Below are 69307 nucleotides of genomic sequence, written 5' to 3'. Positions count from 1 at the left end.
GTGAGCCCAAGAGAAGGGCAGGAAAGCGTGCAGGGGCTCCCCTGAGACAGAGGGTCCTGCGCCCTCCTCTGGGACCCGTGTGTCCCCAGCCATGGCCCGAGAGGCTGCAGTGCTAGGACTGTCTCTTCAATAGTGGGGGATGAAACTGTATCTGAGACGCTGGGGTGTTGGGTGCCGGTCCCAGGGGCTTCCCAGGCGGGAAGGTCAGGAGCAGGGACAACATGGGCCCTGCTGGCACCTCAGACCGACCCTGGCAGGATTGCAGCAGCAGGGCTTGGCCCGGAGCCCTGCAGGGTTTCTTCCCCCAGGAGAAATCTCCAGGCTCCAGAGGGATACCTGATAGCCGGAGTCCCTGCTGTGAGAACCTGGGTGGCAGCCCAAGGTCAAGGCCCAGCTGGGCCGTGCAGAGCTGTCCTTGGCCTCCCAGCTGGCGGCCCTTCGTTATCCAGGGCTAAAGTTGAGTCCAAGGTTGCAGCTGCTATGGCCAGACACCACCCCCCCCCACACACACACACATGTTATGGCTCCCTCAGTTTCCTTCTCAGGGAGATGGGGACTGGCGTCCTCTTCCTATCCCTACAGCCTTAAGGGACCCCGGGGACACAGGTGGGGTCCAGGAAGGCAGCCACACCGCCGCCCACATGCCGAGGAGTCTCACTCCTTCCCAGAGCTCCAGGAGAGAACTCTGCCTGCCCCCTTTGTTCCCAGTTCCCGGCCCTCCCTGCCTGCTTCTGGGAGACCCCAGGCTGAGCTGGGGGGCTCACGCCTCTCGTGCTGTGCAAGGTTGGGGCTCCAGTTTCCCCGTCTCCAACTGGACTGTCTACTCCTGCTTTTCCCTCTTGGGCTGCAGGCTGTGGGAGGAAGAGGAAGACTTGAGTGGTGTCTGGGCCCTTGGCCCTCTGGACCCCAGAGGCTTCTGGTCCCAGGTCAAAGCCTCTGTATTAGAATGCCCTGTCCTGCTCCACTCCCAGGGGGCAGATTTTGAATGTCGCAGTGGCTCCATGGAAACACTGGGGCCATTGTCATTTGATGGGGGGGGGGGCAGTAATTCCACATGGCGTGGTCCAGTGGGATGCCACGAGCTCTGGGCTGGGGACCTACTCTCCGGGGTTCCAGCTTGAGGACCTGGTGACTCACAATCCTGCGCTGGTCACATTTTACTTTCCTCAGCTGTGAGGAGGGGGTGGTGCTAACTTCTGCCCTGCACCCCTGGGAGTCCAGGGCTCTGTGGGTGTGGGTAGGAGCCTCTGTGGGGCTCAGGGCAGTGGAAATGGAGGAGCTGCAGGGACCCTGGGCCCCAGCGCATGCCCTGGGCACGCGGCAACCGTGAGGAGGTGGGGGAATCAGCAAACTGAGTTAGCTGAGCTGTTGCTAGAACTCTCCCCTGCAGGGCCCCAGGGGGGTGAGTGAGGTGGCCTGGACTCTGGCTGCAGGCCCTGTCCAGGTCATCACAGGTGCCACCCCGCATATACTCTCTCTGTCTCTCCCTCCACCACCACCTGCTCTAGAGATTCTAGGAGGAATCTCAAGGAGCAGCGCTGGTCCGCAGCTGTGTGACCCAGGCAGCCCCTGCACAGCTGCCAGTGTGCCTACCGCCCTGCGCTCAGTTCTTGCTGTCTGCAAGGGGAAGTGCCCCCGGCTGGAGTTTGCCCGGTGGCTTGGGAAGTGCTGGCGGTTAGAGGGGCCAACGGCTGGCTGGCTTTGGATGGAGAGCCGCAGCCCCCAGCTCCCCACTGACTCCTGACCTCTGCGAATCACTTCCTCCTCTCTGTCAGAGGTGACAAGGACTCCCATGGCTCCCGCGGGCAGGCACACAGTCGGAGGGCGCGTGGCGTCAGATGTGCCTTGAACTTTTGGAGACGTGAAGGTGGTGGCCTTACGGCAGGGAAGGAACCGCCTGGGTGGCCGTGTGCATTTGGCTCCTGGCAGGCTGGCCCTGCAGGTCTCGTGCTGATCCTGCGCAGAGCCGGTGAGAGTACCGAGCACCCCAAGAGCCAAGATCTGGAATCTGTTCCTTCAACACGAAAGCAAGATCAAGACATGGCTTCCCAGTTCCATGTTGCTGAACAGTCCCGCACCAGGGCGTCTGGCTATGTCAGAATCCTCCAGACCCCCCAGGCCATCCTGGAGTGGTCTTTGTCCACTGTGTGGGGTGTGTGGCCGTCCCACCTGGGTGCCCATGGGATCAGGGGCACAGAAACTTGGCTCTGTAGGGGAGCCCAGGATGTCAGACCACCCACCAGGAGGGTACGCTGAGGAATAAATTCCAAAAGCCAGAAACCCCCAGGTTCTGGAGTTCAAGGCTTTTCCCGCTGGGCGGCTGGTCGCCTCCCTTCCCCTCTGGGGCAGCCCTCCCTCCTCGCTCAGCTCATTGCTACGTTCCATCCGTTCCGTTCCATCCGAGGGGCGGGAGGCGGCGAGGCAGGAGGGGGAGATGGCAGGACCCAGACAGATCCTCCGGACTCTCCCAGCCTCCGTTGCCATGGCAACGCTGCTATTTTTATCCCCTTGTTCATGATGCTCAGAGCTCTGACTTTCTCCGTTCCAGAGAGGCCAGGCTGGCTTCTGCCCTCATCCCACAGCACAGCGCCTTCTCCCAGCAGCCCGAGGAGGGACAAGACTGATGCAAGGAAGGAGGACCCCCGGGGAACCCCCTCAGAGGTCTGTCTCTTCACTTTTCTTCCTGGCTTAGTCCGCCAGGTGCTTGTTTTCAAGATCAAAACTCCCCCTGGTCTCCCTGGGAGGCTGCCCTGAGAGGATGAAGGAAGCTGGGTGTCTCAGGATGGACTTTTGCCCCACAGTGGTGACACCAAGTGGTTCCCCTTCTCGGGAAAGCCGGACTTGGCTCTGCAGACTGTCCTGTTGGTGCAAGGGGACAGAGAACCAGGTTTGGTTCATCAGCGATCAGATACACAAGGGCGGGGAATCAAAACCAAGGCTTTCCTTTCTGGTCTGTCCCTCTACCAAAGAACTAGGACAAATGGCCTCATGTCTTTGTCCCAGAGCAAAACAGCAGATCCTCTGCAGGCCGGGAAGCAGGCAGCCCTGTTTCCCTCCAGAGACTTGAGGTCTTGACTCGGTATTACCGAAAGCGATGCTCTCAAAGGCGCAGTTTAATGAAAGTTCTCAGAGCTGCCCTTGCTCTGTCTCTCCTCCCAAGTTCCCACCTCCGCCCAGGGGCAGGGGAGCCCTGAGTGAATGGTGCTAACATCCGCATACTCTCCTCTGCGGGTCAGTGACCTCCGAGCCCAGCACCTGGGGTAGCTGAGTCTCATATCCTAAAACTGTGACCTTGAAGATGACCCAGATCTTAGCCCAGTCAAGTAGCAGTCCCTACCCTCTAACTCCTGCACTGAGGTCCTGCCTCAGCTGAGCTGGCTCCTGGATGGCTCATTTTCCTGGGGTGGCTGGAACCCACTTCCTAAGCCTCGTGTTGGTTTCGTTTTGGCTCAAGCTGCACGGTTTCCCGAATCTATGCACCTGGAGTAAGCACTTTTCTGGTTGCCACTGAAAAGCATGCCGGCGAACGCTGCTCTGTTAATTGATGTAATAAACAGAGTTTATTACATCCTTTGCAGTAAATGAATTATGTTGTCAGCATAGATGGGGCATCGGCGTTTGTTTCACACAGTCATACTCTGCAGCAGCAGGAGCTGAGCAGCTCTGCTGAGAGGAGGGCCTGCAGGCTGGGAGGGAGAGTCGGGAGGTGATGGGGCTCAGGAGGGGGCTCCGGCTGTGCCCTGGGCCCCTGGGACCCTGGCAGCCTCGGCTGTGCTCTCCATAAATCCAAGGAAGCCAAGTCGCTGCTTCCTGGTGTCTCCGAGAAATAGATCGGGGAGGTGGGTTAAGAGAATGGTAAGACTACCGTTTTGTTTTTTTAAGATTTATTTTATTTGAAAGGCATAGTTACAGAGAGAGAGAGAGAGAGAGAATCTTCCATGCACTGGTTCACTCAAATGGTTGCAATGACTGGGGGTTGGCCAGGCCAAAGCTTCTTCCAGGAGCTTCTTCCAGGTGTTTGGACCATCTTCCTCTGCTTTCCCAGGTGCATTAGCAGGGAGCGGGATCGGAAGTGGAGCAGCTGGGACTCGAACTGGCGCCCCTGTGGGATGCCAGTGCTGCAGGCTGTGACTTTACCCATTACACCACAGCCTTCAACCACATAATTTTAAAGGTGCTTTTGAGAAAGAATAAAAACCTTCCATTGGGCTCCTCAGAACTGCTGCAGAACACGTGGGAATTTTCAGGAGAGAGAGATGCACAGCACTCAGAACAGGAACGGCCATGCGGCCTGTGAATCGTGTATCGATCAACTGCTTGAGAAAGAACTCCCGTGGGCAGTGAAGACACTGCCAAGGATGCCCCTGGCCCACACGCGAGCAGGATTCCTGGCTCTGGCTCCTGGCTCCAGCTTCCTGCTCATGCGCAGGCGCCCTGGGAGGCAGACGTGACTGCTCAAGTAGTCGGGTCTCTGCCACTTGCTGGCTTCAGTTCCCAGCTCCTGGCTTTGGCCCTGACTGTCGCAGGCATCTGGGGAGGGAACCAGCAGACAGGAGCTCTGGTTGTCAGGGAAATGAGTATTTTATGGGAATTATTACATCATGGTTCCACTTGAACTGGGAAGACAGGGAGTTGAGTGATCTCTGAAGCAGGGGGCCCTGAGAGGGAACAGAGAGCTCAAGCCAGAAGCTGTAATCCCAGACCCTCGGGCTTGGGGCAGGCCACACAGGCAGGTGGGGGACAGGGCAGTGGACCCACAGCTCCCGAGGGAGTGGCCGCCTTGCCCCCGTCTCCAGGAGGGAGCTGGGAAGCCTGCCTTCACCCCTCTGCTGTCAGCATCCCAGGCCTTACCCACAGGTAGGAAACGTGGGCTGCACACCGCGGTCGACCGGATCCATCGAAGCGACCGGGAGCCCTGACGCCGTGTTCTGCAGGGGGAGCTGCAGGGGGGGCGCAGGGCAGGCAGGCGCCATTCCAGCCCTTGAGGAACTCGCAGCTTCGTAAAAAGCACCACGGCAAGCGCCACGGCGTGCACGATGCGAGCAGAAGCCAAGTGCTTCGAGCTGGGGGCTGTGTGTGGGGAAGGTCGGGGAAGGCTTCTCGGAGGAGGTGGAATCAGAGCCGAGCCTGGAAGGATGGAGAAGACGCAGTGTTCTGGACACAGATCCTGAGGACCCTTCTGTCCTCTCTGCCAACATCTTGGGACTTCTGCCACTTCTGTGTACACAGACAGAGCCGGGCGACCCTGCCAGCAGGTGCCATAGGAGACGTCACTGTCACCATGGAATGTGAGCCCCCTTGCTCCCAGAGTCCTCTCCTCTCCAACAGTCTGAAACCTGCAGGCTCCTTCCTGCCTCCTCTCTTTTTGAGGACCCCTGGGGTTGGAACAGGAGGGAGGGAGCCCCAGGCAGTTAGTTATCAGGTATTTGTCCCAGGGCATAGCTGCCTGCATCGGGTGGCTGGGCTCAAACGCGGACTTAGCTCCACACGTGGCACAGGGCAGGTGCTCCGGATGAGTCTGGCAAAGGTGCGTTTTGCATATCTCACATATTCCACTGCCTGGAGCACTGGGAATGGGCATGGAGTAGAAATTCAGAAAATACAGGTCAAATTTGAACTGAAGATGGGTATGGCGAAGGCAGGAATTATTAAGTTAGCTCAATGGTGCCCCAGACTAGCTTCTGGTTTCTGGAGTCAGAGACAAGAAATGGTATATAAAAACGTCTGCCCCGAAAGGCAGTGTGAGGAGGCCAGAGGGAGCGGGCGCCCCCCAGCGGCCGAGCGCTCAGCACGTGTCACCTCCCACGGCTGCATTTCGGGGAGCATCCTGCAGGCGGCGCTCTCCCGTCATCTCAGCCGCAGCCGATCTGGGCTGGGGTAAGGAGCGCGGGGTGAGGGGAGGTGTGAAGGCAAAACAGCCCCACGCGTCACTCACATATTTACATCGGAACTGTCAAAACAGTTATTTTTAAGCCGAGTTCCGTCTGCTGCCGGTTTCAAATCGAGCGGCGCGGGGGCGGGGGCGCCCAGCGGCCCAGCGCGCATGCGCGGGGCACCCCGCGGTCCCTGGGGCTCCCGGCCCAGTGGGGCGGCCTTGGGCCGTGCGGGCGCTGGAGGCTGTGTGGCAGGTGGCTCTAACGTTGGCTACTTTGTCCCCGGCTTCGGGAGCCACGTCTGCCTCGTCCGCCTCTCCTGGACCACGAGACAATGGGGAGGCTCCCCCGTCCCAGGGGACCCCGCAGGCCATCAGGGACCACTGCCCTGGCCTCACCTCCTACGGCGGCCGGCTTTGGCGGCCCACCTGCGCCTGTCCCGCCTGCAAGCTGTTGGCCACCGCTTGTCTCCAGCATCCAGACTCGGTGGGCATCACCCCAGCCCCACCCAGTCATTCCCTGGGAGCGGGGTCCCTCAGGAGCTGGGATGGGCAAAGGACCCTTGTCCTGCAGGGCGCAGAGTCTGCAGCTTGACCCTCCATGTCGGGGTAGCAAGAATTCATTTTTCTCCGCAGTGAGCGGCTGCGGGTTTGACACCAGAGACGCCTCCCTCTCGCTTCTCCTGCCTCAGGGGCTGTGGGACTTGAGACAGACGCTGGCTGGCCCCGCTGCCATCAATATGTGCCCCGGCCCCGTCCGGTGTCTGCTCGGTAATGAGGTGCTTTGGAATGTCACCTTACCTGGTAATGAGAGCAGCACCTGTGCACAGCCGGAACCGCCTCTCTGTCTTCATTAGGCCTGGCTGCCGGCCGCCCTCGCTGGGTGACAGATGACGGGATGAGGAGCGAGAGCCGCAGCCTCCTGCTGTCCAGGATTCGTTCCCAGACAATGACCCTGAATGCCTGTCCCTGCCCGCACCCCGTCCCCGGCCCCCACCGAAACAGACAGCCGAGAGAAAAATGCCCTTCCAGGGTAGGGTGCAGCAAGGGCAGAGAAGGCTGAGAAGCGGGCTGTGGGCGTGGAGTCCTCTCCGGGAGCAGGCAGCTGCCCGAGCCGCTGTGAGGTTCCGTTCAGATGGCCCGTTGGGGTCTCTTCCTCCCCCGCCCCCGCTGGTTCTGCAGGTCACCTTTCAGAAGTGCAGAAGTCCCAGGGTGAGAGACGTTCTCATCCCAGACCTGCCTCCCAGCAACCTCCTGGTCCCTTTAAATTCAGCCCTCGGAGGTGCCCACACAGGGGGGCGTGGAGATGAGCCAAGCCCCACATGGCCAGGGACAGGGACACGGCCAGGGACGGTGACAAGGCTGCAGGCACCACGTCCACCCGAGATCAGACTGTGCGGTGGGTACCGCATTCCTCTGGTTGTGTCTGCTCCGTCTCTCCCACTGCCCAGACCCGTGAGGCTGGGCCAGGAGTGTCCTCCCCACCCTAGGTGCCCAGCGGTGGAGGCGTGCTGGTGGCAGGGCGGTGGTGGTGACGGCCACCACCTGGCATCGCCCAGGGTGACTGTCTGATCCAGAAGGCGCAGGGATGGCGGTGGAAGCGGCTGTCCTTGCTTCGGGAGACGAGGAGGGAGCCACGTGGGGGTCTGGGCTTTTCCTGTGACCCCTCCTCCCCCTCTCACTGAAGAGCACCCCTGTCCCTCGAGACATTCAAGCTAGAAATCTGAGCACCCCCTACCGTCTGTCCACCTTGAACCCATCACCAGATCCCGTTGCTTTTCCGTCCTGAGTCCCTCAAGCCCACTTGTCTCGGTCCCCTCTGCTGCTGCCATAGCCCAAACCTTCATCTCCTCTCAGCCACACCTCCCGCCAGGCTCCCCCTCATGCTGCTCCTGACCCCCGCTTCCTGCTGGCCCAACGAGCCAGGCGTGCCCCCTGCCCACTCCCCAGCCGATCTAGAGCACACCCTCTCTCCTGGGCGCCCCCGACTCTTCCTGTTCTTCCCCTTTGCTGGTCTGCTTCGCCCTCCGAGAACGTGAGCTGGAGGAGAGCAGGCATCCGCCATGTTTACCCTTCAATCCACAGCACCAAGGACAGGGCCAGGCACGCGCAGAACTTGACTTGGGGAAGGTTGGATGGATGGATGGTTTGCTGCAACCTAGCCCCGACCCTCCCAGTCCCGCTGCTTCCCCGCAGTCCTTCCCACCCAGAAATGCCATCCTGTCGGCCCCCACGCAAAGCCCTTTGGGGACATGATTGGCAGTGTTGACAACTGCAGAAGCAAGGTGAGGGCTACACGTGTGGGTTTCACTGTGCTCTCTTTACTTGCTTTGAGTTTACTTCTGTTTGAAACATGGTCAAGTGTTTGTTTTTTTAAAGATGTATTTATTTATTTGAAAGAGTTACACAGAGGAGAGAGAGGAGAGTTACATAGAGAGAGATGAGAGACACAGAGAGATCTTCCATCTGCTGGTTCAGTCCCCATATGGCTGCAACAGCTGGGACTGGCCTGAGCCAGGAGCCAGGAGCTTCATCCGGGTCTCCTGTGTGGGTGCAGGGGCCCAAGCACTTGGGCCATCTTCCGCTGCTTTCCCAGGTGCATTAGCAGGGAGCTGCATTGGAAGCAGAGCAGCCGGGGCTCAAACTGGTGCCCATACAGGATGCCGGCACTTCAGATGGCGGCTTAACCCGCTGTGCCACAGCACCAGCCCAGAAGGTTAAGTTTTAAAATTAAAAAAACCAAAACCCCACCGTGACACCCCCAGTGGCTCCCACTGTGCTAGGAGGGCGCCCAAGAGCCCAGAGTCCTGCTTCCAAGGCCTCCGCCCGTCTTCCATCCTGGCCTCCTCGCTCTCACCGGATTGCTCCCACCCTCGGAGTAGCCTCGGGAGAGGTCGGCACAGCCAGGACTCCCTGCAGCGGTTGTTCTCACTGTGTGCGGGTGCTGACCCGCGTTGTCCGGGGGCAGCAGGCAGCTGGGTCAAGGCGCAGGCCCTCCTGCAGCCACAGTTGAGGTGGAGGCTGTGGGCTCCCGTCTGTCTCAGCCTCCCTCTGTTTCCTTCTGCTTCCGTTGTAGCTCTCTCTGTAGCTGTCTTCACAGGGTCTCCTCTAAGGCGTGGGGATTCTGCTCTGCGGGGTGCGGCTTGGAGCCCCTTGCTCTGTGATGCTGTGCGCCGCTCCCTCCCACCATTCCCTGCCGCAGGGGTGGGGAAACTTCTTCCTGCCCAGGGTATTTATAACATCATTCCTGGGCCATCCAAAACGATCAACTTAAAAAACGAGCCTGCTGTAGATGGGCTGAATTTTGAGTTCTGCCCGTATGAATGCCAGCATCGCAGGCGGAAGCTTTACCTGCTGTGCCACAGCGCCGGCCCCATGACCACATCTTGCCTCGCGTTAGAAGGCTGTACTAGAATCGCGGAAAGAAGGAATCATGGGCACTCATTTTATTAAGAGCATATTTCGCATTGTGTTTATAAAATGCCTTGTTTCATGGACGTTTGTCGGTTCTCCCTGCCCGCCGACTGTGTTCTTGGCTTATTGTGTTGGAGAAGATGGAATGCCAGAAATGTCACCGCAGCAGGGGTGGGGGACGTCCAGCCCCGCAAAATCACTGGGTCTGGCCCCACCAGGACAGCCACGGGCAAGCCTTGAAATTCAATGAATCTGTAGCAGGCTAATTTTTTTAAAAAAGATTTTATTTATTTATTTGAGAGGTAGAGTTACAGACAGTCAAAGGGAGAGACAGAGAGAAAGGTCTTCCTTCCGTTGGTTCACTCCCCAGATGGCTGCAATGGCCGGAGCTGCGCCGATCCGAAGCCAGGAGCCAGGAGCTGCTTCCTGGTCTCCCATGCGGGTGCAGGAGCCCAAGCACTTGGGCCATCCTCCACTGCTTTCTCAGGCCACAGCAGAGAGCTGGATTGGAAGAGGAGCAGCCAGGACTAGGACCGGCGCCCATATGGAATCTGGCACTGTAGGCAGAGGATTAACCTCCTGCACCACTGCGCCAGCCCCAGCAGGCTAATTTTTAAGTCGATCATTTTGTACGGCCTTTGCCAGAAAAAAGGGTCCCCATCATTTCCTGTCCACCCCCTCCCCTTGGACTGACAGCTCCTTGAGAGCAGAGATTCTGTTTCATTCCACTTCTCATCTGCTGTCACAGCAGGGCTCTGGAACTGCGCTCCCAGGGGCTTTGTGTCTCTAATCACGCGCTGTCCTGTCCCTCTGAGAGCTGGACCCAGCTCCTGGCCTCGTGGGCAAGCCCTGCAGTGGATCCACAGACATTTAACTGCAGCCTTGGTGCAACGTCCCTGCCCGGCCCCACTTCTCCTTCCCCTGCCCAGCTGGCACGGGCTCAGAGAATATTAGTTAATTTTAATATTAGCCTAAGAAAGATTAATTAGGAAGGCATATTTGCTCTAAAAGGTATAATTCATTCCGGAGCCAACCAGGAGCGGGTTATGGATTATCTGCGGGAGTGCAGCCTTCAAGTGATGTGTGTGGGCCAGGCCTGGCCAGACAGCGCAGTAGCAGCTTTAGTGTGTCGGTGCTGGGTGGACCAAGCTCCATAGCATTCCTTCTGTAAGACAGTGTGTGGCCGAGCCCAGAGACTGGGCCAAGGTGGCGACTCTGCAAGAGGAGTGAACAGCAATCGGGAATCTCACCCTAGCTGCTCTGTTTCCTGAATCATTCATGAATCCTGTGTCTTCCTCTCTAGTCCTCCACCAAGCTGAATCATCCCATTTCTAGACGGTGGTCAAACCCCCAAGTAGTGCTGGAGCCCCCAGACTCTGCCCTACTAACCTGTCCTCCACTCAGTATTTCAGTATTTTTTTAAAGGATGTGTTTTTGGGGGCCCGGCACTGTGGCATAGCAGGTAAAGCTGCTGCCTCCGGTATAGGCATCCCATATGGGCACTGGTTCGAGTCCTGGCTGCTCCACTTCTGACCCAGCTCTCTGCTATGGCCTGGGAAAGCAGTGGAAGGTGGCCCAAGTCCTTGGGCCCCTGCACCCACATGGGAGACCTGGAAGAAGCTCCTGGCCAGGGCCCATGAACTCCTTCACCAGCTGGCTGCAGCCCGAGCAAGCAGACTCATGCCCCTTTGTCCATCACCTCACTCCTAGAATGTTCTTCCCCCGCCCCTAGCAATAGCGCAAACTCTCGCTCAGCCTGGAAGCTCCGGGCTGAGATGAGGCTTTGGCCCTGTGGGGCTCTGCACTCTGCGCTCCTGCGGCAACTCTGCTGACACCTCCTTGCCTTCCCTTGCTTTTCTCTTGAAAGACGGACTGCAGCTTTCGCATCCTTGCGTCCGCCGCCTCCCCCTGATTTAGGTCAAGCGGAAATCCTGTCCCGTGGGAGAGCTCCCGAGTACCTGCTGAAAGACGTGGGTCAGCTAATGATCACCTGCCCTCAACAATCAGGGCAATTGGCGGAGCTCCAGGAAACCCAGCCCCCACCCCACCTCCATCAGCTGTAAGATCTGGGGCAATGCCTCAGTGGCTCATTCGTTGGCCTCTTCCTTTGAACGGTCCAGCTGCGACTTGGCGTCAGGTGGCTCTGGGAGAGGCAGGTTACCTGGAGTGGGGAGAGTCGCAGGCTTCAGACTGACAGCTGCTGATCTTCGCTTGAGTAGATTTCCCCCTTGCAAAAGCTTACTGGCAATTGAAACTGCAAATCTGCGCTGTGCTCCCCTTTGTGAATTGCATTTACATTTAAATTGTGCCTTCTTCTGAAGGCTGGGGCTGGTAACTAGCAAGACTGAACTTGAGAGGAAATTGTGCCCACAGCCAACCTGAGACTGAAGTGACATCTGGCTTTTACTATTTCCGTTATTTCGGTTTAATAACAGCGGGTGGCATTAAGGGAAGAGAAATTGGATCCACGTTTTAATGAGAGGAGGAAGCTCTCGAGGTTGAGACTAAGAGGCGCAACACATTGAATACCTGGGTGATTGGCAACGAAAACTCGCCCCCTTCAAGAGATGGAATAAAATGGGGGAATAAGCAAACAAAACCAAGCTAAGGCCCAGGACTGCGCAGACAGAACACAGGGGGAGACTGCAAACACTGGGACCTGTATTTCAGGATGCTGCGAGTACGGGAGTTCTGAGGAGTGACGCGGCCGCAGCCTCACGACGACCCTGTGGCCCTAGAGAATCGCTCCACACGGAGGAGGGGCTCAGCCGCCATGGTGGTTGAACACCGGCTGTCATCCTTTCTGAATCTGGCTTGACTTAAACCCCAGAGATCTGTCCGAGCAGGTATTCTAGAAATGCCGGTTTCTTCCTCGTAGCCTGACTGTTGAAATGGAAGTGGTTCCACCTGCTGGCTGCTGTTCTGTCGAAAGCAATTCTGGGAAATGTAAACAAAATGCTTCTGCATCCTAATAACCCAAGCCTATCATTTATTTTCTTTGATGGAGACAAATGTGTCAATTTTCCAAGTCTTTGTTTGGAGAATCCAAAGTCTGGGTGTTGGTAAACGTTTGGGTTGCGTGTTTGGAAACTGGTGCTCTGTTCAGAGCGGGAGCCACAGCCTGGGAGCCCTTGGAGTCTTCCCAACCGTGCAGGATCTCCAAAGGGCGAATGTAAAAGGGGTGGGGCCTCCTCAGCAACAGACATTCTGAGGGTAGGCCCAGGAAGAGTTGGAATAATGGAAAATATTTACATAGTGCTGCCGAGGTGGCTTAGCGGGTTAAAGCCCCAGCCTTTAGTGCCGGCATTCCCTATGGACGATCCAGCTCTCTGCTGTGGCCTGGGAAAGCAGTAGAAGATGGCCCCAGTCCTTGGGCCCCTGCACCCACATGGGAAACCTAGAAGAAGCTCCTGGCTCCTGGCTTCAGATTGGCCCAGCTCTGGCCGTTGCAGCCATTTGGGGGTGTGAACCAGTGGATGGAAGATCTGTGTGTGTGTGTGTGTGTGTGTGTCTTCCTCTCTCTGTAACTGCAAATAAATTTATAAATCTTAATATATAAATAAATAAAAATTTAAAAATAACCTATTGGCTTGTTGGGAGTGCCCTATAGGGAAGGTACCAGCGATTTCCATTGCTGAAGAGGAGGACCCAATGGGGTTCGTCACTTACCTTATCCTTCCCCACCCAGCTGGGAAGCGGGCAGGCCGGCTCTACTGCTGCCCCCTTCAGCCGTTTCAGACAGTTCCCTCTGTCCCCGCATTTAATCAAGCCATTGCATTTTCTCCGGTTACATTTTGTCTTGCCTGTTTTTAAATCCCAGCAGTCTTTCTTGAGAGGCACGAGTTAGGAGTCTGACGGATCTTGCCTTATGCAAAATAAAAGCAGCAACAACGGCCTTGTGCAGAGTGGGTGACAGGGGTGCCCGGGTGTGCGAGGAGGGCCCAGACCACTGTGCTTCTGCAGCATGCTATTTATCTCACCCTGTCCTGGTTCTTTTTCTTTTCCTTTCTTTAGATTTATTTATTCATTTGAAAGAGAGAGAGGGAGAGATCAACCTCCCACCCATTGGTTCACTCCTTAAATGGATGCAACAGCCAGGGCTGGGCCAGGCTGAAGCCAGGAGCCCAGAACTCTGTCTGGTTCTCCCACGTGGGTGCAGGGGCCCAAGCACTTGGGCCTTCTTCTGTTACTTTCCCAGGCACATTAGCAGGGACCTGGACTGGAAGTGGAGCAGCCAGGACTCTAGCGCTCACATGGGGTGCTGGCGTTGCAGGCTGCAGCTTAACCCACTGTGCCACAATGCCAGCATCTCTCTCTCTCTCTCTCTCTCTCTCTCTCTCTCTCTCTCTCTCTCTCTTTCTCCTTACATGAGAATCCTTAGTGAATTCATATCAGTTTCTTCCACTTCCCTGGTCTCCCTAGAGCACACGGCCAAACTGCCCATCATCCCCTGTGGGTGTTTCCCCGGGCGCCCTGGACTCTTGAGTTTGAGTTCTTTTTCTCCCCAGTCTCTGGGCAGCCCTTGGGCTGGTAACTCCACCTCTCTTGACTTCATTACGGCAGTCCACCGATGAGGCCCACCGGCGCCTCCTTGTGTTTGTGCTGAAGTTAAATTATGTTGGCACGGATCTGTTGCTAAGGGCCTTGCTGATGTCACACTGTCAGGATTATGACTGCCATAATATCTGACAAGCAGAGGGGGACTGGTTGCTAGTGGAAACCCTAGGGTGACACTCACCCCAGTTTAGTGACTAACCCAGCTGCGTAGACTTTAGACAGCCATGTGAAGGGGTAAGTGGATTAATCACCCAGTTGGATTCCATTTGAATATTGTCTTCCATATGTGGGTTCCCTCTGGGCCATTGTCTAGTGTCACTTGAAATTGATGAGGGCTCTTTTGGAGGTTATTTTTGGGAAGCTGGCGAAACAACAGACAGCTGTTCTGAGAACAAATGTCACAGGATCTGCCTGAGCCGGCTTCCAGTTAAAAAAAAAACCTGAGGTGCTGAAGGGCTTTGTCCTTTTCTCCCCAGAATTAGGTTTTTCCTAGTGACCTAAAGGTGCTAATGCAGCTCCCAGACACAGAAAAGGAGAAGCCAACGTTCGCTGAGTGCCGAGAGTGTGCGAGAATGCGACTCCTCGCCCACCGCTCTGGAGTGGAGAGCGCACTGGGCGTGGGCAGACCACCCTGTGTGTCACGCACGCCGCGCAGGGACGTTCTCCCTAATCGGAAGCTGACCGATCACCAATGAAAGCAAAGTCATTACTTAAAATTGGTCCGGACTCTCCCATACTGGGTACTTACCTCGCAGTCATTTTCTTAAAAAACCTTGAAGCACGATCGAACCGAGGGATAATAAATAAACTCCGACATTAAAATCCGTTACGAGGTTTGACAAATGACCGTGTGTTGGGCTTTTAAGGAAGTGCAGGGGTCCGTTTTGGAAATGCAAGGGTCAATGGTGACTCAATCTGAATTGGAGGCAGCGCCAGTTCGGAGAGCCCCTTCAAGACTTGCACAAATCTCTATAAATCAATTTGTGTGCCAGAGAATGAGTCGCTGATTTTTTTTTTCCAAATGCCAATTCAGCAATTACAAAGTCTGCTGGTGGCTAATTAAAAAGTACCATCTCGTTATGCTCAGAGTGAAATTGCAAGTGTGAAAACTACTAGTGTTCGCAATAACCAACAGCTCGGGACTCTCTGTACTATCATCAAAAGGAGGGCAGGGATAAATAACGTTCATTTAACTCGCGAGAAAAATCTCTCAGCTCCTTCATATTTAATTAACTTCTCGTTGTCTCAGAGCTCAAATCTTACTCAGAGTTCCTGAGCGGCAATGGAAATATTTGCTCATCTGTCTGCAAGATTTTTCTCTCATTAGCTGAGCAGAGAAGCCTGAACCCCAAGGACACTGGGGAAAGTGACAGCCATCCAAAGGTGTGCGCGCAGCCAATGAACCCGAGCCAGGCTTTACTGCAGGAAAAAAAAAAAAATAAAGCAGGAAGTGGAGATTTGTGCTTTATTGCTTGTGAACAGGGAAGATGGATCGTAAACACTTTTCTGGGCTAGTAGTTTCACTTCTTATTTGTCAGGCTGTCTGCATGAATTTAATGTTTTCCTATTTCAAGGATTCCGCTGTCGGACAAGAGGCCCGACTTCTGTCACCATGGTGGACGTGAGGTGTCTGAGCGACTGTGAATTGCAGAACCGACTGGAGGAGCTTGGATTTTCACCCGGCCCCATCCTACGTATGTGTCCGGCACACGACACCAGCGGCTGGCTGTTCAGTGCTCACGCGCCACCGCCAAAGGCACTGTCTCAAGAACGCATGCGATAACAGAACGCGTGCAGTAACAACTGGTACCGTAGTGTGGGCGGGGGCGGGGGGAGCAAGCAGAGAACCCGGAGGGGGAGAAGCCGTAAGTATTCCCGGAGCCCGCTTAACAGATGAGTGAGCATGGGACTGGCCCTTTCAACCGCAGAAACCCGGTTGCTCTCTCGGTTATCCTGGCCTGGTTTTTTGTTTTGTTTCTAGCATGCACTGTTTGGGTATCTCTTGTCTGTGTTCCCAGGAGGTAGAACACAATCTTGCCCGTCTGGCCTCCAAGGCCTGTCTCTGCAGCTAAGCCACAGTGGAGGGGAAGGAGTGGCCCCGGTCACTGTGGGGTCCACCTCATTTCAAAAGCCATGATTAACCCCTGATGGAAGGGATGAGAATGAAGGGAGACCTTGAACCCACCAGGGCCACATTCAAAAGCAATTTCGTTTGTTCCCCGTGTGCCTCCGCAGCTTCCACCAGAAAAGTGTACGAAAAAAAGGTACTGCAATTGTTGGCCTCCGCTCCCTGTGCCTCACCTGTCCCGAACAGACCCGTGAAGCTCGAGGAGTCCCCGGACAGTGACGACAGCGAAGGTACGCTCACCAGCGGCACCATCAAACGGCCGCTCCCCACCCGCTGAGACCTTGTCCTCCGTGGTGGGTGCATTTTCCGGGCTGCTCAGGCCGACCTGGGAAGTGGCCGTGTGGCCTGCTTGTTCACAGAGCCTGCGAAGCAGGTCCCTGGGCAGCACGAGGAATCTGTAACCCCACGTCTGTGTTCACCCCAGGGACACGGCCCGGTGGGAAGTGGTGGGGAGCATGGGTCCACGTGCACGTCCTGCTACTCACTAGAAGCAAACACGCTGGCTCCTTAAACCAAAAGTTCCTGTGGACAGACTCGGGGTCGCCTCTGAGGTCTTGGCCCCTGGCTTGTCCCCGCCAACAACTTTGGCCATCATTTCCTTCAGTCTGAATGATGCCATGCCTATTAAGAAAGACTCTCAGCTCCTGGACCCCTTCTCCGTCAGCTGCCCTCCTGACATACATGGGGCCTGGCAGTGCTGCGGCCTTCGGGGCAGGCGCCCAGCAGGAATCCAGTGACGCCCGCTGCATCAAAGCCGCAGAACTGAGGGCTGAGCCAGGACTGCCTCAAGTTTGCTCTCTGCACTTCCCTCCTCATTTTTCTTATGGGAATGCACGCCTTATGTTGTGGAGCACTTATGATTTACAACAGCGAACAACTTCATGAAGCTGGAATCATGCAAGTGCCTGCGACCCTCTGAAAATTCCCCTGCACTGTATTGGAGAAAGCGTGGGTGCTGGGTGCACTCCCCAGGGGTCGGGCACACTGGCCTCATCTGAAGAAGGCAGCACGGTTAGGGGATGGGCCCCCCTGGCCCCCGGGCAGGACGGTGAGCCTGGGGGTCCTCGGGCTGGATGGCGGTCCTCAGTGTAGCATGTGTTCAGAGCCCTGTGCTAGCCCCGGGCCTCTCTCTGTCTCTTGCCTTGGAAAGGAGCTCAAGAAATTAGATGGGCCCTTGAGGGGAAATTTAGTGCTGGATTCCAAAACTGCTCAGCACTGCAGGCCAAGGCTGCAAGACCAAGCTGTTGTGGTTCCTGCACACGGCCTCCACGCAGGTGCATCTGCGTCAGGGCTAGGGGACAATCGGTCCTTCAGGTTGTAAGCTTGGCTGCTCCTGACTGAGTGCCCCTGGGGCCAGCTGGCTACAGGCCACCAGGTGAGACAGGGAGCTCTGATTCAGTCCTGCCCAGTGACACTCATTTGTGTTGTAACCGGCCAATGAGAGCAAGCCGAAAACCCAGCCAGGTCTCCAGGCTGGGTCAGAACCAGACTTGTGAATTTGTTCATTGGAAGAATCCCACGGCCTCTGGAGTCGTTAGAAGGGTTTGAAATGGAACTAATTGTATGTGTGTGTGTGTGTGTCCTGTGGAGATTCAGCCTTGGCCGTTTCACAGAAACACCTGGGGTGAGGTTGTGGGGGTGGGGGCAGTGGGACAGGGAGTTCTAGACCTGTGGGCTGAGTATTATGTGGGTGAGAGCTCTCTTTTTAAAAAATTATTTATTTATTTGAAAGGCAGGCAGACAGAAAGGTCTTTACTATTCACTCCCCAGACGCCTGCACCAGCTGCGGCTGGGCCAGGAGCTGAGTCCAGGTCTCCCATGTGGGTGGCAGGGAGCCGAGTAGCTCCCAGGGTGCACAGCAGCCCAAGCTGGATCAGAAGTGGAGCAGGGACTCACAGCAGGCACTTGGATGTGGGACGCTGGTGTCTTGAGCCGTGTCTTAACCGCTATGTGGAACACCTGCTCAGTGGCGTGGCGGGGTGGGGTGGGGGTGGGGTGGGGCGGGGCTTCTCTCTCATCCTTGTCTTGGCACGGGGTGAACACAGATTGACTTAACTTTATTTCAGGACTCCCACGTATGTTTAACTTGGTAAGCTTATTCAAACCCCTCCACTAAAAGCTGTGCTCAGCCTGCCCCAGCCCCGGGCTCCCGCTCAGTGGTCTAAGGACTCCGTCCTCTGCTCATGGCCGGCACTGTGCCGCCCTGGCCGTTCCCTGGGTGTTCAAGTCTTTCAGTGGAAGCCTGTCCTTCCCTCTGCGGGGTGCTCCCTTAGATACAGCTGGGAAAAAAATCCCCAAATCCCCCTGCCCTAGGTGGACAGGCGGGGACACATAGGGCCTCCAGCTGGCTCCAGGGGACAATGACTGGACTGGACAGAGCTGTCCAGAGGAGCAGCCAGCACTGGTATTCCTCTCGGAGACCGTGCAACACTGGGGCACTTCAAAAAGCTTGTGGGAAAATGGAATTCAAAGATGAGTTGATTCTGGTGCCCGCGAAGTGTGAGATCCACGCGGAGGCTTTTCATGTTTTCTGTGAATTTTTTGAAGGCCCCAGTATTGCCGCTTCCCTGTTTTGGGAAAAGCATCACAAAGCCTCCTGCCATTCTGGACAAAGGCTTGCTCTACTCCGAGGGCGCTGGGACCGTTCCTCCTCCCACCAAAGCCCCCTGGGGTTGACCGGCGAGCGCGTGCGCGTTCTCATGGCCTGTTCTTTGTTTCCCACCATCCAGAGCTTAGTATCGTTTTGAAAGGAAATATCAGACTCTCTGCAGAAAAAAGCAAGGAACTCAAAAAAGTATGTACAATCCTAATGCATGAATGCTTTCACATCTTAAAAGTAGGAAGTAGCACTTTTGCTGTGGGTTGAGAAACCGCAAGCTGCTGTATACTGTCAGACCGGCAGGATCCTAGGCTCGCGGGGATCGTCCTTAAAGTCTGCATTTATTTTATCTGCTTGCAAGACAGGTTTACTCCCCAAATACCTGCTACCGTCAGGGCGGGGCCAGGCGGAAGCCAGGAGCTCAGTCTGGGTCTCGCACTTGGTTGGCAGAGACTCAACTACCTGCGCCATCACCGCTGCTTCCCAGGGTGCAGGCCAGCAGGGAGCTGCGGTTGGGAGAGGGGCCAAGACCCAAACCCAGGCTCTCTGGAGTGGGTACAGGAGTCCCAAGGGGCATCTTAACTGCTGTGCCCAACTCACACCCGAACGAGATCATTTCCTTCTTCTTTTGTTTATTTTTTATGTATTTGAAAGGCAGAGTTGGCCGGCTCCGTGGCTCACTAGGCTAATCCTCCACCTTGCGGCGCCGGCACACCGGGTTCTAGTCCCGGTCAGGGCGCCGGTTCTGTCCTGGTTGCCCCTCTTCCAGGCCAGCTCTCTGCTGTGGCCAGGGAGTGCAGTGGAGGATGGCCCAAGTGCTTGGGCCCTGCACCCCATGGGAGACCAGGAGAAGCACCTGGCTCCTGCCTTTGGATCAGTGCGGTGTGCTGGCCGCAGCACGCCGGCCACGGTGGCCATTGGAGGGTGAACCAACGGTAAAGGAAGACCTTTTTCTCTCTCACTGTCCACTCTGCCTGTCAAAAAAAAAAAAAAAAAAAAAGGCAGAGTTATAGAGAGAGGAGGAAACCCCCAACCCCCCCCCCCCCCCCCGCCAACACACACAGATGTTTCATCCGCTAGTTCATTCCCCAAATGGCTGCAACAGCTGGGGTAGGGCCATGCTGAAGCCACCAGGTCACCCATGTGGGTGAGGGGACCAAGCACTTGGGCCATCCTCTGCTGCTTTCCCAGGCACATTAGCAGGGAGCTGGATCAGAAGTGGAACAGCCGAGACTAGAACCAGTGCCCACATGGAATGCCAGTGCTTGGGCGGCAGCTTTACCCACTATGCCACAATGCCAGCTCCTCAGGGAAATAATTTCAAAGATTTTTTTAAAATTTATTTGAAAGAGTTACACAGAGAGAGAAGGAGAGGCATGGGGGGGGGGTCTTCCACCTGCTGGTTCACTCCCCAATTGGCCACAATGGCTGGAGCTGTGCCGATCCTAAGCCAGGAGCCAGGAGCTTCTTCTAGGTCTCCCACGTGGGTGCAGGGGCCCTGGGACTTGGGCCATCTTCCGTTGCTTTCCCAGGCGCATTAGCAGGGAGCTGGATCAGAAGTGGAGCAGCCGGGACTAGAACCAGTGTCCATATGGGATGCAGGCACTCGGGCGGCAGCTTTACCGGCTACACCACAGTGCTGGCCCCAGGGAGATCATTTCAGTGCAGGGTCTGTTTGGGGAAGTGATCTCCGTGTTCTCCCAGAGCACCTGGGGTAACAGGTCCCTCCCCGAGAGCTGCCCCCCGCTCCCCGCAGTATCACGCCCTCCACCCCATCCTGTTCTGTCCAGCACTGGTAATCCACACCGGCGCTTCAGTTTGTAGAAAATGAAATTAAAAGATATGCTGCTTGTTTCAGTGTAAAAAAATAGAAATCCATGCCTATGAGGGCTTGTGAGAAATGCATGTGTTGCAAAGACCACGCATGGGGTTCAAAAACCTTTTGCACGTTTACGCGCTTCTCTTGAATCCCATTTCCCCAGTGCTGCCTGAGGTGCCCTGGTACACTCGCGCAGGCCCGGGCTGGTTCTGCCGAGGTCCACAGGAAGCGTGGAATATACACAGCCAGTTCCCTCCCTCCCCTTCTCCCACGCTAGGCCTGGCTTCCACGGGGCCGCCCTAGTGGATCACAAGGGTCACGGGTTTGAGGCTGAGGCCTGGGAGGGGGACAGCCCCTGCCCCCCAGGCTCCTCGTGTGCCTCAGGGGCTCTCCGTAGCAGATGTAAACCCACACAGATTAAGGTGAAGCCGGGTGTGGAGTGACGGGAGTGGGTCACTCCCGAGTGGGTGCTCGGTCCCAAACTCCGGCGCCAGCTCTGGCGACTCTGCCTCAGCCTCTGACCTCCGCCCTGCCTTGTTCAGAGACACCCGCCTCCTTAGATTCCAGCAGCTCTGTGCTCCCTGGGTTCTTTTTTATTATTATTATTTTTTTATTTTTGACAGGCAGAGTGGACAGTGAGAGAGAGAGACAGAGAGAAAGGTCTTCCTTTGCCGTTGGTTCACCCTCCATTGGCCGCCGCGGCCGGCGCACCGCGCTGATCCGATGGCAGGAGCCAGGTACTTATCCTGGTCTCCCATGGGGTGCAGGGCCCAAGCACCTGGGCCATCCTCCACTGCACCCCCTGGCCACAGCAGAGAGCTGGCCTGGAAGAGGGGCAACCGGGACAGAACCGGCACCCCGACCGGGACTAGAACCTGGTGTGCCGGCGCCGCAAGGCGGAGGATTAGCCTAGTGAGCCGTTGCGCCGGCCTCCCTGGGTTCTTGGTTCTGCGCTGCTGACGGGTTCTTTCCCGGCTCACTGTCTTTGTCTTGGCCCTTAAGTGGCCCTGGGCCCGAGATCTCTCCCTCAGCCCCCTCTCTCACCTGCCAAATCTACAGGACAGTTCTAGGGATGATGGGCCAACTTGCTCCTACAAGGGGCCTGAAAAACTATGCAAAATGAAATGAAAGGATAAGGTTTTTTTTAATGCAAAAGCTTTCAGAATCTGCGTGTGGTTTTTATGAGGTTTTTGGGGGCCCTCCGTGCGGCTTCATAAACAACCTGCAGCGTTTAAACACATACAGCCCCCAATGAGCACCGCGCGATGTGGTTTTGTTAGGGTCGACTGCCCGAAAAACGTCACCAAGAGACATCTCTTATGCAAACAGCAAGGGGAAGCTTTATTGATTATCCAGCATGCTGGGGCTGTCTGATCATACATGAACAGAGCAGCCCCGAATAACCAAAGGTTAGGGTTTATAAAGGCAAAAACCACAAAACCGGGAAGGGGGGAATACACGGTTGCTATGCACGGTTGCTATACACAGTTGCTAAAATCAAAAGAGAGTACATAAAATCAAAAGAGTATATGGTTACTGGGGTCAACATAACCTAAAACCTAATTGAAATTAATATTTATCATAATCTTGACAATACCAGTTACAATATTACAATTAGCAATTAGGACTTGACATTAATGTAAGACACAGACAAATCACATCTTTATTATTAGCCCAGGTAACCCAGGTGCAACCTTTCTACTTTTAAGCTTGAGCAGTCATGCTAGGGGGTTTTTGTGCATTGCCAAGGGTGATGTAGTGCACTGCTATTGTCCGACTATTTGAGATCATAGTTTCAGACCAGAGTCTCACAGTGGGGGGTGCTTTCCCAGAATGCAGTCTCAAGTGCTCCAAAATGGAGTCCCTACTGCCAAGGTGCTACTCTGTCTTATTTTTTTACAGCTGTACCAGCAAGGTTTAAACCTGTAAGCTTAAGCTTAACTTTTTACACCTGCACATATACAATTTTAACTCTTCATTCCCCACTCCTTGTTGTGAGGATCTCTAATCTTAGAGATTTGTTTTTGTATCTTTTAATGTGACATATTGTTGTCTTATGACCATGTGTTTAACATTTTTAACTTGTTTCCGCACGAAGGTGATGAGTCTATTTAACACACAAGGTCCTATGGTTACAATTAGGAATAGAACAATTAAGGGTCCTGTTAGGGCTGACAGTAGAGTAGTAAGCCACGGGGACCGGCAGAACCATGACTCAAACCATCCCTGTTGAGTTTTCCTTTCCCGTTGCCATTTTTCCAGTCGTTTTTTTGAGTTTGGCCATGGAGTTTCTAACCACCCCGGTTCAGTCAGCATAAAAACAACATTTTTTCTTTAGGGCCACGCATAACCCACCCCCATGAAAATGAGATTTAACCCCCGCCTGTTCTGTAATACTGAAATGCAGATACTGGGCTGCATCTGGGAGATTGTGGAAGATTTGTCAGGCAGAAGGGGCGGGCATCTCCACCTGGCAGGTTATCAGGTAGAAGGGGGCAGGGCAGGATGCAAAGGCCAGGCTGCCCGTGAAACATTGTTAGGATGACTGAGATGTAGATGCATATGCTGGACACATTAGGCCTTTATGTCACACACACATAAGCTCATAACTGACTTTCTGCCTAATATTTTCCCCTCAAGAGGTAATACCCAAAATTCTTCTTTGGGATTATGGATGGAGTTCTGTTTTCTGTAACTTCTTCGAAGCTGGCATGTGGGCGTCGAGGGGGATTTGGGTATTTCCTCTTGCTACCTGTCTTATGGTGTGCAACAGTGGCCTTGGAAAGACTGTACTGCTCGGTCCAGAGGGCTGCTCAGGTAGTCCAGTGGAATGGGCTGGAAGTCTTGCCTGATGACCATTTGGAGTTAGCAGCTTTTAGTCTGTTAGAGACAAAACAAATAAGGGCATTAAAAACACACGGTGTAAAGAGAAGCATCTATAGTCTCAGTACAGGAGTGGAGGGGACCACTTTCCCCTGGAACTGGCAGGGAGGGCTTTTTAAGTTTAATACTATTGGATAGACTTTTAAGGCCTGGCAGGGTGTGTGAGGCCCAGACCTATCCATGGGGTGCTGTTAAGAAAATTGTTAAGAGATGCAAATCTCCTTTAAGGGAGGCACCCTGTTGACTCGCATTACATGGCTGGACTAGGAGAGTTAAATAGGAGGCTGATAGAAATAGGCAACTTACATTTTACTGACCCTAAGCCATCCCCAGTAGCAGTGGCTGGAGCTGGAAGCTGGGCAGAGGCTGGGCAGAGCCAAAGGCTTTTTGGCTCAGGGCCACAGGGTCTGCGGTTCTGAACCAGGAGTCCTTCGACACCCAGGGCAGTTCCGTGTCCAGTGGCTGTGCTCTTGGCAGGGCCGACAGAAGGCATTTGCTGTTATGACAGCTGCTTGCCCAACGCCCTGGCTCCTTATATCAGCAACAGGTGCACAGGTTTGGGGTGCACTGGCCTTGCTGGGTCTCCTTGACGGCAGATCACGGTGTAAAGCAGCCATTGATTGGCCTGTTGCCCATCCATACATTGCTCCTGCTGCTAGCTTGCTCCTCATTCCACTGGTCTCTAATAAAGTGGACCATGGAGGCAGCCTCTATGATGCCAGTCAAGGGGGGTGCCCAACCCAACCCTGATTTTTGGAGATTTTTTAATATTAGGGTGAGCTAGAAAAATTATGGTCATGGGCAAATTCTGACACTTAGTATTTTCCTGCCCATGAGGAGAACTATGACCCTTTAGGTAAGATCAACTGTGGTGACCTGCTTGCATACTTTGAGGTCCTCAGTTTAACTTTTTATCTATTTTTTTTAGTTTGGTTTAAAAGGGGAGTTCTGCCCATTTAACGCGTACACTGAAAAATTGATCTAGTAGTTTAACCCCCCCCCCCTTTTTTTTTTATGTTGTTTGGGGCCCTATACTATGGCCAGGCATTATTACAGAAAAGGTCAGTCATCCCTTAAATAAGGTCTGGGGATCAAACCGTACGTCACAGTGGAGAGTCCTGCAGAACAGTAGTAACTTCCCTTCTGGAAGAGAAAAGAGGAGAAGTGAGGCAGCAAGTTGGGTCTCTAGCCTGACTTTCTGGGCTTTTAGATTTAACTGGCAGTTTAACCAGTGTATACTGTGTAGCCTGACTTAGAGGAGAAATTGTGGCAGAGGTCTCTGCCATCCTTTGGCTTCCGGGTATTTACCGTGTAGCCTGTAGACACGAGAGCTTTCTTGGGTTTCTGGAACCCAGTTTTCTAGCATCTGCCACATAACCATAACTTAACAGAGACAGTAGAGTACACAATGGATTAACATGAATTTTATGTCTCTTGTTGTCGAATAAACCAGAAATAATAAAAAAAACCTGTATATAAGAGTTTACATAATTTAGGATTATTTAACAGAGTCAAAAAAAAAAGAGCTTACAGGACCTAACTCTAGAAATGGCAGAGTAACCGAATAAGCAGACACTGTTAAAACAGACGTTACAGTTTTTGCAGAAACAGATTTTAAGATTTATGATTTAGACCATTTTTAGATATTTACTAACATTAGTACACTTTTTTTTTTTTTTTTAAACCCCATTGTTATAACAGAAGATTAGACTTTAACTTTAGGTCAGTGTAATTTTGGCATTAGCACTTAACTCTGTAAACAATATTTTAAAATTGTAAACATTTTAAAACTTTTTATGACTTGTTTACACCTTTTGAAACTTTATACCCGTAGTTTCTTTTACATAGCCTTGAATTGTCATGTATGGACAACCTATGAGAATACATGTTAACAAACTCAAACAGTTTTTTTTTTTTTTTATCAAATTTGAGATGTTAAAAGTATATATATTTTCCCAAGTTTTACTTAGCACTGATGCCTAGATGTCTTAAGACACTGAGTTATTAATGAATACCACACCATTATCTGAAATAGAAGTTAAAATTACATTTTTATGTTTTTAAGTAATATGAGGATAACACCTCCTGGACAGCAAACACTAGTGTATGTTTACAACTTTGAAAAGATCTTCCTCATTAAGAGAAACAAGTTTAAAGCATATCAAAGACATGTAAAACTGAGCAAGCAAGCCACTGAGCAAACCGAAGGGTGTTTGCATTACCTCAATTTTCTGAACCAATCTGCATTGGCTTACTTTAGTTAACAACATAAAGGCTTGTATACACAGAATTTACTCTTATTTTTATAAGACCACTTTAGCTGGAAAGCAAAAACATAAATACAGTATAGGTCTGACACCATTTATAACATTTTAATATATTTTATATAATTTGAATTGACCCAAGCAGCTGTTACTTTAACAAATTTAGAGTCTCATTCTTTGAGAGTTCCAGGGATCCGACTGGAAGCCCAAAGTTGGAAGACTCGGTTTAGAATTTAAGCTGTCAGAGAGTCAAACCATTTAGCCAAAATTAGTACATTTCTGATCAGTTGGGTAATTACTTAGACATTAAAAACAGATAAACAATGTAAACAAACTTTGCGCTGTAGTTTTTCCAATCAAGACTCATAATGGCAATAGAAAAACGCGAAACCTTCAAGACAGGTGAACGCTCTCAGATGAGTCAGGGACAGCAGCACAGAAAAGAGCTGATTATCAGCATATGAACCCATTGTTTAGGTTTTTATTAGCTGCAAAGAGAATAACCCATCAGCTTGGAAAGGGTTAATGGCTTAAGGTTCTGGCTCCCTTAGGTAAGGTCAGCAGTGGTATTGAATTGGAAATTCCTCCAGGAGAGGAAAAAGAAGCAGCCCTGGGGTGGGGGCTCTGCCTAGAGATATTTGGAGTGCAGAGAAAGGCTGTGGTCCCCCATTTACAGGGAAGACTGCACACACCGGGGCCTGGCAGGACTAGCCGTGGGGTGTTGGGAACCTTCTATAATTTAACCAAAGCCAGATTAATTAGGACTACTGCAGACACTCAATTACAACAGATAGTTAACTTTAGCTCTTTTCCAGATTTAGTCCTCAGGCAATCAAAGCTTAGCAACAGTAATAGTTTACAAAAAACTTTTAAGACGCACCAGAGCTACCATAAGCTGCAAAGACGGAAAACTTTTTACCCGGTTGGAAAGGGTTAACAGGTAACAGGTAACAGCTTTTCCCCAGGTGGAGAGAATTTCCCTCTCCCTTTCTCCTCGCCAGTGGTATAGGAATGGAGATGAGGAGAGCAAAAGAGTGGGGGAGGGAGCCCCCCCCCCCCCCCCCCGGGAGGAGGAGGAAGGCAGAAAGCAATGAAGCTCCTCATGTCTGGGGGCTGAGTGGGGTTTGAAATCTCCTATCACTCAAGGTTACCCACTACCTAGTTGTCTGAGTTTACCTGGAGGGCCAATATTAGCCTCGACCGAAGCTAAGCCCTGCTCGCGTAGCAGTAGGCAGCGTGACCAGGCGTCCCTCCGAGAGAGAGACCTGGTCCTCGGGTCGCAGTCCGGCCGCCGGGAAGCCAAAGCGAGCTCAGGGGGTCTCCAGGCTCTCAGCCAACTGCCCTTCCTAATTTCCCTCCCGTTCCTTACAATCCCTCTGGAGTTTCGGCCGTAGCTAAGCCGTGGCCGGGGGGACTCCGCGTTCTCGGAGAGCTGTGGGGTGCCGGGCACTCAACGGTCACTTCCACAGATCCGGTCCCGCTTGAGGGAAGGAATACTGACCTCCGATGTCTTCTCAAAATCCCGGTCTGAGTGCCCTTGACGGCCAGGCAAGAGAACGGCCTCTTTCACTTGGCGAATGAGTGGTAAATGGAGAGCCCTCCGGGGGGCCAATCCACTCCGAGAGCTGGCCATTCAGAGGCACAGAAAGACTGTCACTTTACCTTCTTGACTGACAAAGAGAGGTTATGTGCCCGGTCGCTTACCTACTACCAATGATTCAAAGTTAGAGACAAAGGTGTAGACACAGTCTGGCCCATGTTAGCAGACAACACAATGTACACGAACAGACAAACAGTGTAGAGAATCAGCACACAACAACCACACAAAGTGTCCGTAGAGGAACTGAGATAAACTACTGGTCACGACGATGCTGGCAATACAAACACAGACTCTGGAACCGCCTCAGAGCCCTGTGCCCATGCCGGTAATACAAATGCAAGCTCCGGAACCACTTCAGAACCTACAAATGCAGACTCCAGAACCACTTCAGAGTCACGCGACCATGCTGGCAATACAAATGCAGATTCCAAATCTACCAAACGGGAGCCATCACAGCACCCCATACAATGCTAAATGACAAGAGAATACAATCAACAAACAACAAGACAACCAACAAAGCACCTTACAACTACAAAAGACTAATAATAAGAAGGCCTTACCGGCCACCCCGTCTGTGCTGGGAATGCAGACTCCACGCCTGCCCCGTCGGAAGTATCTGGGCGTCCCCAGCCTTCCTTTGTCCTCCTGAGGCGTCCCTCAGGGCCGTAGCCTGTGGCCCCCGGGCACGTCTGCCGGCCACAGCCAGGAAGGGCTCACGCCCTGTCCCAGCAGCTACTACACCAGCACAGTTCCCAAAACCCTAGAGCGCTCACAAACTACCAAAATCCAGAATGAAGAGACACAAACCACAAATAAGCCGGCCGACAACACAAATAGGCGCCTGCACTTACCCCGAGAGATATCTGTTGGAGACGTCCGCAGGCAGCAGTCAGATCTCGCTGGGGCCTCCAAATGTTAGGGTCGACTGCCCGAAAAACGTCACCAAGAGACATCTCTTATGCAAACAGCAAGGGGAAGCTTTATTGATTATCCAGCATGCTGGGGCTGTCTGATCATACATGAACAGAGCAGCCCCGAATAACCAAAGGTTAGGGTTTATAAAGGCAAAAACCACAAAACCGGGAAGGGGGGAATACACGGTTGCTATGCACGGTTGCTATACACAGTTGCTAAAATCAAAAGAGAGTACATAAAATCAAAAGAGTATATGGTTACTGGGGTCAACATAACCTAAAACCTAATTGAAATTAATATTTATCATAATCTTGACAATACCAGTTACAATATTACAATTAGCAATTAGGACTTGACATTAATGTAAGACACAGACAAATCACATCTTTATTATTAGCCCAGGTAACCCAGGTGCAACCTTTCTACTTTTAAGCTTGAGCAGTCATGCTAGGGGGTTTTTGTGCATTGCCAAGGGTGATGTAGTGCACTGCTATTGTCCGACTATTTGAGATCATAGTTTCAGACCAGAGTCTCACAGTGGGGGGTGCTTTCCCAGAATGCAGTCTCAAGTGCTCCAAAATGGAGTCCCTACTGCCAAGGTGCTACTCTGTCTTATTTTTTTACAGCTGTACCAGCAAGGTTTAAACCTGTAAGCTTAAGCTTAACTTTTTACACCTGCACATATACAATTTTAACTCTTCAGTTTCACTTCCCATGAACATAATTCAAGTCTGATGAAGCAATTCAGATAGCATGTCACACTCTGCAAAAAGATTTTACAAGTTCTTCCCAATGGCTCATTAAAGGAATCCTGCCCATTCAGGAAGCCCTTTTGTGTGGTCCCTGCAAAGAGTTCGCGGAGAAAAAGGCAACCTGAGCACGCTTAAAACGCTTCAGGTGGGGCCAGAACCCTTCAGCCACGGCTTCCGTCAACCTGAAAGAAAACCGCATCAATATTTTGAATTGGCGCTGGCGTTAAGCGGGAAGTTTGTGATGGCGTAAACTCTTTGGAACTGAAGGGTTTATTTAGGCCATTTTGATTCTCAGAAGGGCCTTGAGACATCTGCTCAACTTTAAATCCAGAAGTAAATATAAACAGGCATTTCCATTTCCATGTGAAAGTGTGTTTATTGAGACACTTGTCTAACACCATAGACTTTAATTACTTAAGCGCAGTGGTCTGTACCCGTCCTGTCAGCGCCTGGAAAGGAAGGAGTTGCCTGCCTTTGTGTTCTCTTCTCATCTGAGCAGGAAGACACGCAGAACGGAGGCTGCTTTGAGCACTGGACTGTGTCCTCCGGAGCGCTGCCTGTGCGTCCTCACTGGGTCACGAAGGCCGCTCAGAAGCCAGGGGAATTTTTTTGTTTTAAGATTTGTTTATTTGAAAGGCAGAGTTACAGAGAGAGAGAGAGAGAGAGAGAGAGAGAGAGAGAGAGGCAGAGAGCGATCAGTCGTCCATCTTCCATCTGCTGGTTAAAGCCAGGAGCCTGCAACTCCATTTGGGCCCCTCACGTGGATGGCCGGGACCCAAGCGCTTGGGCCGTCTTCCACTGCTTTCCCAGGTGCGTTAGCAGGAGGCTGCATCGGAAGTGGACTTGGACCGCCACCCACATAGCATGCCAGAGTCTCCAGAGGCGCTTCACCCGCTGGGCCGATCTGAAGCTAGGAGCCTAGAACTTCCTCCAGGTCTCCCACGTGGGTGCAGGGGCCCAAGGACCCGGGCCATCCTCCGCTGCTTTCCCAGGCCATAGCAGAGAGCTGGTCTGGAAGTGGAACACCTGGGATTTGAAACGGTGCTCATATGGATGCAGGCACTGCAGGTGGCAGCTTTACCCTCTATGCCACAGTGCCGGCCCTTAATTAAAAATCTTGGGAGAGAGAGAGAAAGAGAGGGAGGGAGAGAAGGAGGGAGGGAGGGAGGGAGGGAGGGAGAGAGGAGACAATAGGATTTGTGGCTGGCAGCAGGCAGAGTAATTCACAATAACAGGTTGCACCAAGTGGGCTTTGGGAGGGGGCAGCCATGTAATTGCCATCCCAGCCAGGATACCTGTGAGAATGAAAGGGGGCACTAGGCAGAAGGGGTGCTGGGACAGTGGCAGGAAACTGGCACTGTCCTGGGTAAGTGGGGGCACTGGCGTCCCAGGGTAGGGAGCAGTGCCAAGAGCTGCATGTTTGTATGAGCGCACCTTGTCTTCGGGGGGCCCTGGCCCTTGCGGGTGTGGGGGAGTGCTTCCAAGCCCCCTGCCCCACCTGGGGGTTACCGCACTCCCTGCAGGCACCACATGCCCATTCCTGCCCAGGATCGCAGCCCTTCTGCTCTGCCAGCCTGGACGCTCCCTGTACACTGGGCTGGGATTTCTCCGAATGCCTGCAGTTAGTCTGGGTTAGGCATCTGCCTTTGTAGCCACCTCCACCGCATCCTGCCGAGGAGCTTTTACTCTGGGTTGTAAGATGTCGGTGGTGAAGACCCGTGGCTTCGACTGCTCTGTGTTTAACTCAGTGCCCGGCATCTGGGGAGGAGGCAGCTCCTCAGCTCCCCGCAGCCACACCGAGGAGCCTTCTCCTCCACTGAGGTTGATGGTCTCTGTCCCTGCACCATGCCCTGTGTCTCTTAGACACGCCTTGACAGACAGCGCTTAGGTCATCGTGAACTGACGCCCATCGAGAGAAGGGCTGTGACACAAGCGTCCACCCCAGGAGTCAACAACTTTTTATTAAATGTAGGATGTAGGAAGATAATCAGTGCAGAAGGAGGCATCACTTCCATCTGGAAGCAAGGAGTACAGGTACCAAACACGGGCCCCAGAGCCTGCCCACCTGGGCTGCAGTCTTAGCTCTGCTAACACAGACCCCACCTCCCTCTGTCTTCGTCCACCCATCCCTAACCGAGGGTGACAATGGCCACACCTCACAGGACGATGCAAAGATCGAGTTCAACCACACAATGCAGAATAGCAATGGGGATGGCACATTGGTGCTGTTTGTGCACAGTTAAGAACTGTTACTATCATTAACACACTTTCTATATAAAAAGCGTGACACTTGGGCCTGCGTTGTGGCATAGCAGGTTAAGTCACCGCCTGCAATGCCGGAATCCCATATGGGAGCTGGCTCCAGTCCCGGCTGCTCCATTTCTAGTCCAGCTCCCTGCTAATGCCCCTGGGATGGCACCTGGGCCCCTGCACCCACAGGGGAGACCTGGAAGAAGCTCCCGGCTCTTAGCTTTGGCCTGGCCCAGCCCTGGCCATTGCAGCCATTTGGGGAGTGAACCAGCAGATGGAAGATATTTCTCTCTCTCTCTGTAACTATGCCTTTCAAATAAATAAATATTTTTTTAAAAAGTGTGATGTTTAATCATCCGTAATACAAAGCAACATGAAAAATAACACGGGAGTGGAATCCTTGCGACTGAATGCCTTAGTGCTGTAGCATGGGACGCGTCAGACTCCTGCAGACATATTTATACAAGCCAGTATGTGGATATTCCCCGTCCTCCTCGCCCTTGACAGTTAGCGAGTGCAGGCTGATTATGATCTGTCTCTGCCCACAGGCTGTTCCTCACATTAACCAAGGCTTCAACTCCGCAGACACCAGCTGTGTGTCCAGCAGCTCCCTCCTGGGCCGCCGCTGTCGGCCCGAGTTAGCGTCAGGTGCCGCGGGTTGAGAGGCTCAGTCCCACAAGACTGCCTCCCGCCATCGAAGAGGCTCACGTTCGGGGTCTCCCATGCTTCTGTTCGAACAGCTATAAATCAGGGTTCCCACGACCCCCTCTCTGGGTCTGAGAATTTACCAGAACAGCTCCCACTTCAGGAGGTATCGAGAAGCCAGCATCCAGGCCCTCAGCGAACGCATTCCTGTTGGCGTCAGTACGTCCAGGCCTTGCTGTGGACAGGGCTGGATGTCTCTGCGTCCTGGTGCGCACTGCATTTGTGTAGATTAGGGAGTCGTGCACCGCGTAGTGCTTTTGACCGTGGATGGCATAGGTGCTGGCGGCCCCACAAGATAGCATCGCCAGGCGATGTCTCAGTTTGTGTAGGTGCACTCTGTGACGTCTACACAACAAAATCACCCAACGGCGCATTTCTTACAATATACACACGGCTGCCTAGGTAATGAGAACTCATGAGTTCACACCGCTCTAAATTAGAATCCAATACTCCCCTCATGAATCGGTTCTCGGACAGTGAGTCCTTTGTCCTCGATGTATTTACTTTGTGCTTCATTGGCGAGTTTTCTCGTGTAGCCAGTGTCGTGGTCACAGTAGCCACCTCCTTCTTTGCATAGCCACTGTCACTGCTTCCTTGACCACGGACCGACTGCCAGGACTCCCTGTGGCCCCCCCCCTCCTGTCCTCTTCCTTGGCCACAGGGCACATGACAGCCGCATGCTGCTCCCACGCTGACCGCTCCAGGCCTTCAGCCACCAGGCACCTGCTAGTTTCACAGCCTTCCACCTTGCAGGACTCCAGCTCCGTGTGTGGTAGGCCCTGCCCTGCACACGAAGGCCTTAGCAGAGCTGATACGAACAGCTCTGCAACAGTTTCTTCTCGTGGAAAACACCCTTCTTCCCTGTAGGAGTTGAACCTCTGGTTGGGGCAAAGTGAAGAGCAAATTGCATACTCAGTAACTGCTTAATAAGCCCTTTATTCTTACCTTTGACACACGCTAATGGGAGCTAAATGCCATCTTTACAAGGAATGTCATTCCACAGGCTTCCTGTGAAAACACTGACCGCCCAGCAGACATGCTCTGGGGGTGCTTAATGAGCAATGTGTCTCGTCTTGCTGATTACACGTTGATTTCTCTGTGCCATAGAACCCAGGTTTTGAAAGACCAGAGGAGCAAGAGGACAATTGTGATTGTAATAATTTCAAGGTGACAGTCAAGGTAAGCTTACTTATTTTCCTGTAACTGAATTATGAGCAGGGGTGGTCTCCTTTTGCAAGAAAAATATGAATTTGTTTAAAAAACGCTCAGTTTTCCTTTCTTTTTCATCGAAACTGTAGCCATCTGCCTTGAGCTAAGCTGTTTGCTTTATGGACAGAGATGTTTGTCTCCATTCCAGGGAGCAGGGCCCTGCTGCACCTCCCGCATGGGCACCGGTGAGCTTATTTCAATCCCTCTGTACTCATCAAGATTCCGTGGGCACCACGCAGTGTTCACACCCAGGCGTGGCTTACTGTGGGTAATTATTCTTCATGCACATTCCTGTCTGAAGGGCTTCTTGGAGAAGGTGCCATAGTTCACCTGACAGACCAGGAAACAGGCAGGACGGAGGACTGGCCTGGGACCACATAGAGTGTTAGAACAAAAGCTGGAAATAGAGTTTCAGGCCCTTAATTTCCACTTTGTTGCCCTTTCCCATACATCAAGTGACCAAGAGGGGGCCCGGAACGGGGCACCTAGGTGGTGAAATAGCACCCCCCAGTGTTCCTCCTTGGTATTGCAGAAAGAGCCAACAGAGCGATGGGAGGACTTTGTGATGATAGCTTTATGATGACTGTATGTAAGACTCACAAAAGCCACAATTCAGAAGTAAGCAGAGTTGGAAGGGGACTGATATATATGAAGCCGGGTAGCTGGAATTTGTCCAAGTGGAGAGAGAAACAAATTTGAATCTGATAACCTCTTCGCCAGTTTGTTATAACTCATGCATCTGAAAAGGGATAAAGAATTACAGAGAGTAGTTGGAGTCCCACCTGAGAGATTAAAAAGTGAATCATAAAAGAATCATTGCCAAATTGGTTGAAGACCCCAAAATATCCCTCTAGGATCATATGTCCCCTTCCTCTTTCTTTTCCCCAGGGTGACCACTCCCCTGAATTTTCTCTTTTCGCTGGTTCTCTTTTCTTTACGGTATCTGCAGATTCTAGACTTCATGATTGGATTTTGTTTAAATGGCATCGTAGTGTAAGCTTCCTTCTCAGCTTCCCTTTCTTGTTCAGCCCTATGTGGTGGGCGTCATCCAATACTGTGGCTCTGCGCCACTCCTCATCACTTGTATACAGAGTTAGTGCAGAAATGTGTTTCTTCATTATCTACTTCTTGAGCGTTTGCATGGTTTCCAAGTTTTCCTGGCATAAATCGTGCTGTTAGGAACTTTGTGGTGCTTGATCCAGAGTGTCCAGGAGCAACTGTTTTCCTCACTGTATGAATGTGCATGGAGGGCACTGAGGAATTGGAGGCTGCACACCCCTCACGCCCGCCACAAACCAGCTGCGCCATTTTCAATTCTATCGTGAATATATCTGGAGCTCCATTGTTCTAAGCCCTCTTCCCGATTTAGGATTGCCAGATGTATCTTTCTATCAACATGGCAGATATAAGATGGCATTTATGACCATAATTTCTATTTCTCTTATTATTAATAAGACTGAGCATCTCTTCTCAATTTATTGGCCTATTGTGTTTTTCCTCTGTGAAATGCCTGTTCGTGCCTTTTGCCCATTTTTATTAGATTACCTTCCTCTCATTAATGTATAGGCATTCTTTATATATTGTGTATACCAATCCTTTGTAGTATATGTCTTCTAGTAGTTTGGGCTTATCTTTTCACTCTCTTCTTGGGCCTCTTTTAAATGTGCTTATTTCCTGTAGTTTTTATTTTGAAATCATTTCAAACTTCCAGAAGCTTTCCAACAAATACGCTTTTATGCATGAACTTTAGATTCACTAGGTGTTGACATTTTCCCACATTTGTTTTATAATTTTATCTATCTCTTTTCCTGAACTATTTATTTATTTATTTATTTTTATTTTTTATTTTTTGACAGGCAGAGTGGACAGTGAGAGAGAGAGAGACAGAGAGAAAGGTCTTCCTTTGCCGTTGGTTCACCCTCCAATGGCCGCCGCGGCCAGCGTGATGCGGCCGGCGCACCGCGCTGATCCGATGGCAGGAGCCAGGAGCCAGGTGCTTTTCCTGGTCTCCCATGGGGTGCAGGGCCCAAGCACCTGGGCCATCCTCCACTGCACTCCCGGGCCACAGCAGAGGGCTGGCCTGGAAGAGGGGCAACCGGGACAGAATCCGGTGCCCCGACCAGGACTAGAACCCGGTGTGCCGGCGCCGCTAGGCGGAGGATTAGCCTAGTAAGCCACGGCGCCGGCCTTCCTGAACTATTTAAGATTAAATTTCAGACATCATGATCCTTTACCTTCTCTCAAAAATTTCAGTGTGTGTTTCCTTAGAATAAAGACATAAAGAAATTCACTTACCAGGCCCAGCACTGTAGGGTAGCAGGCCAAGCCATTGCCTGTGATGCTGGCATCCCATATGAGAATCAGTTCAAGTCCTGGCTACTTTACTCCCAGTCTGGCTCCCTGCTAATGCACCTGGGAAAGCAGTACAAGGTGGCCTGAATACTTGGGCCCCTGCACCCACGTGGGAGATATGGTGGAGTTCCAGGCTCCTGGTTTTGGCCTGGCCATTGCGGCCATTTGGAAAGTGAACCAATGGATGCTCGCTCTCTCTCTCTCTTTCTCTCCATCTCCATCCCCTTCCCTTTCTTTGTAACTTTGCCTTTCAAATAAATAAATAAACCTTTAAAAAAAATAAGCTCACTTACATAATCCCAATACAATAGTAAGAACCGGGAATATTAAAAACTGAATGAAATTCACATCATGTAAAAGGAACTTTTCAAAATGCTGTGATAAGACCATTTCTATCTTAGTTCCAAAACGTCCAATCACCTCACAATGAAACCCAGCACCCATGCCGAAGGTGTCTCCCTCGGACTCCCCTCCGCCCTGCCCCCACCACAACTGCCGATCTACCTCTTGATCCACTGGCTTCACCTTCTGGAAATTTCATATAAAAAGAATCATACAACAGGTAACATTTTTCATCTGGTTTCTTTTACTTTAGCACAAAGTGATTGAGGTCCCTCCACGCTGTCACATGTATTTGTGACAGTATTTCAGTATTTTGTTCCTTTTTATGGCCGAATGAGACCCCATTGTACATATAAACCACCATTTGTTTATTCATCCGTCCGCTGATGAACTCTAGGTTGCTTCCGCCTTTTGGCATGAGAGTAGTGTTACTATGAGCACTCGTATTCAGCTGTTGAGTCCCTGACCTCAAGTCTTCCGGACACACAGCTTCGAGAGGGATTGTTGGTCACACGGCAATTCTATGGTTCACTTCTTGAGGAGCCGCCAAATGGGTTTCCACAGCAGCTGCACCATTTAGCACTCCTGCTAGCAGGGCCTGAGGGTCCGCCTTCTCCACCTCCTTGCCCATAACCTTCAGGGCCAGGCCAGGAATTCAGTGTAAGCGTCCCACCTGGGTAGAAAGGACTAAGCCACCAGGACTCAAACCCAGGCACTCCAGATCCCCCACCGGCTCTTTTCCTAGTGGCCACCCCCTGGTGTGAAGCAGTGGCTCCCTGTGGCTTTGTACCTGTTTCCCCCGTGACTGACGATCCTGTGCACGGTCTCCTGGCTGTCTGTGCACCTGCACATTCTTTGCCCGTTTTGGGGCTGCATTGTTTGTCTTTTCTGCTGAGTTGTAGAGTGCTTCATTTGTTCTGGGTTACAGATCCTGGTATGATATGTGGTCTGCCAGCTTTCCCCCATTCTGCACACTGTCTTTTTACTTTCTTTTCCTTTTTTTTAAAGGTTTATTTTATTTATTTGAAAGAGAGTTACAGAGAGAGGTAGAGACAGAGAGAGAGAGAGAGAGAAAGAGAGAGAGAGAGAGAGAGAGAGAGAGAGAGAATCTTCCATCCGCTGGTTCACTCCCTAAGTGGCCGCAACAGCCAGAGCTGAGCCAATCCGAAGCCAAGAGCCAGGAGCCTCTTCCAGCCTCCCAAGCTGGTACAGGGGCCCAAGCACTTGGGCCACCCTCCGCTGCCTTCCCAGGCCACAGCAGAGAGCTGGATCTGAAGTGGAGCAGCCAGGACTCATTCTGGCACCCATATGGGATGCCGGCACTGCAGGTGGAGGCTTAGCCTTCCACAGCACAGCGCTGGCCCCTCAGATCCACTTTTCAGCCCCATCCCATTCTTCTCTACCTTGGACGCCAGGTCTTTCACTGCAGTCTCATGACTCCTGCGACTGCTCATTCCGTGTTGCTGTCTGTGTCCCGTCTGTGGTCAGCCCGGGTGACCGACGTCGCTGTATCTTCACATTCATGATTGCTTTCCTCTGTGTGCTCTGCCCTGCTCTGAGCCCTGCTGGAGAGCTTGTTTGCAAGCCCTTGGTTGTGGTTGTTTTGTGCTAACATTTATACAGGTTCAACTTTATAGCTTCTGCTTCTCTGCAGAGAGTTCCTATTTTCCATTTGTTTCAAACATGTCCATATTGCTCATCGAGGCATTTGATGATGAGTGCTTTAAACTCCTGTGAGATAATCCAACATTCGTGCCATGGTGTTGGTGTCTCTTATCCATCTTTCCTCGCTCAAGTTATAAACCCTAAATGTTGTTTTTTAAAATGCATTTTTAAAGATTTATTTTATTTATACAAAATGCAGAGTTACAAAGAGATAGACCTTCCTTCCATCTGCTGGTTCATTCCCCAAGTGGCTGCAATGACCGGGGCTGGACCAGGCCAAAGCCAGAAGCCAGGAATTCCATTGGGGTCCCCCACGTAGGTGCAGGGGCCCAAGCACCTGGGCCATCTTCTGCGGCTTTCCCAAGTGCATTAGCAGGGAGCTGGACAGGAAGTGGAGCAGCCAGGAGTAGAACCCGTGTCCACATGGGATGCCGGCGTCCTCAGCGGCAACTTAACCCCTATGCCACAGCAGTGGCCCCTGAATGCTGGTAAACCCTCCATCTCAGCACCCCTGCTGCTATGCCTTGCTGGGAGACAGAGGTTGGGGGGAGCAGTGGCGCTTTGTAGTCAGCTGGGTAGAAGCCCAAGTTCCCCAGTGGGAACGCCAGGTGTATGTGTGAGCTGCTAGAAGGGGCTCCCCGGCGGCCTCCGGGGACAGGAGGGCCCCATACCTGGGAATGGGAGTGCAGGTTCCGGGCTGGCTGGGGGGGAGGTGAGCTGCTGGCTGGAGTAGAGCTGTTGGTGTCCAGAGACTTCCATCTTACTAGGCTGCCCCTCTCCTTGTCCCCTGTTTCCCAGGGTGGGCGTTAGGGGTTGCATCCGTTGGAGTTCCCAGGTTGTCAGCTCCTCCAGCACTAGGCTGGGATAAGTTAAGGAAAGAGGACATCCAGGAAGCTTCCCATCTTCTTGTGCCTCGGGTCCCGAGGTCCCCGGCCCCTCTTGCCCCTGTTCAGAGCCTTCTTATTGCTGTTGAGTGTATTACAACACCCAGAGGCAGGCATTCAGTCCACCAATTAGGACAACCACACACCATATTGGAGGACCTGGTTTCAAGTCCTGGCTGCTGCCCTTGACCCTGGCTTCCTGCTCCTGCTGAGCCTGGGAGGCAGCAGTGTGGGCTCCAGTGTTCCTGCCCCTTACCCTACCCACGGCACGACTCCCACCCCAGCAGCAGACGTCTGGGGAGAGAACCAGGGGAAGGGAGTATCCTCTCTCTCCCTGCCCCACACCCGCCTCTCAAATGGAAATACTTAAGTATGCTGTGTGGGGTTTGGGGTGCCGGGAGAAGTGCGTGTGCCCCGAGTAGTCCCAGCTCCGTTTGAGCAGTGACCCTGTCTCTTCCAATCTGGTTGTCGTATGTCAAGTCCCACATTTACCGTGCTTCAAGGAGTTCGCAGAAAGATGGAATTAAGCGGTTTATTTTAGCGCACAAATTTTTGAACTCTGTGCATCGTTTTCACATAATAGGCATTTTCCAGGCATTTTTGAGAACCCCGCACCCTTGGGCATATTTAAATGGGTATTTTAACTTCTTTAAGGTCGTGGAAGTTTTCCTTAGTGTCCTTTAATGAGGCTTATCATTTTCTCAATAAAGGCCATGCTTATCTTCTGTCAGCTTTATCACTGGGTAGGCTGTTAATTTCGGTTGCTAATGGAAGTAATGTCTTTTAAATTTATATTTTAAATGGGTTGTGCTGATTTATAAAAATGAGGTTGGCTTTTGTGTATTGATATGATAACAATGAACTCTTGGCAATTATAATAATTTTTCTCCAGATCCCTCTGTAGCCCGGTTTTTATGCCTTTTGTTGCTTTTTGTTTTGCTGTGCTGGCTAAGACCTCTTTACAGCCAGATTGGGCACAAGTGATAATTGTGGGTGTTTTTTCCGACATCCTGATTTTAAAGGGAGTATTTTAAGGTTTTACCTTTGAGTGGGACTTTTGGTGTGGGTTTTGAAAGCCGCCTTTTCTCAAGTGGAGGAGGTTCCTATCCTATTTTAATCTTCCTTTTATTAGTGTGATGAGGTTGTTCAATTAATTCCAAAGCATTACTTAGCTTAAGAAAACACAGTATTTAAGATGAAGCTTCATACCAACAGTGAAATAAGAGTCCAGTCTTATTGTAAGATCTTTCATGAATGTCCTTGTTTTCAGTCAAAAAGGGGATTTGGGGCTGACTCCATTTTAGTGAGCTCCAAGTAAAAAGTGCTTTTCCTGCCTATAGACAGCTCAGTGTGTTGTCTGCAAAGATCTCGGATTTTACAAGGTTTTCAAAAAACCTTGCGTTAATGAATTAGAGTGATTGGAAAATGTCTCAGGCCCTGGGGGGTCTCTGCCTTCCGACTCCCTGTGTGCAGTAACTGGAAGTCACGCAAGACTGAGAGGAGGTCGCGTGGGGGCTCCCTAGACCCCCACCCCCGTGGGAGTCACTCACAGAACGTCGGCCAGCTCCAAAAAACACCAGCATTCTTCCAAAAGTTCAGGAGAAGTGGACTGAAAACATAAGTTCATTTCGGTGCCAAACACGTGTGAAACCCGTGTGACGAGGCGGCTTCCAGAAGTTCACGGGAATGTGTGGAGTTCAAAGTTTTCTGCACCAAGATGAATTTATACATATATTTAAGTTTATTTCGTTATTTTTACTTCAAAGGCAGAGAGAGACAGAGAGGGAGAGAGAGATAGGATCTTTCATCCCTTGGTTCACTCCCCAAATGCCTGCCACAACCAGGGCTGGGCCAGGCCAAAGCCAGGAGCCCAGAAGTTCTTCTGGGTCTCCTACCCGGGTGGCAGGGACCTACGTCCGTGAGCCTACACTGCTGCCTTCCAGGGTGTGCATTAGCAAGAAGCTGGGTCGGAAGCGGAGTGGGGACTTGAACCCCAGACTCTGCTGTGGGACGCAGGCGGCATCCTAACTGCTGCCCCAGTGCCTGCCCCATTTTCCACGTACTTATTGAAGTATCTCCGTGTATTTCCTGAAGACACACAAACAAACTGCACTTCTCTAGGGACAGTTAGTAATGGCTTCAGACAAGGTAGATCATTTTTCAAAAACCAAGTGCAATTTTTGATGCGTAATGATTTAATGAGAATACAAAATGACGTTGGCTCCTTCTGGCTGTGGGTACTGGTCCAGTGTTCCATAGTTAACTATAAAATGGCACAGTGTGACATAATACCCCCACACGACCCACTGGCGGATTCAATATGGGAAACACAAATAGGCCAGAATTCGCCCAAAGTTGTCCACCATTGAAAGACCACCTCACCCGGAACGTTTAAGAATAGCACGAATGGATACCGAGGTTGCTTCCCCAGGAAAGCCGGGACTTGGCAATTTGTTGCGTGGAGGAAGCCGTTTTCAGAATATGCTGTGACACTTGCAGCCCAGAGCGCCGGGGCCTCGTCGGTGTGGCTGCGCTGTCCACTGTGCGGCCTGGGGCACACAGTCAGCCCCATGAGCTTTATTTCCTCATCCACAAGCCGTGGCCCTGACAGTGGCCTCCTAGCGTTGTCAGGGAGTCAGTGAGTGCGCAAGATACGAGGCTGGCGCAGGTGGTGCTCCCCCCAGTTTTTATGTATTTGATGGGCAGAGGGAGACAGAGAGGGAATTTCTGTTCATTTGTCAAATGTGTGCAATAGCTAGGAATGTCACTCTCTCACGCTGTCACACTGTCTCACTGTCACACTCGCTGTCACTGCCACTCTCACACTGTCACACTGTCCCCCTGTCCCACTGTCCAGGCCCCCAGTGCTGGCTGAGGTGCCGCCGCCTGGTTGCTGGCAGATCAGGGGTTCTGGGAGCAAAGTCCAGGGCATTTTCCTCGCCACCCTGCCCTCCCCGTCGGGCCCTTCAAGCCTCAGTTCCTCTCTGTAAAGCAGGCACACAAACAGCGCCTTCCTCATAGGGCAGCTTTGAGGATGCAAAGAGCTTCAAAGGGGAATGCCACGTAGGGGTCAGCTGGTGTTGTGGCGCTTACTGTATGGCATGACAGCCGAGGGCAGCCCCGGGCTGGTGGGATGCTCCGCCGAGGGTCGAAGTCTCGAGTCCCCTGGCTCCGGGCTCTGCAGCTTGGCCAAGGTAGTGGTCTCTGCAGCTCCTGGCTCTGGGCGCGGGGACAGCCAAGCAAAGTCATTGCACCTCCCCTGGGGGCTGTGTACCCTCCCTGAGCCGCTGCTCTAATGAACACCGATATTTTTTCATTCCTTTGTCGGTGTTGTTTGCAGTGAGAATCATATTACTGCCGCATTAAAGGAAGGTTTTTAACGATGGGCTATAAATCAGCTACAAATGCACCACTTGATGCAAAAATCGGTTTCATTGTTGCTATTTCTCTCCAGTGTTTGTTTCTCCAGCGGAGCTTTAAGCCATCCATAGTTTTATAACCTGTGTCATCAACGGCCCCTTTCTCATCACATAGGCGTGTTTATGTTTTTTAAAGAGACAGAGAGAGCTTTTTTTTAAAAAAAAGATTTATTTTACTTATTTGAAAGGCAGAGTTATGGGGGAGCGGGGAGGAGGTCTTCCATCTGCTGGTTCACTCACCAAGTAGCCACAATGGCCAGGGCTGGGCTAAGCCAAAGCCAGGAATCCAGAGCTTCTTCTGGGTCTCCCACATCCATTTCTTTTCCCAAGTCATTAGCAGGGAGCTGGATCAGAAGTGAAGCAGCCAGGACTCCAACCAGCGCCCTTATGGGATTCTGGCTTCACAGGCAGTAGCTTTATCCAGTAGGCCACAGTGCCAGCTGAGAGAGAGAGCGACTTTCATGTCTGATTCGTTTTGCAAATGCTCGAAACAGCCAGGGCTGGGCCAGGCTGAAGTCAGGGGCCAGGAGCTCCAGCTGGTCTCCCATGTGGGTGGCAGGAACTCAAGCACTTGGGCCATCATCTGCTGCTTTCCAGGCACATTAGCAAGGAGCTGCGTTGGAAGCAGAGGCAGAACTCGATCCCAAGCACTCCAACGTGGGACGCTGGCATCACAAGTGGCAGCTGACCCCGCTGTGCCACAACGACATCCCCGTCACACAGTCCTGTCCCGTGGAGGGATCACAATTGCTCCATTTATGGAAATCAAAATGTCTGCTGTTTCCATGTTGTGGGAGAACTCTCTATATAAATGACTGCAAGGAAATGAAATTTAAAAAGAAAAGGAAATAAAAGACCCCAACTTCTGGTGGCAAGAGAGAAGGATCAGGAGGAAGCGGGAGTTGTCCAAGAGCCGTGAAATCGTTTATTCTGCAACAGACTTCTACCAAAGACAAAGTCACACAGAGAGGGAGAGAGGGAGAGAGGGAGAGAGGGAGAGAGAGAGAGAGAGAGAGAGAGAGAGAAGTCTTCCATCTGCTGGTTCACTCTCCTAATGGCCTCAATGGCCAGAGCTGAGCCAATCCGAAGCCAGGAGCTGGGAGTTTCTTCTGGGTCTCCCACGCAGGTGCAGAGGCCCAAGGACTTGGGCCATCTTCTACTGCTTTCCCAGGCCACAGCAGAGAGCCGGATCGGAAGTGGAACAGCCGGGACTCGAACTGGCACCCATATGGGATGCTGGCACCGCAGGCAGCAGCTTTACCCACTACACCACAGTGCTGGTCCCTACCCCCACAGATTTTATTTTAATATAGCTATTTTTGAATTTTAGAGAATTAACTAAAGAGAAATTGCATGGCGTGGCTGTGTAGAGGCTCATTACACTATTGTCTACTCTTGCATATGTTTGAAGTTTCCCATAAGCTAAAAGGTTAAGATAAATAAGAATTTGTGTATACAATAGTTTCCCCACCCCCTTGGAAACAGCCTGAAATATCTCTGGGTGAGTAAGCCGTCCGCAGCCCACGCGGCACCTCTGTGGGAATGGTTTTAAGTGTCTCTCCCTCAACAGCCTTCAGTTCCATCTTCCAGGAAACTGTTGTCCTGGCATGTAAGTCTGTGCTGTCTCCCCCGCCGTGGTGCTGGGGGTCCCAGCCTCCCACCACAGGCAGAGGCCCTGCCTGGCAGGAAGGGGAGGAGCTACAGCTGTCCCATCACCTGTGCAGGGAAGGGAGTGACTGGGAGCTGGAGACGACCCTATACAGCAGGCCACGCCCTCCCCCTCCCATACGCCCCTCGGGCAGGGTCCCTGGGACCTGGCAACCGGCCCTGACCCAGGTACAGCCACGGTTGCGGCGCCGCTGGGGTGTCCTGACGACGCCCTCGCTGAGACCAAGCTCCTGACTCCTGCGTGTGCCGCCTCCGCCTCCACACACCCAGTCCGGTCTCCACTGCAGCGGCGCTGTAGGAACGTCTGCTCTGGACTGTCCTGGTGGCTTTGTGTCCTGGTGCCGGTCAGTCCTTTCCTGCTGAAGCGGCCCCAGGTGCTGCCTGCTGTGTCCTTAAGCCTCTGGCAGCACCGCAGGTGCAAAAGGCTCCTCCCATATCAGGGGTCCTGGGGTCCCTGGAGGGGGGCGGACACTGAAACAGTGGCCCCAAATGTGAGCTACTGGGACTTGATCTACGAGAAGTAGAAGACAGGGGCCAGTGCTGTGGCATAGCAGGTAAAGCTACCACCTGCAGTGCCAGCATCCCATATGGGCACAGGTTCGAGTCCTGGCTGCTCCATTTCCAGTCCAGCTCCCTGCTAGCGGCACCTGGGAAAGCCGCAGAAGATGGTCCAGGTCCTGGGGCCCCTGCACCCGCATAGGAGACCCAGAGGAGGTTCCTGGCTCCTGGCTTCGGATCTTCCTAGCTCCAGCTATTGGGAATGAACCAGCAGATGGAAGACCTCTCTCTCTCTCTCTGCCTCTGCCTTCCAAACAAATGAATAAATCTTGAAAAAAAAAAAAAAAGTAGAAGACAGCTCCTGAAACCCAGCAGGTGAGCAGGTGGCCTGATGAGGGGAGAAGGAAGCCAGTGCAAACACTTAGTAAATAACCGGGCTGCCGGCGAGCTGTTCGGGGAGGGAGGCTGTGGGGCCCCTTTGCAATCTGCACAGCTGCCTTGGGCCTGGCACTCAGCAGATGTTTGCTGAGTGAATGAATAAAACTTCACATTTACCAGGCACGGTACAAACGTGTACATTAGGGCTGAAGAGATATAGAGAAAGGAGAGATATATGTGGATGAGGGTAGCAAGGATTTCCCACAGGGGGCAGGTGTTTGGCTCTACATTTCAGACCCTGCTTGGGGGCCCGGTGCTGTGGTGTAGCGGGTAAAGCCTTTGCCTGTGATGCCGGCATCCCATATGGGCGCTGGTTCGAGTCCCGGCTGTTCCACTTCTGATCTAGCTCCCTGCTGTGGCCTGGGAAAGCAGTAGAAGATGGCCCAAGTGCTTGGGCCCCTTCACCCAAATGGGAGACCTGGAAGAGGCCCCTGGCTTTGGTTTGGCCCAGCTCCAGCCATTTTGGCCGTTTAAAGAGTGAACCAGCGGATAGAAGATTTCTCTCTCTCTCTCTCTCTCTCTCTCTCTGTAACTCTGCATTTCAAATAAATAAATGCATCTTAAAAAAAAAAAAAAAAAAACAAAGACCCTGCTTGGATACCTGCATCCCACATCAGAGAGCCTGGGTTGGAGCTCCTGCTCCACTCCCAACTCCAGCTTCCTGCTGATGCACCCTGGGAGGCAGCAGGTGATGGCCCAAGCACCTGGGTCCCTGCCACCATGTGGGAGAGCTCTGGATGGAGTTCCTGGTTCCTGGCTTCTGCCTGGCCCACTCCCAACTCAGGCATTTGGGGAGTGAACCAGTGGATGGGAGATCTGTCTGTCTGTCTCTGCTTCTCTGCCTCTCTGCCTTTCAAATAAATAAATAATATGCTTAAGAAACAAGTATGTGCAGGAGGGAAATTAATTTTATTTATTATTATTTTTAAAAAGATTATTTATTTATTTTTATTTGACAGGTAGAGTTATAGACAGTGAGAGAGAGACAGAGAGAAAGGTCTTCCACTGGTTCACCCCCCAAATGGCTGCTACGGCTGGAACTGCGCTGATCTGAAGCCAGGAGCTAGAAGCCTCCTCCCGGTCTCCCATGGAGTGCAGCGCCTAAACACTTAGCCCATCCTCCACTGCCATCCTGGGCCACAGCAGAGAGCTGGAGTGGAAGAGGAGTAGTCGGGACTAGAACCCGGTGCCCATATGGAATGCTGGCGCCACAGGTGGACGATTAACCAAGTGAGCCACGGTGCCGGCCCTAAAGATTTATTTATTTTACTTGAAAGAGTTACAGAGAGGAAGAGGCAGAGAAAGAGAGAGAGTCTTCCATCCACTGGTTCACTCCCCAAATGGCTGCAATGTCTAGAACTGCACCAATCGAAGCTGGGAGCTTCCTCCTGGTCTCCCATGTGGGTTCAGGGGCCCAAGGACTTGAGCCATCTTCCACTACATCTCTAGGCCACAGCAGAGAGCTGGATTGGAAGTGGAGCATCCGGGTCTTGAACCAGTGCCCATATGGGACGCCATCACTGTAGATGGCGGCTTTACCTGCTACGCCACAGTGCTGGCCCCAGGAAATTAATTTTAGAAACTGAAGGGTAGAGAAGAGTTTCCTGTAGTGGTTTAAGAACATCACTCTCTATTGATGATACTGTGTGACCCCAGGCAAGTTACTCAACCTCTCTGTGCCTCAGACTCTTCAACGGCACAGCAATGGTGCCTCCCAGGTATTGTGGAGCAGCCCAGGAGTGAGTTAATACATGAGTAGTACCTGGCTCCAGGTAGCAGGTGCTTAGCAACATTGCCAAATACCCCATCCTCACGTTGCCTGGACATGGCAGGCTTTTGCAGATGGAAAGCCTGACTCTTAAATATGAACAACTAAGGAAGACCAGACACAGGAGGGGAACGCAGCATGAAGTTAATCGGGATTGTCAGTATCGCAGCCATTGTTGCTGCTACCGGTCAGCTGGGGTGTGCAGCAGCAGTCTGATCACTTGCTGTGTAAGTCACTGCCTCTTCTACCTCACAGGGAGGAAACGAAGTGTTAGCCTTTCCACCTCGCTGGAAACATAATAACCTGAAAGACTTTTTTAAAAGATTTATTTTATTTACCTGAACGACAGAATTACAGAAAGAGAGAGGTAGAGGCATACAGAGAGAGTCTTCCATCTGCTGGTTCACTCCCCAAACGGCCACAATGACTGGGGCTGGACCGGGCTGAAGCCAGGAGCCAGAAGCTTCTTCCACGTCTCCCACGTGGGTGCAGGGGCCCAAGGACTTAGGCCATCTTCCACTGCTTTCTCAGGCCATCAGCCAGGAGCTGGATGGGAAATGGAGCAGGGGGGACTCGAACCAGCACCCATATGGGATGCTGGCACTGCTGGCTGGGATTTTAACTAACCTGCTGTGTCGCAGAGCTGTCCCCCAAAACTATTATTTGAAAAAAGAAAAAGAAAAACACTGTGGTCTCTATTCTTCTCACAGGGCAACATTTCATTTTCTTAAATTATTTACAAGTCCTTTTTGTAGCCGCCTTGTTGTTCTAAATGCCTTCATTCCTTGTCTAACAGTGATGCCTGCTCATAAAAAAGCTCCAAGCTATAAACAAGTGCAATAAACAGGGGGTTGCTATGGAAAAGCAGAATGCCGCTCTCAGCACCTGGCCCTGCTCTCCGGCACCTGTCGTTCTCGTGGGAGTCCCCGCAGTACAGAACTTACTGCTCTTTGGAACTTGGATGTTTTCTCATTATTGAATAGAGGCGAACTTGAACTTTTCTGTTTAAACTATTTGGCAGGGTTTTTAAAAAGTTACTTGTTTATTTGAAAGGCAGAGAGAGAGAGAAAGAGAGAGAGAGATCAGAGCCATCTTCCATCCACTGGCTCACTCCACACATGCCCATAGAGCCGGTTGCCTGGGGCTCCGTCTGGATCTCCCACGTGAATGGCAGGAACCCAGGTGCTTGGGCCATCATCTGCTGCATCCCAGATGCCTTAGCAGGAAGCTGGATGGGATGCAGGGGCAGGGCTCAGTCCCAGGCATTCTGATGTGTAAACCCAAACAGTGGCTTGAAACCCGAACGCTGTGCTATGAAGCACAATTCAGTCATTCAACCTGCTGTGCCCACACTTTTACCAATCCTCAGATTAAGTGATTTTTTGTGTGTGTGTCTGTGTGGAATAAAACCAAAGTCAGGGCAGGTGTAGCAAGTTAAGCCACCACTTTGGGGGTTCACCACAGCCCATGCCAAAGCGCCTGAGTGGGGGTCTCTGCCCCTCTGCTTCCTCCCAGTGCACCCTGCTTGAGCCCCTCCCACGCGTGTGGAAAACCCGAGCGGATTTCTGGGCTCTGTGCCTGGCCCAGCCCTGGTTGTTGTGGGTGTTAGGAGAGTGAACCAGCTCATGGAAGATCTGTCTCTTTCTCTGTCTCTGTCTGTCTCTGGATGAAAAATAAACATCAAACAGAAAAACAAAAAGCACTGCCACCAGGGTTCTTGGTAAGCCGCTGGGAACAAATTTCTCTGGACATTTTCTTTCTGTTTGCCAGAGACCTGAGCCTTCTGCAAGCAAAAGCAAATCTCGAGACGCCCGCTGCCTGGGTCGTAAGCTGGCCACAGGGACCAGGTAATGCTTTTCTTTAAGCACGTGAGGACATCGATATTGTTGTGCTCTGTCACTCCTAGATGTTCAATCATTCCATCTCTCTGATGGGCTTGAGCCCGAGAAGAATGTGTGGAAAAAGGAGAAAGACTCGCAATATATCACACGGTTTCTTTTTTTTTTTTTTTTTAAGATTTTATTTACTTTACTTGAAAGTCAGAGTTACGCAGAAAGAAGGAGAGGCAGAAAGAGAGAGAGGTCGCTCTTCCATCCGCTGGTTCACTCCCCAGATGGCCGCCAAGGCCGGAGCTGCACCGATCTGAAGCCAGGAGCCAGGGGCTTCTTCCGGGTCTCCCACGCAGGTGCAGGGGCCCAAGGACCTGGGCCATCCTCTACTGCTTTCCCTGGCCATAGCAGAGAGCTGGACTGGAAGTGGAGCAGCCAGGTCTTGAACCAAAGTCTGTATGGGATGCCAGGGCGTTAACCCACTGCGCCGGCCCTCCTCCTCCTCCTCCTTCTTCTTCTTCTTTTTTTTTTTTTTTTTTTTTAACATTTAGTTATTTATTTTGAAAGAGTTACAGACAGAGGGAGGGAGAGACAGAGAGAAAGGTCTTCCATCTGCTGATTGACTCCCCAAATGGCTGCAACGGCCAGAGCTGAGCTGATCCAAAGCCAGGAGCCAGGAGCTTCTTCTAGGTCTCCGACATGGGTGCAGGGGTCCAAGGACTTGGGCCATCTTTTACTGCTTTCCCAGGCCACAGCAGAGAGCTGGATCAGAAGGGGAGTAGCCAGGTCTCCAACCAGTGCCCATATGGGATGCCGGTACTGAAGGCGGCGGCTTTACGTGCTATGCCACAGCGCCAGCCCCAATATCACACAGTGTCAAAGCTGACTGGCTCTGTGAGGCCCCTGGCTGGTTGCTCATGTTTGGAGATAAAGAAACAGTGTGGGAGGTCGAGGCAGGTGCTACCAGTCCCGTGAACTGAGAGCCGAGCCCAGCTTCCCTGAGGTCTGGCCGTTTGGAAATGTTTGGTCCTACTTTGGTCTTAGAAGAAGAGCAAGAGTTTTTGAAATTTAAGAATTATTTCTTTACTTGAAAGGAAGCATATTGGGGGTGGGAGTGGGGAGAGATGAAAGAGAGAGGTCTTCCATCTACTGGTTCACTCCTTAAATGGCCACAACAGCTGGAGCTAGCCAGGCCAAAGCCAGGAACCAGGAGCTCCGTCTGTGTCTCACAGATGGGTGCAGGGGCCCAAGCCCTCGGGCCATCCTCCGCCGCTTTCCCAGGCCCTTAGCAGGGAGCTGGATTATAAGTAGAACAGCCGGGACTTGAACAGCCACTCATACAGGATGCTGGCATTTCAGGCAATAGCTTAACCCCACTGTGCCACAATGCTGCTCCCTCGGAGTTTTTAATTTTTGTTTTTATTTCATGTTTTTTTAAAAAAGCAAACAGCAGGTGGTTGACATGCGAGCCCAAGCACCTCCCTCGTCAGCAAGTGAAGTTCTGCCGCGCGTGGGGTGACAACACAGGGGCAGAAACAGGGCAGAGGACTGCTCACAGGAGTAGAAAGTGGAACGGGGTCGCCAGAGGCTGGGCAAGAGGGTTAGGAAGAGCTTCTCAGGGTCTGGTGTTGGTAGCACAGCAGGGGCGCTGTCGTCAGCAGAGAAGGGTTGCTGAGGAAGGGCTGGGGTGCCGGCGACACGGCTGCCCCGACCTCCTCCTCACACACCGTCTCCGTGCATTGCCACATCACACTCTAGCCCAGGATTCCGGACCATTTTTGTGTGCCAGTTTAAAAAAAAAAATGATAGCCCCAAGAGGTAAAGCTTTCTGAGACACTCCCTAACTTCTGTGTAAACTCTGATGGGACTAGCCTAGTGGAAGGCAAGGCAAGAGCTCTTTGAACTGAAAAACCAATAGATTGTAGAAGGACCCCGGCTGTGCATTGCGGGAGGGGAGCCCCTGGGCACGGGTGCACCCAGCCACCCCCATGCTGTCTTTTTTTTTTTTTTTTTTTTGACAGGCAGAGTGGACAGTGAGAGAGAGAGACAGAGAGAAAGGGCTTCCTTTTGCCGTTGGTTCACCCTCCAATGGCCGCCGCGGCCGGCGCACCGCGCTGATCCAAAGCCAGGAGCCAGGTGCTTCTCCTGGTCTCCCATGGGGTGCAGGGTCCAAGTACTTGGGCCATCCTCTACTGCACTCCCGGGCCACAGCAGAGAGCTGGCCTGGAAGAGGGGCAACCGGGACAGAATCCGGCGCCCTGACCGGGACTAGAACCCGGTGTGCCAGCGCCGCAAGGTGGAGGATTAGCCTAGTGAGCCACGGCGCCGGCCCCCCATGCTGTCTTGAGGTGTGGGGCCAGGGGATCTATGAGCTCCCTGAGCCTGGCTCTGCCAGCGTAGCAGTAAATGGATGCTTCGGGGGCTGGAGAAGTCTCACCCCTGTTGGGATCGACATGGGTTTCACTTGGACCAACCGCGGTTGCTCCCGGAGGCCCCAAGGTGCAGACGCTTCCCGAGGGTGCTTGGGTGGTAGCTGTGGCGATCCTAAGCGCCACGGCTGTTTTCACAGGTGTGCTGCGAGACCCTGCAACTCCAGAGTGCTCAGACCCAAGGCCGGGGGTATCGCCAGAAAGCCCTGCGCCCCAGACCAGAGCGAGGGGATCGGGTTCCCCGTGGGCTTGAAGCTCGCGGTGCTCGGCATTTTCATCATCGTGGTGTTCGTCTACATCACCATGGAGAAGCGGCCGCTCTTTGGTTAAGAACTCCGGAAGCAGACGATGCACGCGGCTGACGCGTCACCCTGAGCGAGCCCTCCTGCCCCAGCAAAGACGACCCAGAGCTCGCTGAGGGCCTTTGCCTGGAGCCAGAGCCTTCGCCCGCCCCGTGCTGCAGCCGCAGATCTGCACCTGGGCTCCGCCAGGTGGACGAGCAGGGCACAGAAGCAGGCCCGAGTTAAGAGCACGCGGTTAGGAAACCCCCCACGTCACGTAGGCTGTCATTAAAAGCGTTTCCACCTTACAGCAGGAGTCTCCTAAAAGGAAACTCCACCCGGTATTTTTCTTTCTTTTCTCCCCCCACCTGCCCCAAACAACAGGTTTTTCATATTTATTAGTGAACCAGCCTACTAGTGTGGAGCATAGAACAGAGAGAGAACCGGTATTCCCAATAAATAAAACGCGCCCAACGGCATAGCGGTGACATTTCTGGCTTACTGTGGTGGGATGATCGTGGCTTCGGTGCGGTGAGTGCCATCTCGGTGACGTCCCTGACACCCTCAGCCTGGTTCTTCTCCAGTGTCTCCCCCTGCAGCTGCGCCTGATTTTATTACCAGTTCTCATCCAAATTCAGTGGGGGCATGGAGTGATTTTTATTTTTCCAGGAAGTTGCTGGATCCTGGAAGTCTCGTGAGAAGACAAGGAGCGTAGTCAAGTGTACACACCACAGAGTCGGGGGAAAGGCGAGTGTGCCTGCGTGTACATGTGTGCATGTGCGTGTGTATGTTTTAAAGATTTATTTATTTATTTGAAAGGCAGAGTTACAGAGAGAGAGACAGACAGAGTTCTTCTGGGTCTCCCACATGGGTGCAGGGGACCAAGCCCTTGGGCTGTCTTCTGCTGCTTTCCCTGGCACATTAGCAGGGCGCTGGATTGGAAGTGGAGCAGCCAGGACTCGAACAAGTGCCGTATGAGATGCCGGCACTGCAGGCAGTGGCTTTACCCGCTACGCGCCACAGTGTTGGCCCCGTGTGTGTTTGTCGTGTGTGTGTGTGTGTGTGTTGAATCTTTTTTTTTTTTTTTTTTTTTTTTGACAGGCAGAGTGGACAGTGAGAGAGAGAGACAGAGAGAAAGGTCTTCCTTTTGCCATTGGTTCACCCTCCAATGGCTGCTGCAGCCGGTGCACCGCGCTGATCCGATGGCAGGAGCCAGGTGCTTCTCCTGGTCTCCCATGTGGGTACAGGGCCCAAGGACTTGGGCCATCCTCCACTGCACTCCCGGGCCACAGCAGAGAGCTGGCCTGGAAGAGGGGCAACCGGGACAGAATCCGGCGCCCCGACCGGGACTAGAACTCGGGGTGCCGGCGCCGCAGGGAGGATTAGCCTCGTGAGCCGCGGCACCGGCCCACTGTTCAAATTGTAGAGCTAACTATTTGAAAGGCTGCAACAGCTAATTAACAAGAGGGGAATGTGTTTGGTTTTATAAACACAAGGATGCATCCAACGTCATGGACGTAGTTTAGAGTAAGAGAGCACTTTTGTCTTTGAAACACATCCGGATTCATAAAAAACAAGGCCTGGTGAGCGAGCGTGGTGGCCATGGGGGCTGAACGGGCTGGGTGGAGCCGCGTGGGTGCCTGGCTCCTCTCTGTCAGCTCAGTGACCTTGGGTGAATTCGTTGTCCTCTGAGTTTCATTCTCAACTTCTGAAGACAGGCATAGCATAGACCCCTAGGAGGAGGAATTCCCAGAAATGTTGGTGTGGTTTATATCTGACCTATTTCTGGGAAGAGCTAATTCTAAATTCAAGAACTCCTGAGCACCAAGAAATTTACTGTAGCAATTTTTATGGCACACAAAACATAGAACCTACTCAAACAGGCCACGATAGGGGAATTGTTTAATAAATGAAAGCATGGTCTCTTAATAGATGATAATGCAATGATTGACGTTGGACGTGGGGTTTAGCCTAGCAGCTGAGATGCCAGTGGGGACCCCTGCATCCCACACCAGGTGCCTAGATTTGAGTTGTGGCTCCGCCCCTGACTCAGCTTCTTCATAAAGTGCACCCTGGGGGTTGGCTCTCCAGTGGCTGGGTCCCTGGCACCCACAGGGGGTACCTGTGCCGAGTCCAGGCTTCCAGACGGCCCAGCCCTGGTCATTCTGGGTATTCAGGGAGTGAACTAGCAAACAGGGGCTCACTCTCTCTTTCTCTCAAATGCAAATTTTAAAAACTATTTTAAAATGTTAACAGGATTTCAGTGGCCAGGACTCTTAATTGTCCCCCATATTTTTTTTACATGTTTCTCAAAAGTATATAAGCAGTATATAGTACTTTGCCAATGAAAGAAAACAAATTTTAATTTTTAAAATCGCATACTGAATTGCCATTTGATGGCAGGGAACATGAAACTGTAGTAAGACTGGCTTACACGAATAGGGATTTGTTTTTATCTCATGGAAGGCTTGCTGGGGCAGGCATTGTGGCACAGCAACTTAGGCCACCACTGGGGACGCCTGCACCCCATTTCAGAGCGCCTGCTTGAGTTCTAGCTATTGCGTTTCAGGGTTTTTTTCCTTTTATTAAATTTTTTTTTGACAGGCAGAGTGGAAGGTGAGAGAGAGACAGAGAGAAAGGTCTTCCTTTTGCCGTTGGTTCACCCTCCAATGGCCGCTGCGGCCAGCGCACTGCGGCCAGCGCACCGTGCTGATCCGAAGCCAGGAGCCAGGTGCTTCTCCTGGTCTCCCATGGGGTGCAGGGCCCAAGCACCTGGGCCATCCTCCACTGCACTCCCGGGCCACAGCAGAGAGCTGGCCTGGAAGAGGAGCGACCGGGACAGAATCCGATGCCCCAGCTGGGACTAGAACCCGGTGTGCCCACGCCGCTAGGTGGAGGATTAGCCTAGTGAGCTGCGGCGCCGGCCCCTTTTTTAAAATTTTAAGTAATTATTTTTATTTATTTGAAAGGCAGAGTTACAGAGAGAAAGAGAGAGAGAGTGCTTTCCTAAGGGCTGCAACAGCTGAGACTGTGCCAGGCTGATACTAGGAGCCAGGAGCTTCATCCGGGTCTCCCTCATGGATGCAGGGGCCCAAGCACCTGGGCTGTCCTCCACTGCTTTTCCCAGGCCACTAGCAAGGAGGTGGATCAGAGCTGCAGCAGCCGGGACACGAACCCACACGGATGCCAATGTCACAGGCAGCAGCTTTATCCACTATGCCACAATGGTAGCCCGCCAATTAGTTCTTGTAGATCAGAATCCTGGAATCCATTTAAAGAGACTGCACAGGCCACCTGCTCTCCTGCCTTACTCTCGGGGTGTGGGTCCCCTGTCTGGTCCAGGCCCCGCTGCTGAGCCAGATCCGTGTTGTAACGGGATCCCAGGAGGAGATCCTGTGATGCAAGAAGAGGCAGGTGCTTGATCGCCAGCCCTCGTTCCTGACACAGAGCTCCTGGAACCCTTGCGGTCACCAGAGTGACGAGTGTGCAGACTGTGAAGGGGCTGGGGCTCTCCACAGCTTCCGCATGGAGGAGGGGCCGCTGTCACCTGTAGAGGGCTGGAATGTCTGGATGAGGGAGAGGGGTTAAGTTGACCACTCACGGTCAATGTCATCAACCCGCCTACATAGTGAGGCCTTCATAAAACCCAAAAGGATGGGGCTCTGGGGGCTTCTGCATAGCTGAACAGGTGGGGGTGCCTGAAGGAGGTGCACCCTAAGAGGTGTGGAGCCTCTTCCCACATAGCCCGTTGTGCCTCCTCCATCTGGCTGCTCATCCTTTATGATATCTTTATCAAGAAACTTGTAGGGGCCAGCCTTGTGGCCTAGAGGGCGGATCCTGCACTGGCACATCCGAGCCCTGCTGCGCCATCCCGAGCGTGGGCCTCCTCTCCCCAGGCTCCTGCTCACCCTTCAGAGTGGTTCTCCACCCAGGGCCAGGACCCCAGTGTCGCTCCCCCTCTTCGTGGAGGAACGACACAGGACCCTGCGCTGTTCTTTTGTCTGCTCGGCCCTCCCCGGGTTTGCTGCTGGTTCTTCCCGGGTTGGCTACTGTCCCTTCCACCTCCGTGGAAGGGCGGTTCCCCCTGGCCACTTTCCCCACTTCCGCGGGGGAGCGGCACACCGCCGGCCGGCTCTCTCGGGGGCTGCACAGGTGTTCCCCTTAGATGTTCCTCTTAGATGTTCCTGGTGCATGCCGTCTCTCTCCTCCTCTATAGTCCTCCTCCGCCAATCCCAACTCGGCTGCCCACACGCCGAGTACGCTGCTCTCCTCCAATCAGGAGCAAGTCCTACAGTTTATTGGCTGAACTGGAGGCAGCTGTGCGGAAGCTGTTTACTTCTCTCCCAGCGCCATATTGTGGGAGAGCAGATGCATAGAATAAGTCTTAATTCCAGTAACTTAGTCTAGTCCGAGTTGCTCCCCACACCCCAGCACACCTCTCTCAAGGAGAGACTCCACAGTCCTGGCCCAGACACAGAAACAGCTCACTCGCCCCAGATCCTCCTCCTCCTCCTTTTTTTTTTTTTTTTAATATTTATTTATTTATTTGAAAGGCAGAGTTACAGAGAGGGAGAGAGAGAGAGAGAGAGGTCTTCCATCTGCTGGCTCACTCCCTAGATGGCCACAGCTGCCCAGCTGCGCTGATCCGAAGCCAAGGAGCCAGGAGCTTCTTCCGGGTCTCCCATGCAGGTGCAGGGGCCCAAGGACCTGGGCCATCTTCTGTTGCTATCCCAGGCCATAGCAGAGAGCTGGATCGGAAGAGGAGCAGCCGGGACTAGAACCACTGCCCATATGGGATGTCAGCACTTCAGACGGGGGCTTCAACCTGCCACGCCACAGCGCTGGCCTCTACCCCACAGATTTTATTTTAACATGACTGTTTTTGAGTTTAAGAGAATTAACTAATGAGACATTGCATGGTGTGGCTGTGTGGAGGTTCATTTTACTATATTGTCTGCTGCCGCATATGTTTAAAATTTGCCATAAGCTGTACTGGGCCAAAGCCAGGAGCCAGGAGCTTCCTCGGGGTCTCCCACATGGGTGCAGGGGCCCAAGAGCTTGGGCCATCTGCCACTGCTTTCTCAGGCCATTAGCAAGGAGCTAGATGGGAAGTGTAGCAGCCAAGACTCTGTGGGCGGGGGCTTTACTTGCTGCGCCACAGCGCTGGCCCCTCGCCCTAAATCTTAATATCCCAGGTTTCTCCTGCTCCTGGCCTGGGTGCTGCATTTATCTGTTCCTATTTTATTATTTTTTAAGGATTTATTTATTTATTGAAAGGCAGAGTTATAGAGAAGGAGAGAGAAAGACCGGGTGGGGGGTGGTCTTCCATCTAACAGTTCACTCTGAAATGGCCACAAGAGCCGGGGCTGGCTCAGGCCGAAGCCAGGAAACTCCAACAGCGGCCCAAGTACTTTAGCCGGCTGTCCCACGACGCCAGACCCTGCCGCTTCTAGAGCCTGCCTGGGGACCTGGCACGGGAGCACCTGGCCTACTTCCGGGTCTTTCCCTCCTCAGCCCAGGCCACCTTCACCCATCCAAGCGCCAGAAGAACCTACAACACCCAGCTTCTCTGGGCTTTGGGTCAGATCCAGGCCCAGTGCAGGGCTGTCTCCCACGCCAGTGCCAGAGATGGGAAGACGATCAGCACAGAGATTCACTCTTCTTGGCAGGCGCCATCTCCCAGCCATGGAGGGGTTTGTCCCCCCCCACCCCCCCATGCCCAGAACATGCCTGCCGCTGCGGGAATCCGGGAGCTCCTGGGGTGGAGGACTGGCTCTCACTCGCCTCTGGGTCTCCTCTCCAGGTAGCGGCTCCTCCCTCCACAAAGAGCTCACCTCCTTTTCAGGCCGTCTGCAACCACAAAGCCGATACCCCAGAACTCGCCTTCCGTGTACCGTGCAGGGAGACGCTCTCAAAACCAGCAGCCGGCAGTGGAAAGGCGTCCCCAAACATGCACGTCATGTCGTGTTCCCCCTCCAGCAGGCTCTCGTTCCCAGAGTGGGGGTGGGGCTCGCTCGGGGTGCGCGCGCCCCGTGAGGGTGTTCTGAGTCTGCTCACCAGACAGTCAAGTAGGGATCTGGCTGGGGCAACGGAACCTGGCTAAGCGCGTGTCGCACAGGCGGCCAGGGTCTGCCGGCTTGCACGGTGCACATGGGACCATGGGGCCTATTCTGTTGCCTGCGTGCCATTGAAATCCCTGCCCAGCCAGCGTGCAGGCTGGCAGATGGAAGGCAGTCTGCAAGGTTCTATTTCTGTTTTTCGACATTCAAAGAAACACTGTGCTACCGGCTCTTAAAAATAATTGGTTAAGTACCAAGCTATTTTCATTGCCACAGTCATAAATACAGACATGCTAGACCACATTATTTATGTCCACAGTGGTTCATAATCATTCTTACGTGCAAGAGAAAGGGCTTGTGGAGCTCATTTTCTTTCTAATTTTCCCCCCTCCCTCCCCACGCCCCCACCTCCCAGCCAAGAAAAGTCTTGTGGTTTAGAATAACACGAAGGAGCCTATCTTTGAAGTAAAATTAAACTTCAGTTTTTCCCGAAGCCAGAGCTTATCTCAAGACTAAAATAAGAGAGTGTCTAACCAACTTGGCATTTCAGCCCGAGGAAAATTCCCCACAGACGCTTGGATGGCAGACAACGGAAGGGAAGCCAATTAGCTGTGTGCGGCGACGGGAGCTCCTACAAGCTTGCCCAAGAAGAAATGAACCTGCTAAGGGGGTCAGCTAGGGCTTCCTGGCTGCCTCGGTGCACAGCCCAGCCGCTGCGCTGCCCGGGCAGAGCAGGTGAAGGGAGAGCCGGCCACTTGCCAGTCGGCACCGTGGGTCTCCGGCGGGACTCCCTCCGAGTGTTGCCGTGTGTGGGCGTCCCCGCCCCGAGAGCCTGCCTAATGAATCAATCTCTGGAGAGCCAGAGGGGCTATTCTGGGTACGCTGCAGCCGTGGAGGAGGACTCCTGGTTTCCTGGCAACCGGAGAAGCCTGTGACAGCTACAGTTCCTAGAGAGCCCGTTGTTGCAATCCCCTTTGGAGTTCAAGTTCAAGGATGAGTGGAAAAATATGTGGAGGGGATGGATTGGGTTTCTCTATCTTTTTTTTCTTCAAAACAACTTTTCTTTAATATTTATATTTTTGTAAGGCAGAGTAGCAGAGAGAGAGACACACACACAGAGAGAGAGAGAGAGAGAGAGAGAGATTGATCTTCCATCTGCTGGGTCACTCCTTAAATGTCTGCAACAGACAGGGCTGGGTCAGGCCCAAACCAGAAGCCAGGAACCCCACCCAAGACGCCCACGTTGGGCCATCGTCCACTGCCTTTCCAGGTGCATTAGCAGGGAGCTGGATGAGATCTGTGCGGCCTGGACAGGAACTGGCACCCCAGTATGGGATGCTGGTGTTGCCAGTGGAGGCTTAACCGGCTGCACCACAATGTCGGCCCCTTCCTCACCTGCTAGCTATTTATTTGTTTATTTATTTATTTGACAGAGTTATAGACAGTGAGAGAGAGACAGAGAGAAACGTCTTCCTTTTGTTGGTTCACCCCCCAAATGGCCACTACAGCTGGCGCTGCGCCGATCTGAAGCCAGGAGCCAGGTGCTTTCTCCTGGTCTCCCATGCGGGTGCAGGGCCCAAACACTTGGGCCATCCTCCACTGCCTTCCTGGGCCACCGCAGAGAGCTGGACTGGAAGAGGAGCAACCGGGACTAGAACCCGGCGCCCATATGGGATGCCGGCATTGCAGGTGGAGGATTAACCAAGTGCGCCACGGCGCCAGCCCCCCTCATCTGCTATTTTGACTCTGGCCTCCCACCTGTGGACAGAGAGCCAGTGTGTCATGTAGTTCTCTTTCGTCCTTCCTGGCCAATATCCCATCCCACTTCCCCATTAACAACAGGCTGCTGGCTGAGACAAACTGGACCTGGATGAATCCCTCCATCTTCCCCATTGTGTGCCCCTGGGGACCCCACCAGAAGACGCCAGGGCAGGCAGAGCGGATCCACCTGTACCCAGAAATCACGGTTGGTCCCACAGAGCCTTCGTTAGCCTCAAACCACCTCTCATTTCATCAATCCCACTCATTCTTTTTTCTTAAAGATTTATTTACTTATTTGAAAGTCATGGTTATGGCAGGGGGAGGCCTTCCATCTGTTGATTCATTCCCCAGATGGCTACAACCACCAGGACTGAGCCAGACCAAAACCAGGAGCCAGAGTATCATCCCAGTCTCCCACTTAATTGCAGGGGCCCAAACACTTGGGCCATCTTTCACTGCTTTTCCCAGGCCATTAGCAGGAAGCTGGATCGGAAGTGGAACAGCCGGGATATGAACCTGTGCCCTTATGGGATGCTGGCATCGCAGGTGGCCACTTAACCTGCTACGCCACAACCCAGACCCCGATTGCAATAATTTTTTTATTATTTTCTTAATTGAAATTGGATGAAGCAGCTGCCCCTCAGGGTCAGGGGTTCCACTCCCTTGGGCAGCGGCAGGCACACGGAGTGCTGTCATTCACGCCTGAGCCCCATGCACAGCACAGCAGGAGAATGCACGCTGTGATCTGCGCTTGCCAGCAGATTTTTTTGGAGGTGGGATGTTGAAGGCGAAAGTAGGCCATTTGGGGAGTTGTTGGGAACACATCACACTCGCCCACCAGTCCGCGGCTGGCTTGTCCCAAATCTGCCAGCACAGAGGAGGAGTTCGAGTGTTTCCTTGGGCTGGGCTTTCTATGACGAAGTCCCAGGGACAGCGCGGATGTCTCCTGCTTCTACACAGCCCTCAGAAGGCTCTGCCTTTACTGTGCCCCTCGGGGCAGGAAGCGGGAGTTTGCGTGGTTGAGCAGAGCAGCGCCCTCAGCAGACCCTGCCGGCCATGGAGGTCGCAGCCCATGTCCAGTGGGTCTTTCTGCCTGACCACTCCTGCGATCCATGTAGCCTTTTAACTGCTTATTTATTTATATTTCAAAGGCAGAGAAAGGGATCTTCCATCTGCTGGTTCACTCCCCAAATGCCCACAACAGCTAGGGGAGGGCCAGGCCAAAGCCTGGAGCCAGGAGCTCCATCCAGGCCTTCCACACAGGGGACAGGGACCTAAGGACTCACCTGCTGCCTCCCAGGGTACACTTTAACAGGAGGTGGTGCAGAGCTGAGACATCACCCTGGACACTGTGACGTGTGATGCAGGCATCACGAGTGGGGTCTTAACCGCTGTGCCAAATGTCCACCTGCCTCCTACCAGCGATGCCTCATTCAGCCGGCAATTCTTTTTTTTTTTTTTTTTTTTGACAGGCAGAGTTAGACGGTGAGAGAGAGACAGACAGAGAGAAAAGTCTTCCCTCCATTGGTTCACCCCCCAAAAGGCTGCTACGGCCAGCACACTGTGCCGATCCGAAGCCAGGAGCCAGGTGCTTCCTTCTGGTCTCCCACGCGGATGCAGGTGCCCAAGCACCTGGACCATCCACCACTGCCCTCCCGGGCCACAGCAGAGAGCTGGACTGGAAGAGGAGCAACCGGGACTAGAACCTGGCACCCATACGGGATGCCAGCGCTGCAGGTGGAGGATTAACCAAGTGAGCCACTGTGCACGGCAATTCTTCCCAGCTAGGGTTGAGTTGCGCCTCTCTCCCAGCTGCGTATCATTCAGTTCTAATGGGTGGGGGCCCCACTGTGTGCCAGGCCCTGTGCGAGGGGCTGCCATATGGTGACAAGCACAATGCCACCCCTTCCCCCGAGGAACTCACAGAACAGCGGGGGAAGCAGAGACGTAAGCAGGCGGTTATCAGCATCCAGAGTGTTCGGAGGGAGGCTGTTTGGTGCTCTGCCCCCCTGGGCTGGCACCTCCAGCCCTGCGGTGTGAAAGGGCTGCTAGGGGCTCGTGGCGCCCCCCTCCCGACAGCTGTGTCCAGCTTAGGGACCTCTGTCCTGGTCAGTTGTACTCATCGATGGGCAGCTCACAGGCCGGCCGATGCGGAGAGCCCTGGGTATCAAGGTGGGGAGCGGATAGTTCCTTTTTTTTTTTTTTTTTTTGACAGGCAGAGTGGACAGTGAGAGAGAGAGAGAGAGAGAGAAAGGTCTTCCTTTTTGCCATTGGTTCACCCTCCAATGGCCACCGCAGCAGGCACATCGCGCTGGTCCGAAGCCAGGAGCCAGGTGCTTCTCCTGGTCTCCCATGGGGTGCAGGGCCCAAGCACTTGGGCCATCCTCCACTGCACTCCCGGGCCACAGCAGAGAGCTGGCCTGGAAGAGGGGCAACCGGGACAGAATCCGGCGCCCCGACTGGGACTAGAACCCCGTGTGCCAGCGCCGCAGGCGGAGGATTAGCCTATGTTGCCGCGGCGCTGGCCAGATAGCTCCTCAATGTCATTTATGCCCCCAAAGCACCCCACCCCTGGCGATCAAGCCAGAGCTGGTTTCATGCTGCCTTTCCTGCTGCAGGCTGCCTGAGGTGCACTCGTGCCATGGGTCCCTTGTCCCAGGGCCTGCTCCTGCAGGTCCCATCTCTGACAGTACCATGGGGCCGGTGTTGGGTAGAAATCTCCCTGAAACATCGCCCCCTCCTTTGGCTGTTTTAAACAAAAGATTGCCACCATAATATTGCGTAGTTTCAAGTGACTTCCCGCTCAGCTTCCGAGATAGATGCTCTCCCTGCCAACTCTGCGGTATCTGTGACGTCATAGCTGTCAGCATCATTCGGGGGCTGGAGTGGAAAGAGAGAGACCCAGGTTCGAATTCCGACCGCACACCTAACAGCTCAGGGCCTTCTGCTTCGCCGGCTTCCCTGTCTGCCTCCCGCCCGGGCTAGGGCTGGGCCATCCTTTGTTCTTGGATGGCTGAACAGAAGTGAGAGAGCTGGGATGCTTAATCAGCTGCCGGTGTTGCTTGGGCCACGGGGCACGGATGAGTCGCGAGCTGCTTGCTCTAAGATCAAATTCCAGAAACTGCTGCCGTGGTACATTTTGTTCCCACAACAATTAAACTGGTTAAACAACGGCCTGACCCCCGGATGGCTGGCCGAGAGCCCAGGTTTGATCCTCTTATCTGTCCACCGGGAGCCTGCAATGCAGGAGTCCCTGCCATCGGCCCAGTAAGACGAGCTTTTCCTGCTTTATCGTCAAGTCCCAGCGGCTACGGGCAGCTCTGCTCTGGCACAGGTTCATTGGAGACCGGGTGGATGGAAGGCCCAGGGCGTCCCCATGCAGACTCCCCAACCTACCAGCTCTCTGGCCCATTGCCCACAAGAGCCCCTGGAGACCTCATCGGGATCAGCGTCTTTGGGGGAGGCACACAGGCATCCGTGTGTAGCCAGGGTTGAGTGAACTGCTGGGGTTACGACCGTTTTAGAGAGGGCTGAACGATTTCAAATGGCAGAGCTCAGAGAAGAGGAGAGCAAGCGCCTTTAAGCTGCTTCTGCCTTGGCACCTGGGCCGAGGGTGCCTGGGCAGGTGCAGCCACAGGAACACCTGCTGCCTGGAGTCAGACTGCGGCTTGGGCTTGTTGCAGCTGCTACTCACCACCGGACTTGGGGAAACTCACTCCAGGCTCCCATTTTCCCACCTAAAAAGGGGGATTAAGATGTCCCCACCCCTTATGGGGCTGGCGGGTTTAGCTGCCACCTGCAATGCCAGCATCTCATATGAGCGCCAGTTCAAGTCCCGGCTGCTCCACTTCTGATCCAGCTCCCTGCTAATGCACCTGAGAAAGCAGCAGAAGATGGCCCACATGCTCAGGCCCTTGCCACCCATGTGGGAGACCCAGACAGAGTTCCATGCTCCTGGCTTTGGCCTGTGCCAGCCCCTGCCATTGTGGCTATTTGGGAGTGAAGCAGCAGATGGAAGATTCTCTTTCTCTCCCCCTCTCCCGACTCCAGCTCTCTCGGTAACATTGCTTCCAAATAAATAAATACATTTTTCGGAAAAAAAGGATTCCTCCCTTACATGGGTTTTATGGGGTTTTATGGTAGATAATACAGAGAGACTTCCAAAAATCTGGGGAAAATGGAATTAGAAGATTACTTAGGGCGGCTGGCGCCGTGACTCGCTAGGCTAATCCTCCGCCTTGCGGCGCCCGCACACCGGGTTCTAGTCCCGGTCAGGGCACCAGATTCTGTCCCGGTTGCCCCTCTTCCGGGCCAGCTCTCTGCTGTGGCCAGGGAGTGCAGTGGAGGATGGCCCAAGTCCTTGGGCCCTGCACCCCATGGGAGACCAGGATAAGTACCTGGCTCCTGCCATCAGATCAGCGCGGTGCGCCGGCAGTGGCGGCCATTGGAGGGTGAACCAACGGCAAAAGGAAGACCTTTCTCTCTGTCTCTCTCTCTGTCCACTCTGCCTGTCAAAAAAAAAAAAAAAAAAAAGATTACTTAGGTACAAAAACATTTTGAAGTCCAAGTGTTTTCACAATTTGCATTTCCCATGAACTTTTTGGAGATTGTTTGTATGTATAAAATGCCTTGTATGGCATTTGGATATTAATGTTAATATACAGCTATTATTACCCCAGTGGATATCATCAATGCAGCTGGTCCAACAGAGGCCCAGTCCCTTGGCTTGTTTGTCTTCTCTGTGCGCGCAGGCCTTGCCCATTTAACTCGACAAGATGGGCGATAGAAGAAACTGAAGCTGCGGAAGTTGCTCCTCAGGATGCCTTCTGTTTTCACTGTAGTTTTGCTATTATTATTATTATTATTATTATCCAACTGAGTTAGTTAACAAGTCTTTTCACCTGTTCACAGGCAACGCAGCTTTCACAGCTGAACCTGGTACGGGTGACTGCAAGCATTGCATTTTCAGAGTTCAGGCGAAAACGATGGACAAAGTAGGAGCGGGCACGTAGCCTCGTGGCCGAGACCCCTGTGTCGCAGGTCGGCGTGCCCGGGGCCGGGCCTCAGCGCGGGCTCCTCACTCCAGCTTCCTGCTAATGCACCTCTGAGAGGCAGCAGTGAGGGCTCAGGTGGCTGGGTCGTGGCACCCACAGGGGGTGAGTTCCTGACTCCCTGCTTCAGCTCTAGTCGTTGAAGACATCTGGGGAGTAAACCAGTGGATGAGAGTCCTCGCTCACTCTTTGTCTCTCAAATTAAATAAATAAATAAATTACGGAAAAATACACATATGTGGCAGAACTTTTCTTGGCTGCTCTGGTCCTGGTTATACCATCCTTCCGTCAATCACACACCTACCTAAGATATCTTCATAGACCTGCACTCAAGGGGTGTGAAGTTCATATAACACCCCCACTCCCACACCCACCACCTGCTTAGGCTGTAAAACCTTTAACCAAAATTGGTTTAACTCTGATGTCTTCTGGTTCTGTTTCTCCATTCCTTTTTAACCTACTATGCCACAACACTGGCTCTGATCATGGAGGTTTAAGCCCATGTTTACTTTTTTTTTTTTTTTTTTGACAGGCAGAGTGGACAGAGAGAGAGACAGAGAGAAGGTCTTCCTTTTGCCATTGGTTCACCCTCCAGTGGCCGCCGCGGCTGGCATGCTGTGGCCAGTGCATTGCGCTGATCCGATGGCAGGAGCCAGGTGCTTCTCCTGGCCTCCCATGGGGTGCAGGGCCCAAGCACTTGGGCCATCCTCCACTGCACTCCCAGGCCACAGCAGAGAGCTGGCCTGGAAGAGGGGCAACTGGGACAGAATCCGGCGCCCCGACCGGGACTAGAACCCTGTGTGCTGGCGCCGCTAGGCGGAGGATTAGCCTAGTGAGCCGCGGCGCCGGCAACTATAACACTCTTTAAGGTAAACATGGGGGCTGGCGCCGCGGCTCACTAGGCTAATCCTCCGCCTAGCGGCGCCAGCACACAGGGTTCTAGTCCCGGTCGGGGCGCCGGATTCTGTCCCAGTTGCCCCTCTTCCAGGCCAGCTCTCTGCTGTGGCCTGGGAGTGCAGTGGAGGATGGCCCAAGTGCTTGGGCCCTGCACCCCATGGGAGGCCAGGAGAAGCACCTGGCTCCTGCCATCGGATCAGCGTTGTGCGCCAGCCGCGGCAGCCATTGGAGGGTGAACCAACGGCAAAGGAAGACCTTTCTTTCTGTCTCTCTCTCTCACTGTCCACTCTGCCTGTCAAAAAAAAAAAAAAAAAGAGTGTTATAGTTGAAGTGGATAAAGCCGCCACCTGCAATACCAGCATCCCATTTGGGCACCGATTAAAGTGTCAGCTGCTCCATTTCCAATCCAGCTCCCGGCTAATGCTCCTGGGAAAGCAGCAGAGGATGGCCCGAGTGCTTAGGTCCCTGTCACCTGCATAGAGGACTCAGGAGAAGCTCCTGGCTCCTAGCTTCTGCCTGGCCCAGCCATTTGTGGACATTTGGGGAGTGAATCAGTGGATAGAAGATCTCTCTCTCTCTCTTCTCTCTCTCTCTCTCCCTCTCTCTCTCTAACTCTGCTTTTTTAACAAATAAGTAAATCTTTTTTAAAAAAAAATTATAGTTTTAACACTTATATGTAGATCTTTGAGGCTTTTATCTTAAACGCTATACTTCGCTGTTTAATGTGCGAATCAATAAAGACAAAAACACACCCACGGCCCACGGATGTGGGAGGGCCACAAAAGCTTGAGTCCAGTGATTAAAATTTGGGGGTTGGGGCAGGGCTGTGGTATAGTGGGTAAAGCCGCCGCCTGCAGTGCTGGCCTCCCATATGGGAGCTGGTTCAAATCTCAGCTGCTCCACTTCCGATCCAGCTCTCTGCTGTGGCCTGGGAAAGCAGTAGAAGATGGCCCAAGTACTTGGGCTCCTGCACTCCCGTGGGAGACCTGGAAGAAGCTCCTGGCTCCTGGCTTCAGATTGGCACAGCTCTGGCCATTGCGGCCACTTGGGGTGTGAACCAGTGGATGGAAAACCTCTCTCTCTCTCTCTCTCTCTCTCTCTCTGCCTCTCTCTCTCTCTCTCTCTACTCTGTAACTGTGGCTTTCAAATAAATAAATAAATCTTCAAAAAATAATTTGGGGTTAGCGTTGGATCTTAATGATCTGTGTTTCTCCTGCTTCTGCTGTACCTGGAATTTATATTCACATCACCTGGTCACGTCCTGAGTCTTTAAATCTCTAAAATCTTGGCTTGCAAAGGCAGCATGCATGGCCCTTTCTGAGGCCCTGATCAGGTGCCCCCTCCTCACCGGAAGGTGCTGTTGATAACTGTCTCCGTCGCCAGCTCCATCACTGGTAGAAGGCGTCCCCTCTGCTGGAATTTGCAGCCTGTTAATCTAGCAGGCGATAAGCTTCGCTGGCACGGGCACTGCCCGGCAGGCCCTCAGCGCTGAGGGGGCGCCTGGCCGCAGCAGGTGTCCCATAGATCACGGTGGAATGCGAGGCCTCGGAACTCTGCCCCTGAGCCAGTCTGCTGCCAGATTTCCATTCAAACACTGTCTGTGTTCTTCCCCTTGCTCCACAACAGTCCGGAGCTGCTCACTCGCCCGAGAAGCCTCCCTCTTAACCCGGCATCCCAGCAGGCACTGTCTCCAGCAGGCCCAATCTGCCCTCACCTGCCTGCCGCAACGCAGGCCGAGGGTGAAATCCCGGCATTGCCACTTCGTCACTGTTTAACTCGAGTCACCAGTTACTTAAACCCGATCAGCCTCAGTTTCCTCAGCTGCAAAATGGGCACGTTGGAGCTCACGTTGTGAAGACAAGTCACACATGGAAGCCTCTGGAATCCTGCAGGGACTCCATGTGTGGGCGTGGTCCTCTCCTGTCTAGGGTTGCTAGGTTTAGTAAATAAAAATACAGCATGCCCACTTCCAGCCGAGTTTCAGACCACAGAACAGCTTTGGTACAACCCAGAGACTCAAGTGTACCTGGACCCCCCATGTGTGGTCTGGCTCCCCCACATCCCTGCCGGCTGGTGTGCATCGGCCAGCTCTGCTTGGCCAGCCGTCCAGGCTACCTTGACAAAACCCGACATACTTTTGTATCTCTTGGAAGGTCGGGCTCAGAGATCCCCTTCTCCTCTGAGGTCTTCTCGGGCCTCCTCAGACAGCTGTGACTGCCTCTTCCCTTGCACTCCTAACGTGCGAAGGGCAGACCAGCCACCTGTCACTCAACCCACACTTCCTTCCCCTTGGAACAGACCCGCCCTAACACACACACACACACACACACCCGCAGGCCTGCATGCTTCCCAAGCACACAGACACGGTCTGCTAGGCCACCTCCTGCTCTGCATTAGGAGGCGCCTGCTGGCTCTTTGTTAAATAAGCAAATAAGACTCCACAGGGGCCGGCGCCACGCTGTGGGAGGTGCACCTGCCACCTGCGACACCAGCATCCGTATGGGCGCCGGTCTGAGTCCTAGCTGCTCTACTTCCGATCCAGCTCCCACCAATGTGCCTGGAGGCCTAAGTGTGTGGGTCCCTGCCACCCAAGTGGGAGACCTGAGTAAAGCGCCCGGCTCCTGGCTTTTGCCTGGCCCAGCCCTGACCATTGCGGCCATCTGGGGAGTGAACCAGCGGATGGAAGGCCTCTCTCTCTCTCTGTGTGTGTCTCTCCCTCTCTGTAACTTTTTCAAATAAATAAATATTTTTTTAAATTTTCAATTATCTTTATATACAGAAGATCAATTTAGCATATGTTAAGCAAAGATTTCCACATTTTGCTCCCACACAGAAACACAAAGTGTAAAATACTATTTGAGTACTAGTTATAGCATTAATTAAACACCTAAGAGTAATTGTGTATTAATTACAGAGTTCAACCAATAGTTTTAAGTAGAATATAAAATGCATCTTTTGTAATGTTGTGGCTTCCCCCCCGACCTCCCTCCCTCCCGTGGCCCTCCCTCAAATAAATAAATATTTTTTTAAAAAAGCCTCGATTGTCCTAAATCAAAGCCACTTTCTATTTTGAGTTTCAGGGTGGATTCCCCCCCAAATCTGGGGTTTCTGGCACTTGGGCACCCCAAGCAAATCAGACGGCCTGGGAGGGACTTAATCTGAAATCTTCCAGTTTAGGAGAACGGGGGAACACAGATATGAGCGTGTATTAAAAGGAAAGAAAAAGAGATTTGGCCTCGACAATCACCGGGTACAAAACAAAGCAACTGTCATGGCTGCAAATGAAAGCATCCGCGCTCCGTGCGCCGGCAGACGCTGGATCTCAGCCTCGCTCTGGGTGGTTTGAACGAAGAGCAGCAAAATGAAATCTCCCGGCACTGTTTGCCAAGGGATTTGCTCCCCTTCTTTGTGCGTCTGCGTTAATCCAGGGGTGGCTGAGCGCCGCCCGTTTTGTCTCTGGATTCAGGAAAAAGGGAGAAAGCTTTTCCAAAGCAGCCCGAGAGATGGCCGGGCTCCCTGAGACGGGGTTTGGGCAAGGACAAAGGAGCCATGTGGGCATCTCAGGAAGGTGTCTGGACTGCATGGCTGGGCCTGAGGACGTCACCTGCTCTGCCGTTTGCACATCCTGCAGGGCCCCAGCCTCGCCCGCCCCGCTGCGCCCGGGAGCCCAGCCCCTCCTCCCTGTGCTGTCTCAATGGCCCTAACTGGCCGCTCTGGTTGGCTAACGGCTTCTGTCCAACTGTAGGGCTGACATTTACTTACTGGATTGTCACCCCTCCCTCCGCTCTCCGGCTCCTCCATGAGCAGGATTTCAGATCCGGCGCCTTGCTATACGGCAGCCTGGGCCTCTCATCTGGGCGAAGAGTGGAGCCCCGGGAGGGTGCGCCGAGCTGATCAGCCCCCAGTCCCTGCAGACAGGCCCAGCTTTGGGACTTACCCATGTTTCCCTGAGATCTGGCGGCCTCTGTGGCCTGGCTTTGCCTTTGAACCGGGGCCCCAGCCTGCTTATTTTAGCTATGACAAACTATTTTGTCACCGAGTGCCGGGTCATTGCCGGACAGCCATTGCTGGTTTTTATCACGGCAGAGGTTCTGGCCGGAGGTTAGACCTGCTCACGCCCGGAGCTCCTCATTCAGCACAGGACCAGGGCCACCGCCGTTGTCTGCGTGGCCATCGAAGTTGTCACCACCTCGACTCCTCCCCTTCTCTTCCCAGTCCCTGGAAGGGAGCATCGGCGGAGGGGGGACGGAAGGAGTCCCGAGACCTCTTCCTCCTTGTCTCTGCCTCTGTCTCTTCAGCTCAACCCCGAATGAAGCAGGAAGCACGTGCCACCGTCCGTTTCTTAGAATGAGTGATCCCAGATGGAGCTGAAAATTATTGTCAGATCTGGATTGGGGACGCATGGATGTGTTTGTAGGTGTCACGCCGTAGAATGCACAGAGATGGACAGCAGGGTTGCTGATGGTTTGGGGCCATTTGGAGCATGGCTCTGACCTCCGCCACCTCTCCCTGCTCCATCAAGTGTCACAGCCTGCAGCCAACGGCCACCAGGCCGCCCATTCAGGGACAGAGTACAACGCAGCAGGCAGCCAGGGAGACGAAGGCGAGTTGAGATGGAGCAGCAATGGTGACGGAGAAGGCTTCCCAACGGATGTAGGAAGCACACAGGAGCGCAGCCCACGTCCTCACAGCAGGGCCTGAACTTAGGAGCTAAATTAAAACAGGCGGCCTGTTACCCCTGTGCTGCCACGGCAGCTGAGAGACGGATGTCTGAGTCTCCATCAATGGCCCATTGCCTACGCTGCCCGCATGGCCCACGCACAGGCGCCTCCCTCCCCTTCCCCCGCAGCCTTCCTCGCTTCTGCAGCGTGGCCGTCTCTCTCCTCTCCTCCTGGGGCGGGGGCAAGGGCACAACACGGCGCAAATGCTTCCCGTGTGCCTCCTCGGAGACTGACTGGCTTACGTGGTCACAGGCACTCATGCTTTTAAAAATGGAGCT

The 69307-nt window shown here is 53.0% G+C and overlaps 1 protein-coding gene and 3 long non-coding RNA genes across 12 annotated transcripts in view; 2 read left to right on the top strand and 2 right to left on the bottom strand.

The window, feature by feature from the left end:
• LOC103350995 (uncharacterized) overlaps nt 1-3568 on the top strand; it is an 18477-nt gene extending 14909 nt beyond the window's left edge. For all 4 annotated transcript variants that reach the window (XR_007909883.3, XR_007909882.3, XR_007909887.3 and 1 more), the window contains one exon: nt 1-3568. This exon is cut by the window's left edge and continues 918 nt beyond it. This is a non-coding gene — a long non-coding RNA (uncharacterized LOC103350995).
• An 11762-nt stretch (nt 3569-15330) lies between these two features.
• Nucleotides 15331-51018, top strand: LEMD1 (LEM domain containing 1). The gene is made up of 6 exons (XM_070055183.2): nt 15331-15537; nt 16079-16201; nt 18701-18765; nt 32866-32937; nt 47772-47848; nt 50400-51018. The coding sequence occupies exons 1-6, from the start codon at nt 15456-15458 to the stop codon at nt 50587-50589; spliced, it is 609 nt and encodes a 202-aa protein (XP_069911284.2). The 5' UTR covers nt 15331-15455; the 3' UTR covers nt 50590-51018.
• On the bottom strand, nt 21707-29136 carry LOC138844929 (uncharacterized). Of its 6 annotated transcripts, none has more exons than XR_016219561.1 (3): nt 25928-28781; nt 24375-24415; nt 21707-23269 (listed from the first exon to the last, which is right to left on the bottom strand). It is a non-coding gene; the product is annotated as an uncharacterized LOC138844929 (long non-coding RNA). The 6 variants fall into 6 exon arrangements; XR_016219563.1 differs by having other exon boundaries at nt 26417-28781; XR_016219560.1 differs by having other exon boundaries at nt 23579-29136.
• A 4035-nt stretch (nt 51019-55053) lies between the features above and the next one.
• Nucleotides 55054-56711, bottom strand: LOC138844928 (uncharacterized). The gene is made up of 2 exons (XR_011381370.2): nt 56375-56711; nt 55054-55288 (listed from the first exon to the last, which is right to left on the bottom strand). It is a non-coding gene; the product is annotated as an uncharacterized LOC138844928 (long non-coding RNA).
• Nucleotides 56712-69307: the final 12596 nt, after the last annotated feature.

Source organism: Oryctolagus cuniculus, chromosome 13 (genome assembly GCF_051225735.1).
Source record: "Oryctolagus cuniculus isolate XC-2025 breed Fujian yellow rabbit chromosome 13, ASM5122573v1, whole genome shotgun sequence".
NCBI lineage: Eukaryota > Metazoa > Chordata > Mammalia > Lagomorpha > Leporidae > Oryctolagus > Oryctolagus cuniculus.
Note: the sequence above shows the minus strand (reverse complement) of the source record. Positions and strands in the feature narration are given on the sequence as shown.

Bases quoted from the DNA above. Each gene is read 5' to 3' on its own strand.
- LEMD1 (XM_070055183.2), top strand. From the start codon at position 15,456: ATGGTGGACGTGAGGTGTCTGAGCGACTGTGAATTGCAGAACCGACTG. The intron at 32,938-47,771 runs GTAAGCTTACTT...TCTGTTTGCCAG, and splicing joins ATTTCAAGGTGACAGTCAAG to AGACCTGAGCCTTCTGCAAG. The intron at 47,849-50,399 runs GTAATGCTTTTC...CTGTTTTCACAG, and splicing joins AAGCTGGCCACAGGGACCAG to GTGTGCTGCGAGACCCTGCA.